The sequence below is a fragment of the Lycium barbarum genome, chromosome 9 (assembly GCF_019175385.1).
Source record: "Lycium barbarum isolate Lr01 chromosome 9, ASM1917538v2, whole genome shotgun sequence".
Taxonomy (NCBI): Eukaryota; Viridiplantae; Streptophyta; class Magnoliopsida; order Solanales; family Solanaceae; genus Lycium; species Lycium barbarum.
Window position 1 is genome coordinate 22,274,299 of NC_083345.1, and position 60,703 is coordinate 22,335,001.

Below are 60,703 nucleotides of genomic sequence, written 5' to 3' on the forward strand. Positions count from 1 at the left end.
AAGAATCTTTGGGAGTGTTTGGCACGAAGAAAAATGATTGGAAAATACATTAAAAAAAAAAAAAAAACAACGTATACTCGGATTAATTATGGCGCACCCAACCTTTACGGGCGACCTATTTTAAAATTTTATTTATATTTTATCCTCTCACCCACCTCCACTCTCCCTTTCTTCCACATTTCAATTGTTAAATGTAATTTATTTTTCTCTTTCTTCTTCTTTCTCCTCAACCGCCACCGCCACACCACTGCTGTTGCGGTGTTGCTGTTGCTGCTGCGGTGTGGCTGCGGCGGTGGCGTCGGCGGTTGTTGCTGCTGCGGTGTGGCGGCAGCGGTGGTTGCTGCTGCTGCTGCTGCGGTGGCGGCGGTGTGGCGGCGGCAGCGGCGGTGATTGCTGCTGCTGTGGTGTGGCGGCGGCGGTGGTTGCTGCTGCTGCTACTGCGGTGGCGGCGGTGTGGCGGCGGCGACAACGGTGGTTGAGGAGAAAAAAGAAGAAAGAGAAAAAGGAGAAAGAAAAAAAAAGAGAAAAATAAGAAAGAGAGGGAGGGTGGGGGTGGGTGAGAGGATAAAATATAAATAAATTTTTAAAAAATAATTTTTATTAAAATATCTCGTTTGGACCATTTTCACTCGCCATATTTTTTTTTTGCCACATCAGTCGAAAATGGTACTAAAATACTGAAAAATTAAGACTGAGGGGGGTAATAGGTCGCCCGCAAAGGTTGGGTGCGTCATAATTAATCTGGCTATATGTTGGGGGTTTTTAATGTATTTTCCCATGATTGAAAGAAAATTATATCTCACGGTTGCAAGTTATTTCAAAATACACGCTAGATATAAATTTGGGTTAAAATTGTCTCTTATCTATAGGAGTAGGTTCATTTTAGTCCCTCAAATATTACCGTGAGCATATTTGATCCCTTATCTATGGGAGTAGGTTCATTTTGGTCCCTTAAATATAACACTAAGCATATTTAATCCCTTAACTATTGTCACGACCCAGCCCCGTTGGCCGCGACTGGTGCCCTTCCGGGACACCCCAAACGAACTCACACCCAAATCATCGTAATCAGACTCGACCAAACTCAACGTACGTTATTCGAACTCAACATCGCAATCAAACAACTACCGAACACTTATCCTAAGCAGTCGCCCGTACAGATCAAACAAATCACAAATCAGAAAGGAGGCGGAATATACATCGCCAAATTTCACACACACACATCAGAAGGGTGGCGGAATGCACATCGCCCCCAAATGCATACACATACATACAAACTCAGAGGCCGACTTGGCCATAGTAGCGTACGGGCCACTTAAGATCGTAAAACAGACTCACATGCAAACACACCGGACCCACGACCCACAAATCTGACTACAGGCCTATAGACAAAACAGAACATAAGAACATAGGACGGGACAGGGCCCCGCCGTACCCACTCATCCAAATATACAGAATACAGACACAAACAAAGATATGTACCAAAGTAGGCTCCGGATCAAAGGGGAGCTCTCCAACACAGCAGAATGAGTAGCCTAAACTGGAGGACCACCCAAACGAGCTTCTGTACCTGCGGGCATGAAACACAGCCCCCGAAGAAACGGGGGTCAGTACGGGAGAAGTACTGAGTATGTAAAGCAGAAGGTACAGAAATCACAAACACAGCTGGAGTCAGAAAGAACCAACACACCAACATCGCAACCAAAGCAAACCTGTGCGGGAGGCGAACGTACAAATGCAAATCAAATCATGTATAGGGTTTAGGAACGTGGTCACCCCCCGACGCTGGTGCCACAACACATCATAACTCCAGAAGGTTTCAAATCTCCGTACAATCTCCAGACACATCATATCACACACACATCATATCATCAGAACGTATCAAATGCCATATCACATCATAACTCCATAAACGGTAACCGGCCCTATGGCGAGGCCTCGGAAACCGTAACACATCATAACTCCCGAATATATTATAGTGCGCACGATCACAAAGTCGGCCCGGGTACCGACGAACGAAATCATAGCAGACAGCACGAACAGAGTAGTGCAGAAATCATATGCATATCAAAAATAATTTGTCGGACTTAACATATAGTTTACGTAGAGGTATATACTGACGCCCGAAGGATCGGAGTAGGAATCAGACTGATCAAAGTATGCGTATAAAAGTTACGAAGTTCCAAACTGCCAAATTCGCAAGAAAACTGTTCATAAGTCATTTTCCGAAAATCTCACGTTATTCAAAGTATAGAACATACATTAATGGCATAGGAAGTTTCAAACACATCCTTGGGTCCTAAACAGACGGTTGCGGATCATAACGGACACAAACGAATCAAACAAACCGAATAAGGGGAGCCTCGGGGCTCGCGGGCCCACCTCGAGTCAAATTGAGGTGGCGGACACAAATCACAGACTTTCGGCTCCATAGAGCCATCTACAAAAGTTTCGAAGAGTTTCGGACACAACAGCACAAGTTATGGAGGTACGAACATTCGTTTAACCAAATGTGACAAAGAGGGTTCAATCGCGCTGAGTGAATAGTGCTCGAACTTGAACCTCGATTTCCAAGAGTAGGATTATTCCCGAGGGGCCGATCTTAACCTAGTATGTCTAGGACATGCCAAAAGAATGATAGGTAGGCTTTACATACCTGGTTGGCGCCTTACGCTCCTCAAATCGCAATTCCCGTTTCGTCCAGAAACTGCAAATGGTCACTTTTACCAGTTACTATTCATGGGAGTGAGCATTTTCATCTTTGGGGCTATCCTTGGCTACCGAAATTTCGGCAGCATTTCCCCTATAAATCTAACATCCCCGAGACTTGGCTCGGCTCAAAATACAACAACAACAACAACCCAAACATCATTACACAATACAAACCACAATCAAACCACACTAGCTTCAAAATTTCACCTTAATACATAAGTTGGTAATCCTATATTCAAACTTCACAATTCTAACTCATGTCCACATTATTGTATTCATTCATTCAAGATTATTCCACCACATAACATACAAGTTCCAAACCATATACAAAGTTTCTCAAAATCCATTACTTTCCCTATTTCATTTCAAACACCAAAAGTTACGACGAATATTCTAACTTGCGTCGTTTCATTCCAAATTCATCAACATCAACTATAAATCATATTTAAAGTCCTTAGTATCATAAATATACTATGATATATACAAATATACCAAAGGTATACACTTTCCGATAACGTCCGAAATTATTTTCTAGCACCAACTCAATTCTTTAATCGATCCTTTACGACATAAAGATCACAACAACACATTATTCAAACTAAACAAGATAAAATTCTTATGCCTTGCACTACATGGGACTCACGGCCAAACACACCCTTTTATATACACACACACCATGCACAAACACAACCTCATCCCACAATCTTCACACTAATCCAATCACTAACACATATATATCCATTTCATAACATTAAAACATAAAAATCTTACCTTTTTCTTGAATTTCCGACTTGTCGCAAACGTCGCTCTTTCTCCAAACTACTTGTATCACGTCGGAGAGCGTCTTGAGTACTCCACAACTATGTAAAACTTGAGATTTTTGGATCAACAATCAAGCTTGGAAATTTTTCTTTCTTTTTCTCTCTAGTGGCCGAAACCCCTCTTTCTTTATGTTCTTGATTTTTTTGATCTATTTTCTTGATAATTACCAAGTGTGCTTGATATATATCCACTCATAGGTCATGTGCATAGCACATGACCTTAATGAAATGGGCTTGGGCTTGCCCCCCCTTGGCCGGCCTCTTCAAGGACTTGGGCTTCAATTCCTTGTTGTCCAAACTTGGCCCAATTCGTGAAATGTCCCGTTTGGTAATTCCCGGAACTAATTTCTAAAATTCCAAATTTACCCTCGGCCTTCCCCGAGGTCTTGACATCAATGATTCCATAATCAACATGAGCATAGCAACTTGAATCAAATTATTTCCTCAACACACACAAGTCTTATTTATTTTCTTGATTTCCCGTTATACGAAAATACGGGACATAACAACTATGCTATAGTGGGGCACTTTTGGTTCCCCTAATAGAACCCGTTAAAAAGTAACGGTGCTAAACCCATGTGACACTCACGTGACTTGTAAGAGGCTAAACCCATCGGACAAAAATACTAAACTCATTCGCCTTTCTCCCTAAATTCATATAAAGAAACACTTCACCGGAAAAAAGTCCTAGCCTCTCTGTAGAAAGCTTCAATTGGCTGGAAGAAGAAGACGCTGATTTTTTAAAATAGGCAGAAACTTTATCTAATATATTAAAATTTGCATTCACATGCTTCCGAAAAAAATTGGAGCGGTTCTGTAACATCCCCGTAAATTCGGGTTAGGTGTGAAAGTGTAAAACTAGTAATAAGATGATATTTTAGCTATATGAATCCATTCGGGATGAATTCGGGTGATAAACAGTTATTTTGAAGTCAAACCAAATAGTGAAGTTCGTAAGAGTTCTCAAACTCGTCTAAATTTCAGTAGGTCTGACTTCTATGTCAGTTGCGTGAAAACAAGTTGGTAATTTGGGAAAACTTCCTCAATAAAAGTTGTAGGTCTTCGAAATACCTTTCCAACGGTAGGTTGCTCAGCTCCAACAGAGCTCTGTGCCAGAAGTTATGCCAATTTTACTGAGCATCATCTGTGCAGTGCGAAAACTAGGCGTACGCGGCGCCCCAAGCCAAATTTTCAGCAAACTCAAAATTTTGACGTCGTCGAAATGGATATACTGTGTGCGCCGCCCTGGGCGAAGCCCCAGGCGACGCACCAGGCCATTTTATGCCTGAAGCGATTTTTCCCGAATTTTATAAAAGCCTAACTTCGTTATATTCATTCCCACTTCATTTTGTCTGACTTTTTGAGAGGAAACAACCCTAGGGTTTCCCCAAAACATATAAGGTAAGTTCTTGATCAATGTCCATCATTACTTCATCAATCTAGCATCAAATTAACACTAATTCATCTTCCACAAACCCTAGATTCTTGAAACCTAAGAAAGAGAAGAAGAAAGGGACGTTGGGAGAAGTTAATATTCCTTCAACAAGGTATGATCCTTGATTTTGTGATATTATTGAAAGGGTTTAGACTAGTATAGGTTTTCCTATGAGATTAGAATCCAGATTGATTCATGAAGTGTTCAAGAACATGTTCTAGTGATGAAAACCCTAGCTTTTGTTGGCAAGAAGGGTTTATGGGTGGAAATAGGATAGAGTTCTAACCTCTCCTATCTAAAAATATTGTAGAATAATTCTTGGATTGTGGGAAGTATGCTTGAGCGGGAATTAAGGTATGTCTCTTTTAAAAACCATTTTTGACTATAAAGGTGATTTGCATGTCTCTTTTGAACATACTCTTTCGATCGGTTGTATGAACTCTTTGGTTGTGGTTTGTATGTCTCTTTTAAGGATCTTCATTGAATAAAAAGGTGAACTTTTCACTAATTGAAACTCTATTTCTTGCTTTACTTATGGTTAATGTGCGTGAGGGGACAAGCCCACGTTAAACCTAGTTTGTATCATGCTCTACATACATATATAAGTTATAAATGTTTTTCCTCTAGAAGAGATGATCAATAATGATGGCTAAGGGTTGGTAATGATGTTTTCATATTGAACTATGGCATTGAAATCTTGGTTAAAGAAGTGTAAACGTTTTCAAGACGTTATTTTAAATGATTTATCTTTACGATATGGCATAATGAACCTTAATGGTAAATGGTGATGTGACTACCTTGAGATGAATTGTAATTCGGCTTTTATGCTATAAACTCTGTTAATGTGATTTTGCCTAGCCATTCGGGAGGATGAGTGGTCACCGAGGATTTCATATTCCGGTGTATTTATGCCTAGCTACTCAGGAGGAAGGGTAGTCACTATGGATCCTAGTGTGGTAACTGCCTAGCCATTCGGGAGGAAGAGTGGCCACTACCGGGTTCGCTACCCGGGGTGTGATTTATGCCTAGCTATTCGGGAGGAAGGATAGCCACCCTGTACTACATAGTTCAGTGTGATTTATGCCTAGCTATTTGGGAGGAAGGATAGCTACCGAGAATTATATGTTCCAGTGTGGTGCGCTATGCGCGATATGCTTGATTCTTGGGCCTGTATTAGCATGTGTGACATTCTTATTCTCTTATGGAATTGTTGATGACTATCTTAATTGATTTAAAAGGCATATTTGAAGTTGTAACTTGACAAGAGACTTTATAAATGGGCTTTGATAGTTATTATTGAGACACATAAACTGAATAATTGTTCTTACATCGCTCTCACACGACTGGCAAGACTAATTTCTTTATGTATTATTATATTTTATTTTTATAATACTTGTTGTCCCCGAGGCACTCACTGAGTACGAAAGTACTCAGGCATACCATTGTTGTTTTTTTATGGTATGTTAGGTAACAGAGAAGAGCAGGTTCGTGATACTCTCGACGCTTAGGAGAACTTGCTGTTGCTGTTGACTTGATGAGCCCACATCCTTGTTCGTTGGACACTTCCTGTTTTATTTATTATTCTAGATTTTCGGGCTGCGTCCCGAAGTTATATGATTGCTTTATCTCTTAGAAGCTCCATAGATAGTTGTCAGAATTGTGGGTAGATTGTCAAAGTCTCGTACGACTTAATGGGTGTTTTCCACGTTTATGACTATTTACTTATATTAGACTTCCGCTGATCTTATTTCATAATTGTGATCCTGATATATTCAGTTACTTATAACTTTGTTTAATTTAACAAGGAAAGATTATTAAAAATGAACTTGATGTTACATTTATTTTACAAACTGTTGGAGGCGAATGTTGAACTTGACGGGTTCAAGTGTTATTATTGTGTCGTTTAGGTTCTTCCGATATTGTTCACGACGTCGGATGCCGGTCATGTCTAGGGTGGGTTTTGGGGCGTGACAGGTTCCACAATTAAGATAATTTATAATAGTTGTTAAAAAGAATTTTGATTTTTTTAATATTTAACAAAAATAGCTTTATATTACATGCTTCCAAAACAAGTGGAACGGTTCCATGTGTGCTGCCAAATTACTGTTTAAGAGTTGGTTACCAACCATATGATCCAAATATTATGAGTTGTTTTGCTAATATCTTATATGAATTGCATTTTTTAGAGAAATGTCATTACTCTGCGTTGCATTTTGTCCGATGGGTTTAGCCTTTTACTTGTCACGTGAGTGTCACATGGGTTTAGCACTGTTACTTTTTAAACGGGTTTTATTAGGGGAACCAAAAGTGCCCCACTTTAGCATAGTTAAGGGATTAAATATGCTTAGCGTTATATTTAAGGGGCCAAAATGAACCTACTCCCATAGATAAGGGATCAAATATGCTCAGGGTAATATTTGAGGGACCAAAATGAACCTGCTCCCATAGATAAGGGATAATTTTAACCCAAAACTCTAAACTTTTTCTAATGAAACAATTTATTACATTTTCACAAAAAGGAAAAAAAAAATTGGGAACTATCTATTTCTTCATCGGTTTTTAAACTGAATAATAATTAATTCATTTATGTAACTAAATCCTTGACAGATATTTCAGGAATTAACCGATGGAAATTTCGCCAAAAATACATTCTCGGAAGGTGTCACAACACTTCCAACGGAGTCTGACAGTTGATCGCCTATGTACTACTACTACCTGCAATCAGTGACAGATCTAGAATTTAAGGGTCGTGGGTGTAATTAAATCATTAATAAAATTGAAATGCTAACCAGCAGGATCGAACACAAGTCCCCCGTCGCCTAAGCTTTTAGGTTTCACTTGGAAACCAAAGCACCCAACACCCTATTAGTTTTCATGGTACTTTTTTAACATTTATACCCAAATTTCAAATATTTCTTATATAACTATATCTAGTCTACGTTGGATTTAACAGATGCTGGAGCATCACTAAACTACAAATAGGTCCGCCCCTGCCTGCAACCGGCTATTTATCGATATTTCAACAAATCTTCGTCCGTTGAAAATTGTTATCGACAATTTCAATAAATATTCATTAGAAAATTGTTATCGGACATTCGACTAAGTCTAATAGTGGATTGTGAAACATATAAAATTTTATCAAATTTTAAACAGGCAAGTATGGTTAAAAGATTCTGCATATACACTCCGCTTATATCATTCCCTAAAATTGAAGCACCAACCTCCATATGGCAGATCCTATGTAGATATACTAAATAAACATGTCCATTGCCATTTCTTTTTTATTACATCTAATTCAAATATTTCATCTCTGTATTTTCTTTCTATAATCTAACCTAGTATGCAACATTTTATTTTAACTAAAATACTTTCATCTATTTCAGAGGAGTATATCATCTGCCTTGAATGGATTTGGGGGGGGGGGGGGGGGGGGGCGGGGGGAGTTGCACCTCAAATGAATTGGCAGATTGTACCATATATGCAAGTTCGAAGGCCCAAAATCAGCTGCACACATTTTAAGTTCCATAATAATACATATATAGGCAAATAATTAATCTTATTTAGGTGAACTCATACCAGAAGACAGAAGTAACCTCTAATGTGACAAACTAACAATAACAATATGAGTTTAACATCATTACATTAACGGTATAATTAATTACTTAACATGACTATTGAATCACTTTAGAAATAATTAAAAGATAATTAGACATTATCAATAAAATCAATAACGTAGGAAATAATATAAATTATTTTTTATAACATGTCAAATATGTAAAAGTTCATTTACGCTATCAATATCAGAAAATGAATTCGAATCAGTATTACATGTATATCAAGATATTATTTCACATGTTTCTTATGATAAATCATCTGTGTAACGTGTTCTTGCTCATTGAGTCATTTCTAATTTATAAAACACTTATATTTATTGTGAAACTGTTGAAAATGGTTCATATCATTTCATTAACGATATTATTTCATACAACTTTTATTAATTTTAAGAATTCAAATTCATTTGATTATTTTAATATTTTTCTATGGAACTAACTATTCAATTTGTGTTTTAACATTTTCTTCTACTACCACTAAATAAGTTAAACAAATATCTGAAACTTTATGTACAATCAAATATTATCATCTAACGTACTTTAAATCGAATGCATTAATATAGTCAAAATTATAATTTAACACGCAATGAAGATAAAATAACATCATTACCCTTTCTCCCCACAGGGAATAATTTGGGCAATAATTTAGTCCTTATTCAGCAGTTGAGATTAATGTGCAATTGCGTACGCGAAATTATATACCGTAAAGTTTAATTTTAAAAAGGACAGAAGTCCATTTTATTGCAGGATAGAAATATAAAAAAAAATAGTGTAGAAACAGAGGAGCAAAGACAGAAGTCAAATGCACGAGGGGTTGGTAAATGCATGTCTTTGCATGCCATGTTACTACTGTCGGTAGGGGTGTACAAAGTAAACCGACAAACCGCACCAAACCGCTAAACCGAGTCAAATCGAGAAAAAAATCCGACTAGTGGTTTGGTTTGACTTGGTTTGGTGTTGAAAAAAAAAACCCGACCATAATTGGTTTGGTTTGATTTTAACTAAAATAAGTCAAACCGAACCAAACCAACCCGACATTACTTGTATTCAATTTTTAAATTATTTTATACATAAAAATATTTATTTATAATGTAATTTATAAATATTTCTTAAATTTTTTCGTAGTTTTTTATCTATTATCATATTATTCAAGCTTGAACTTAGAATTTTGAATGTCAATAAGTTTTATATCCTATGGATGTTAGTAACTCAAATAAAGTCCAAGCCAAAACCAACTCAACACTAATGCTAACAAAAGAAATTCAGTTTACCACTAGGAATGACAATAATGTTGGATATCTATTCTTTAGTTTTGCATAATTGATTTAGAGAGTGAAAATACATAACTTAAGTTTTTTTTTCTTTGTCATGTAATTAATACTTATTTAGCCGTACTTATTTTAGCATGACTTAGTATTTTTAGATTATGGTCATTTTCTTTATGGCTTGTTAATTAAGCAATATTTATTTTAACCGATTTTATTAGCTTTTGTTGAATATTTTAATATAACGTCATCACTCTTCTCACATTTTGTGTTATTTTCTTAAGAAACACCTTAATTATATAGTTGTATCTTACTAGGACTAAAGAAATATTTGAAGTAAAAGTTATATCTTTTGTATCAAGACTATTCCGAAAAAAAACCCGAAAAACCCGAGAAAACCGAATAACCCGAGAAAACCCGAGGTTGAAAAACCCGAATTTTATTGGTTTGGTTTGGTGTATAAATTTAAAAATCCGACGCAATTGGTTTGGTTTGGTGTTTAAAATATCCGAACCAACCCGGTCCATGTACACCCCTAACTGTCGGTTTGCCAGTTGATGAGACATGCTAATGCTTATTGCATGTGGAGCTAAATCGGTTTAAATATACTCTTAATATGATGTCACATTATTCATTTTGGGTCAATCTCGCACAGTTTAGGCCTCACGCTATTAAGAAATTCTATACCTTATATGTAGTTTCCGAATCTTTTCAGCTACAAATGTGGGATGTTATTCGCACACCCAACAATTTCTCCCTTGAACTAAGTTTCACGTGATCCATCACCACGATCAATGTGTCTTTCCCTTGAACTAAATTCTATGTGGCTCATTACCACAACCCGCATATCAATTTTTGAAATTCATTGTGTGCCACCCGCATCGTCTTTGTATTTATGATAACTGAAGCCCGCAACTAGTTTCTTTTTTTGTATATGTGCATCTTTACGCTCGTAAGGTGAAGTAAACCGAACCCCACACCATCATTTGCCTTCGTCATACTCGTGCCCTGAATTTGGGCTTTGATACCAGTTCTTGAGCTAAATCAGCCCAACGATACTCTTAACATGATGTAATATTGTCCGCTTTAGGACAAACCCGCACGTTTTTTCTCAAAGGATCTCACACTATTAAAAGATTCTACACCTCATATGTAGTCAGCTACCAATATGCGACTTTGTTCGCACATGCACATCATTTTTTTTTTTAGAAAAAGCTAGAACATTTTGAGGAAAATTCAATAAGAGAAAAAAACCTAGGATGATTTATTTTCCTATAGTTAGCGTACTGATTAATGATACGTTCCCATTAATTTACGCTTAATCATATTACGTTAATCACGAGATCTAGGGTTATCACTGGTTTCTGTTGAAAATCTAACGATATTTTCTTAGAAAACTCTCTCACGCATATACTTAGTGAATACTTTAACAGCTTGCCTAAATTACAACAAGGAGAGAAGAACCCTCGTCCACTCCTTTAAATCCACCCCTTAAATCCTTTTTAGGTTGAAGTAGTGTTGTTTAATTGAACCTAATCTAAGGGCCCAATAGTTGATGGCATGTCAACTAAAAATAATTAACTTTCAATCAAGAAGAACGAAATTAAGTCAAAATACTAGTAATGGTTCCATCAAAATCCTAGAAAAAGAGTTTAGCTACTTATAATCATTAATAACAACTCAACATATATACGAAAATAATGAAAAGTTAAAAGAAATGAAAGATCGAAGAAAAACTCTTAGAATCCTCGTATCTCCTTGCTCTAGATATCCTCTTGATCCTCTTACGTAAAAATTCCTCTCAAGATCGTTTTTTCAATGTATTATACTATGTAAAAATGTAAATTGGACTGAAATATCTCAATGAACCAAAGCAGGATCGGATATGCCCAAATTTAGCCTGACACGACATAGGGCACACTCTGCCAAGAGGCTTTTTCCGAGACCAACTCTGAGCCAAAATTAGTTCGGCACGAGCACGACGTGCCATATGATGTAGGAGCCCTTTTGGATTGGCTTATAAGTTGCTTATAAGCTGTTTTCAGCTTTTTTTGAGTGTTTGACTGGTCAGCTTAAAGTCATTTTGTGCTTAAAATAAACTCAAAAAAATAATTGGACCCATTTGACTTAGCTTATTTAAAGCAGCTTATAAGGCGAAAAAAAAAAGTTAGACTACTTCAACTTTTTTTTTTTTAACTTATAAGCTGTTTGCAGCTTATAGGCATAAGACCATCCAAACAGGCTCTAGGACACGTTGCGGCAAGAGGCTTTTTTCGGTGTCTTACTTTCTACAGCTCTGAGCCAAAATTGCCTTGGCACCTCGTGCCACACATCGTTGGGCACATCATGTTAGGGTAATTTTGGGTCTTTTATTTCCATGTCAATTTTTACTATGCACACTATAGGTTCTCGACCCCGAAGCTCGACCCCGGTTAATATTGGACTTCTACTTAGATTTCGTAGTTCCTTTTCATCTGCTTCACCTCCAAATAATTTCTTCTACTTAAAATCAAGTCCTATACAATAGAACACACATATTGAGTATATAATGCTCGGATTCTTACTCTAAGACACAAGATTAAAGCATTCAAATAATATAAAGCGAAATGTACGTTTCTAACCGAATATGAGCGGGCTATTATATTAAATAAAAAATCTGACGGATAACAACATTGTTCAATTCCAAATAATGCATGTTCAGTTTGATCTTTTTCCCTTTTTCTTGATTTGAACCGCAGTCGTCGTGATTTGATGCACGAATGGAGGAAAGAAAGACAGTCTAGAACTATCCATAAGTCAAAGTTCGTAGAGAATAATACAGGTTCAACAGCTTATCTTCTGCTATCAATTGGCTATTGATTGTCCTTGCGTTCAATTAACACTGTCTATGTTATTTCATTGGATTCCTTTCTCCAGGGACCTGTACATATAGCCATACAATCAATAATGTGGGAAAGTGAGCCCAAAACACGCGGTTTTAGTTTAAAAGGGAAAGCACACGCCATTGACCTTTGTTTTTTGGTTACAAAGAGAAAAGCTAAGCATATAAAGCAATGCCAAGTTGAGGCAAATTGTCTCATCTTTTCAAATTAGTAAAGTTTGTTTCCACATCTATATTTGAATCATTTACTATATCCCAAAGTCATAAATAAGAGTATGTCAAACATTTTGAAAAATTAATAGTGCTTATTTTCTTAAAGGAAAAAGTTCGGGTCAAGTTTTGAAGAAAAATAAGGGATTCTAAATAGTAGCAAATCAAATTTGTACCTTCTAGAACCACTTATTTGCTTTGAATAGGGATACATTGTTCATATGTATAAAGTGTTAAGATTATTAAGATATTTACTTAAAGATTATGTGAATTGGGATGTTTCACCATTCCTTATCCATTATTATTGCAACAACCATAAACGTAATCGTCTCCGCTGCATAAGCACCAACTCTAACTACTTCTACCACCAATCACCACTGCCAGTCAATTCCACCGCCAACCACCACTGTTAACCACCAACCACCTCTTCTGGTAGCCACCACTACCAACCAACTCCACCGCCAGCCAACATAATAAGCCATTTTTCTCCGCACTTCTTCTTATCTTTTGATTAAGTTTCATGTTATTTATTAAAAGCTTAGTTGATAGTCAATTCATTTTTGTTTTATTATAATAATTAAAAAAATGCTCGTGCAATTTTACTTATTAAAAGTTTAGCTGATAGTCAATTCATATAAAATGATCTCTGCCATATTAGTGTTAATTACATGTCTTATCTTATTGGAAATCAGTTACATTGAGCTTAATAAGCCCCACAAAAGTTAATTTTTTGTGCGAACATAAATATGTAGCATTTTTATTTATTTATAAATATTGGATAGAATTCCAAAACTATAATAAAGTTAATGTTAAAAATATCGAAATTGAACTCCTCGAATTCGAATGTAAAATCATGATTCATTAATCACATATTAGTAATAATCAGTTTGAAAGATAACATAATACTACATCAAATTGATTAAGGGTTGGTAAAAATTAAAGGCTAAATATTTGGCGGGATGACCTACAGAATTTCTTTGGGATGCTAAAAATAGTTAACCTTTCATATTTGTCGTCTACAATTGGATATCAAAAGCACACACTAATCTCTGCTTTTCGCCCTAATTTTGGGCTTTACCGTACCATCAAAACACGCTTATTAAGCAAATTCTACTCTTAATATTATTACGTCCCTCGAATTTTAATAATGTTAATGACGCATAATGTACTGATTGGTACTATAACTATTAAATAAGTGTTAGATAAGATAAGATAAGAATTATAGCGATGAACATTGAAAAGGATCTCTACTTCCCAAAATATTCCCGCCAAAAGCATGAAATATCATTGGTAAAATAAATTAAAAATCCTAATTAAGCCAATTCCACTATGCATTGCAAGAGTGCAAATCCAATTTTATCAAAGGATATTCTACTCATTTAATTTTAAATTATGTAACTAGAAAATATTGAATTCCAATTTCTCAAGAAAGAAAATGCAACCGCCGACGATTTAACATCCAAAATTAGCTATTCTTTTCCCTTGAGAAATAAACAACAAAAATTACCACGAAAATGTGGTTCAATTGAAATCAAACCGTGCACTTCAAAGAATATACTCCCTCCGTCTCATATTACTCGGTCATTTTTCTTTTTGTGCGCCCCTTAAAAAATCATAAATAGAAGATATATTTTATTACCTTACCCCTCTCTCTGTCTCCAATAAATACATTATAATTAATATTGACTATTTTCAAGAACATTTAATACTAAAGGTAAGATGAGAAAGATTTAATTAATTTTATCTTGATTTTATAAATGAACAAGTAATTTGGGACATATTTTTAGTCATGTGGCCAAATAATATGGGGCTGAGGGATTAATGCAATATGCATACATTTAGAATGAGAGTTGCTAAACTACCACGCCAATTTGATTCAAATTTGATCACACTTATGAAAAGACCTTCATAACCTTTATATGAACAATTTTAAATTAAGATGAATTTTAGGAGGGGAGGATAAATTTACTATGCTACCCTCATTTGGGCCACTGGCCAACATCAGTGTGGCCAAAAGACCTTTCCGTACGCTCACAAACTTAAAGTGTACGAAATTTAAGAAAAAATTAAATACTTTCAACATTTATGATTTTGAACATGTCATACTAAGTTATCTGAATATAAAAAGTCGTCATTAAAAGTGAGAAAAAGTTGAAATTTACTTTCTTATTTAAGAAGATATGACTTTTTTTTAACAGACTAATATATTTACTCTCTCCCGTTCATTTTGCTTGTTTTTTTTTCCCTTTAAGAAATAATTAACTAAAACATCCTTATTTATTCTTTGATTTCAACTGATATTATTTTTTTTCCACTATATTAATCTCTCTTCACAATTATTAAGCAAGGTAACGGTGGAAACTAGTACTCTCTTGGTCCCATATTACTTGTCCACTTTCTTCTTTACACACCATTTAAGAAATCATAAATAAAAGATTACTTTTACAACATTAACCTCATATCTCTCTAATAAATTGTATTGTAATCAATGCTAGTTACTTTAAAAAAGTCAAAATAGGAAAACTTTGATTGATTCAATCTTAATTTTGTAAATGAACAAGTATTTTGAGACGGATATTTTTAGTAATTTGGATAATTAATATGAGATGGAGGACATAATTATTTATCTCTTGATTTTTTAAAATAACAATTATTTTGGACCATCTATTTTTAGTTAGAACGACAAGTAAATGAAGAGGAAATAAAATCATTATTCTAACTATTTAGAAGAGCCGGTTGGGCTCCTTTTTGGTCGTCCAACCGGCTCCTTTTTGGTCGTCCGTTCCAAGTTAAAAAAATAATTATGGGCCCCATATATATTAAAAAACAACAACTAATATTAAAAAAAAATAAAAATTGGGCTCCATATTAAACACCAACCTGTATTAAAGAAAAAAAAAAGTGAAACCCACCACATCCAAACTCAGGGAAAAAAAGTTGGACCCCATATTAACAAAATCAAGCAATATTAAAAAAAAAAAGTGAATCCCATATTAAAAAACAAACAATGTTAAAAAAAAAGTGCTTAGAAAATCAAACAATTAAATCAATAATGATGGATTCATTGCCACATGCGTACCAACCCATTAGTAGGAGCAAATGAAATTATTGTACAACAACATACTTAACTTATATATTAAAATAAGATAGAATTTAATTTATTTTTCATTTTTTCCTTACTCTAATAAATGTGAACAGAGATTAATGTCATAAAAGAAAAAATAATATTAAATGGAGATCAAATAATTAATAAGGTAAATTAGTGAAATTATAACTCTAATTGACGTTTCCTTAAAAAACCGTGTAAAAAACAACATGACAAGTAAAATGAGTTAAAAAAAAGTATTTACTAAAAATTAAAAAATAGAAGTTCTTCATTTTGATAAAAAATCCAATTTCTACTTTGTTTCATCTTAAACATGTAAAATTAATATAATAATTAGAATTAGAATTATCCAAATCAAAATTTGATAAAAAAAATTATATGTATTACTTCACTATTACTACTATATAGAAGAGCCGGTTTATAGAGGTAAGATCGTCGTCCGTGTTCGGTCCTACTTTTTTATTTAAGAGTAAAAAAACCCTTTGTGGTCCCACCCACTTTTTTATTTAAGAGCAAAATAATACCGTTTTATACTTTATATTACCAACTCTTCTAAAAAGTAGATAGAAATACTTTATTATATTTTTATTTTTCTACTATATAGAAGCATCGGTTTACCCATGCTTCGTCGACAATCACTCTTAAAAAAATAAATAAAAAAAAAGGCTGGACCCCACCCTCCCCAAACTCATGAAAAAAAAAAGTGGACCCCACCCTCTTCAAACTCATGAAAAAAAAAAAGATGGACCCAATATTAAAAAAGGAAAAAGAAAAAAGGCAACGTCAAAAAAAAAAAAAAAAAACGTGCACCCCATATACTAAAAAATCAAACAATATTCATGTAATTCCCAAAGTATCCACATCAAGTCAATAATAGTGGATTCATTGCCACATACATATTAACCCATTAGGGAGAGCAAATGAAATTATTGCACAGCAAAAAACATGGACCTTATATTATTACTTTTCTTCAAAATATTTAATTGTTGTATTTGCTATTCCGCCATGTCATTTATTTGTTATGTTTACTAAAATAAATATACTTAAAATATATATATTTAAAAAATAAGATACAATTTAATTACTTTTTTATTTTTATTCTTACTCTAATAAATGTGAAAAGAGATTAATATCAAATGAAGATCAAATAATGAATAAGGTAAATTAGTCAAATTCTAATTCTAATTCGTGTTTCCTTAAAAACCATGCAAAAGACAACATGACAAGTAAAATGAGGTAAACCGAGAATATTTACCAAAAATTAAAAAATAACATTTCTTCGTTTAAATAGAAAATTAATTTCTACTTTGTTTCGTTTCAAACATGTAAAATTAATTTAATAATTTGAATTAGAATTATCCAAATCAAAATTTGATAAAAAATAATAAGTATTTTGCACTTTTAAATTAATCGAATTAAAATTGAAAGTATCAACTAATGCTTAAATATTGCTATTATTTTATCTCAAAGTGAGGAAAATAGTTTTCTTTTAAACAAGTCTTCTCTTTTAAAAAATATTAATAAATTTTCGTAGCAAACACGAACAAAATAAAGTTTTAGATACGGAGTACAAACTACAATGTTATATTAATCGTATTTTGAACATAGTACATATATATATATATATACACTATAATTCGAAGTGCGCACGGGCATAAGCCATCTAGTTTATTGTGAGAAGGGAGTACTCCTTAAGTAATTTTTAGAAAGAGATTTGACTAAAAAAAAAAAAAAACTACACTAAAAAGCAAGTACTACTTGAGAAACATTAAAAGGAAAGGAGTCTGTGTGTTGCGGCCTTGTTTAATTTTTTGGTTGGGGGAATCTCTTGAAAAACCTGACTTCAAATATTTTTGAGCTCCACCCTTCCAATCGAAGTGTATAGATGTACGAGATTACTAACTACACTACACTATTTACTGCAAAGGCACGGTTCACAGTGCTCATGATTTTTACACTAATTTAATGAGAAATTATCTGCACAAGATTTTATATCGGACGAACTAATTTACAATAAAATATGAGTCTTAAAGTAATACTCTCTGCGTCCTATTTCAATTGTCGTTTAGTCTATTTATTTATGCCCATTAAAAAGATAATAAATATGAGGTATAATTTAAAAAGTTAAACTGTAAAAGTAGATTGATTTTCCTCTTATATATACTTTGCATTCTTATTAATATTAATAATTAATAATTAATGACATAGTTGAAAATAACTGCAAGTTGTAGTCTTGATTTAGTAAAAACCAAAATTATCTTGGGATAACATTTTTAAGATAAAGTATGTTACTCCCTCCGTTACTTTTATTTGTTTACTATTTCAAAAAAATATTTTCACTTTTACTTATCTACCTTCGCATATCAAGAGAAAAATCATTTATTTTTCTTGTTTTACCCTTAACATTAATTATTCATTTCAAATAATTTTCCAAATCCAATATAATTATAAAAAAATTACTATAAATATTATGATAAAATATACACTTTAGTTGTTATTTTTTAAGGGATGTGTAAAATTTATGGTGGACGAGTAAAAGTGAGTTTAAATGAGCGTGTGAAATAGACTTGTCTCGAAGTTCAGCATATTCAATATCTAGTGCCTTTTTTTTTTTTTTTGGTAGTATCTCAACCTTGTAGATATTACAAATGCCAAAGCCTACGTAACTCAGAAGTCAGAGGCAATCATGATATTTCTCAGATCTAACTACTGACTCACTTGTCCAAAATTAAATAATCTTACCGGAGTAAAGTATATTATTTCATAAGTAGAATATAAGTTTATTTTCAAGTCCTCCCGCTCTTTTTTACAGTACCTTTTTTCCTATTACCCAAAAACCAGGTTACATACTTGTAATAACGTTACCCAGTTTACACGTTGTTGATCCATTCAGGTGCGTGCCCTTGACGCACCTCTAGTCCTTGCTGCTAAAATTGAATATGAGTACTTGAGTAGTATTATTAAGGCGCGTTTGGCATGAAATAAAAAATTATGCAAGATATTTCATTGTGAAATAATATTTAAAAATAATTGATATTTAATTGGTTATTAAGTTAGTTAAGTTTTTGATATGAAGATATTTCTGGATGACAGTTTTTTTTAAGAAATGAATTTTTGATATCTAATGGCCTTCAACATTCACCTTTTTTCACTTCCAACAGAGTTTTTCAAAACGAGATGTTCACTGGTGTTCTAATTGAAAAGAAACTTTTGAGCTGTGTTTTAAAAAAAAATAAAAAATCTGCATTTTATACAAAATCTGATGTCATCAAGCAAACACCAGCTTAAATGTTTTACTCATTGGTTGCGACAACTTTACTCGGATTGCTCAAATAACTTAAAACAACCACAACAGAAAATAGATTTAATCAACAAATATATTGTACGTCTAATCAAACTAGAGATAGCAATGACAAGGGAGGAAATATATTATTTCGTGGCTCACACAATTAAAAATCAAAGTACAAATTAGGTGGCCATGAGCAGTTTTTGTGCTTGTTGTGAGTTTTTAGCCACTATCTAAAATGTAATAGCCAATAGTCACTTTTTTAGCGCGAAAATAAAATTTGGACAAAATACTCATACTTAAAACACGGAAGGACTCCAGGGACGACTACTGAAGTTTGAACATTTATCAGTTCAAACTCATGATTTGTTATTCAATGATTCCCTACAAGTGAGATTTCAATACAATTGGTACTGGAGTTTGGAACATTTCGAGGCAAAACTACTTACCGTATAATGGGATTATATATTCCCTTTTTAATATCATGAAACTGAGATGGCATTTTGCTTCAGATAAGCGTGAGGGAAAAGTTAATATCAAGGCAATTCACTAGTGAGGTTCATTCATTTTGTCCTGGAATACTTTTGGTGCACATATAAATTCATGTATGCGTATTCTGTCATTCTCTCCTCATGTAAAAAACGTGGATTGTAATTTTGTAAAAACAATCCCATGAGTTTGAACTTACAAAGGTTTGCACTCCATCAATCGTTTGTAGAGCTTGAAACTTCATCAAATTTTCATATTTAGATTGTAAAAGTTTGAACCTTATTAATTGTTGTTTGGGTCTGAACTTAGAAAGGTGTGAACCCCAATAATTGTTGTTGGGTTTTGAACTTCAGCATATTGTGTTCGGATTTCACTTGTAAAATCTTCAAACTCTAGCACCGATTGGTGGAGTTATTCTGTGTTTTACTCTCTTCGTTCACTTTTACTTGTCCACTATATGAAAAAAAAAAAAAATCACTCTTACTTATCCAGTTTAGCATATCAAGAAAAGACAAACTTTTTTTTTCTTCTTATTTTACCATTAACATTAATTACTCATTTTCATATCAATCTCCAAATCCAATGAAACTATACAACAAATAATATGAGTATTATGATAAAATATATACTTCATTTATTTAAAGGGCGCGCAAAGTAAAAATTGGATAAGTAAAAGTGAACCGACAGAACTATTGAGGTTATTTTTATTCAAAACTTTTCCGAATAAACGAAGTGACTAAATGCTAATAGCTTTTTAAATATTGACTCAGCTCTAATAGCAAGGGTCAAAAAGTGGCTATTTGCTAATTTCAAACGTGTAAGTTGGACGCAGTAACGTGTCATTAGCACAAATACTCCTATTCGGGGGTTGGTATTTAGTTTTTGCCCCTCAAATTTGAGGTCTTTAATTTTGGCTTTTCAAAACTTTTGGTGCGGCATAAGTTTAGATTTAGCTCGGCTATATGTATCATAATATTCCATAGTTATGTCGGATAAGATAAAACTTTCAACATTCAACATAATTTAAAAAAAAACTACACAAATTATGCCGCATAACTTAATTCCTTCCGAACTTGTGCCGAGCGAGACAAAAATTTAGTTTCCAAAGATAAATACTACAGAACTTATACCAAAAGTAGGGGTGGGCATAAATACCGAAAATCGAACCGAATGAATTCATTTTTTCGGTTTTCGGTTCGATTCCGTTTTTTTTAAATAGCAAATTCGGTGTTCGGTTTTAGATTTTCGGTTTTTCGATTTAACAGTTTTTTTTTTTTTTGAAAATTTACTACATGAATACAATTTTTTTTGGGGAAAAAAACATAAGTAGACAATAATATTATAATATTTACATACTCTTAGCAACTAAGTGTTATTAAACATTACATGGCAGGTTAAGTGTTTTATAGTAAATCAAATTGCTATATATAAGGAAACCCTTCAGACGTGAGTAACTCCAATACCTATTTGTTGTTCATAGTATAACTGTTTTTATATAATTTCAAACTTCTTTATTCTGCAAGATTTTTTTCCAGCATTTTTTTCTTACCTTTTCTACTTCCTCCTTATTCTCAACTTCTTTCGTTGTTCCATAAAAAATAAAATATCACTTTTCATTTAACACTACAGGATATTGAACACAAGTATAATAATAATTTGAGTGTTGATTTTTATTATACATAGTATAATAAAAATGTTATACATAGAATAATATTCATATAGTTTATTTCACCTATTATAATAAATTAGATATAACTCACATAATTTGATTATACACTATATAAAATTTTATATACCTCGTATGATTTTATTATACGTTGTATAATACATTATATTTTGTATATAGAAGATATTATCTTGTATGTGTGGATGATCACTATGGTTGGATTCTAAACTCATCAAACCTTCAAACATTTAGTCTAGCGTAAACCTCTGTAACTCGAAGCAATCAAGAAGGAAAAATGAAAATAAATGGAGAGATGTGTAATTGCTAAAAAAACCGAATTAGAAAAACCGAAATCGAACCGAACTTATTCAGTGCGGTGTTTGGTGTCCACTTTCAAAAAATTGAAACCGAAAAACCGAACCGAACTTTGAAAAAACCGAACCGAAAAATCGAACGCCCACCCCTAACCAAAAGTAGCAAAACTGAATATTTTCGTTAAATGAGGAGTAGAGAAAAATTAAAGACCACAATATGAGGAGCAAAAATTAAAGACCAGTGCGTTTGAAAGCCAATCCGTGCAAAAACTTCTTACCATTTACCTCGATTCAAAAGGGAATATTGCCCATTTCATCAACCAAATGGCCTTAGGTACATATTGTGGGCCAATTGGGCTACTTAAATGTACTTTTTGCGCGGATTGGCCTTCATTTGGGGTGGTCTTTAATTTCTGTCCTTCAAATTGATGATCTTTAATTTTTGTCCTTCGCCTAATACCTCGAGGTTCTGGGTTGAGTTTTGCAAAATTTTGCCCATGCAAAACTCTGCCTTGTGAATCCAAACTCTACCTTGCAATTTTTTAAAAAAAATTTGACTGTGCTGGGGTTCGAACTCGGAACCAAGGAATTTTTAGCGAAGGATAAAAATTAAAGACCACCGATTTTAGAGACAAAAATTAAAGACCACTCCAAGCAAAGGCCAATCCTGCAAATTGCCCCACTTAAATTGGAGACCATTACTGGATAAGGGTTTCTGGAAACGACAACCTTGTTGTACTCATGCAAGCAAATAAAGAAGGCAAAAGTCATAGATAGCTTCCTAAACTTTGCCATATTTTTCTCTGGGGTACCTAAATCGAGGGTTGTACCTATTGGGTACCTAAACCAATCCAAATTCGATCCCATTGGGTACCTTTTGCCTACGCGGCACAACAATTGAGTCCACTTTTTCTTGGGCGCGTGGACAACTCTTTTTTCCTTAATTTTTTTTTTTTGGTTAAAATTTTACCTCTTTTAAATAAAATTTAATAGATAAATAAATAAAAAAATAACCCACCTCCCCCCCCCCCCCCCCCCCCCCCCACAACCGGTATGTCCCCTGACCCCACCCCTCCCCTTTCGCCCAAAATGTTCACTGTACGTTCTCTTCTCTTCTTCTTCTTCTTCTTCATTATAACACTTCATTTCTTTTAACTATTTATATAAAATTAATTTATGAATTGGATGTTATTTCTTACCACCATTTTTTTTGTCCTTTTTAGATCTGAAAAGTAGTATTACCATCTTGTTCACCGGAAAAAATGGAGATTCACCATTACTATGACTTTTTTTTTATCTCACCTTTCATCAAAGGTTGGTGGGTCTTGTAAAGACATTGATAGACCTAAATAAGAGAAGAAAAGGGGAATAAATTATTGGTGGGGTGGGGAGATGGCGGTTGGGGGTGGTGGTGCGGCGGCCGGTTTCTTTTTGCAGTTGGGGAGGGGGCGAAGGAGATGAAAATTTGGGGGGTGGGTGTATAATTTATTTTTTAATTATTATGATGAATCCCACCGCCACGTGTCACGTTTTCATTTGACAAAGTTGCCACGTCATGGAGAGTGTAATACACTCTCTTAATTTTGTTGATTATTGTGAAAAAGGTACCCAATGGGATCGAATTTGGACTGGTTTAAATACCCAATAGGTACAACCCTCGATTTAGATACCCTAGAAAAAAATGTGACAAAATTTAGGAGGCTATCTATTTTTGCCAATAAAGAACACGTGTGGTTAACACCCAACATTTACCTGTCATGTTTGCACGATCTGAAACGTACTTATTAAATGAAATTTCATTGGGGTGTTTCTATTTACACAGATGTATTTATGGGTAGGGGTCCCTGTAACAGCAAAGTGAGAAATTCTTATAAGGAGATTCAAGAAAATGTAAGAATATCCCGCGCTCAATTAGGATGTATAATCTAAAGTAATTTTTGAATCATCTTCATTATTACACTAAAAGCTTTTCTTAAGTCAGAGAGAATTCAAAAATTTATACACACGACCGCGCTTCAGCACATATATATATATAAATTGTATTTACCCTATTTGCATCATCTAACTTTTCAATTAAAATGATTCAATCGAACCCCTTTCATTACATGTAGTTTGAATCCTGTTTTCTGGTACGAATGTGTTCAAGTATGTGAAGGGTCGTACTTTAACTTTTTGCTACTTTTATATGTATCTTGAAGGATCCGCACAAAATACATACCCCGTACTGCATATATCAAACACAAAGCTTATGGGTCGTCTAATGCCCTCTTTGGGGCAGCAATAGACTACTTATCGGATATATGACTTTGATACTCTTTAGCAGTGATAATTTGAGGTATTAAAATGCGTCATTATCAGTTTACAATTTACCATGAAAAATTACGAATTGGTTAAGCTCTCCTACATTACCAAACTATGGCTCAGTGCAACTCGCTTCTCAACCGCAAACCACGCTCTAATGTTAACTATAACAAGCAACAAACATGGATATTCTTTATAAAAAACAAAAGGCTATAAATATACCTAAATTTCTTTTTTTGTTATATGCCTAAAAGCAAATGTCAACTGCTTTATGGTGACATCTTGATATTGAATCCTCTCTCCTTTATTTCCATAACTTGACCGAACTGTCATGACTTGCAGAACCAACCATTCCAGTCGCTGGTGACTGCGCTAGGGCAGCGATAATGTTCTCATGTGCTGGAACTGTCATGCTTTTATTCTCAACCATGTCCCACAGCTCCAGAGACTGCAACATAAATTCACAATGTATCAGTGAATGGGCACCCAGAGATCAAACAGCAGTGAAGTGTTGAGCATTGTCACCAAACGGTAAAGAGTGTATGAACATGAAGTGGTCCATCGACTTAAGTACTCCCTCTGTCTCAAATTGTTTGTCGTTCTTTTGTTTTACACGTCCCTTAAGAAATATTAATTAGGAGGGGTATTTAACAACTCGTACCCCCATTTATGTCTACATCATAATCTCTCTCTATTAAATGTTTACTTTATTTATGTGTCATCTCCATTAATGACAAAATCCTACTAAGGGTAAAATGGCGAAGAACTAATAAATTGTGTCTTCAACTTGTAAAACGACAAATAATTTGAGACAACTATTTTTAGTAACCCCGACAAATAATTTGAGACGGAGGGAGTAACATCTTACTGATGTGAAATAAACGGACAAGAATAAAATAACTTAAGGAGAACAGCAATTACCCTCATTCCTCCAATCACCAACAGAGCTGAATAACTAGGATGAAAAACGCAAGAGTGGAACTGATTCCCATTAGCACTTAGCTCATGAATGCAGTCACCGGTGTTCAATGACCAAACTTTGACAGACTCCTCACTAACTGATGCCAGTAAGTCACCATTGAGATCCCAACACAGGTAGTTCACCACTCCAGGATGTCCCTACAAACAAGCACCGTATTTATCTGAAAAGTAAAAAGAAGCCTACAACACCCAAAATATACAAATGAAAGATCAACAATATATATACAACATACCCAATGAATACCACAATGTGGGGTCTGGGAATGACAGATCATACTAAGGAAATAAACTCAAGTCATCTAGCACGAAAACAAACCTGGAAAGAATGAATTTGCCTGTCATTCTCGACATCAAAGACGGAAACTGTCTTCTCTGAAGCGGCAGCCAATAGACGCCCACTCATTGGCTGAAACCTCACTTGTGCACTGCCTCCTTGCTACAAACAGAGAGAAATGAACTCAAAGATAGCACAATAGGAATTTACTACTGCAAAGTGGGTAAAAAATTAACAATAATCAACATTAAAAAGGCAAACCTTGGACACCCGAGTACATGTAAATGGACTGATACTCCAGTAGCGAATTTCATTGTTGCTATCGCAAAAACAGAATAGGTCGTTCTTTTTAGGATGAAAATCCAACGACATAACATGAGAAGAATGCCCCGTGTAAGCATGCAAACAATAGCTAGGCTGCAAATACAAGTTCAGAAAGGATTGTTGAAGCTGAATATATTTAACAATTGATTAATTGAAAACTTGCAAATAGTATGATGGTATCAAGTCCTATGCAACTATAGCTACTGAAAAAAAGAATATAAAAATAATTACATTGGTTGCGTCCCATAATCTCACAGACTTGTCAAATGAAGCAGTTGCAAGTTGAGAAGAATTAGGCCGGAAGCGGATATCTGTAATCAAGTATTGATGTTCCTCAGGGGTGGTCTCTGTTTGCAGAGTATCCATGTTCCAAAGAACAGCCTGATGCATACAGGAAATGTTTCTTAATTTACAATTTCTTAGATGAGGCCAAAGATGAATAATGACTAATTGAAGTAAAACAGAATAGAGCCTACAAACACATATCATAGAACGAAATAAAACAGAAATCCGACTATCTATGCTAAAGACATTAGATACTCTGGAACAGCCTACCTTCTTGTCATGTCCAGCACTAGCAAGTAACTTTCCGTCTGACGAGAAATGACAGCAAGTCACTTTAGTTCTCGTGCGTATACAACCAACTTCACCAAAGGAGAAACCTGAGATGAATCGTTTAAGTTAATAAATCTGCAACCAAAAAGAAAGACAATAGAGCATTTATAAGTCCAATTGTGAGATTTTACCTTTTGAAGATTCAGGCTTGTGCTCGGTAAGAGTTTGCTTCAATGTGCCATAGATGTTTCCATCTCCTCCGTCATTTGACAGAAACGATTCCACATTATCTTCCAAAGAACCAATGTCTCCAAAAGGCTCTAAGTCATCCTGTACAACAGAAGTCATGTTGAGTATCATACAATTTAAGATAGTCAACGACACTTTAAAGTTCACGACATAATTAGCATATTAAAACTTCTCAATCATAAAAGATCTTTGAATCTATATGGAAACCAATTACTTTATTAACAAATATGAAAGTGGTATATCTAGAAAAAATAACGCAAACAAACATTTGCATGAAAAACTGAAAGAATTACCAGCTGATTTGTAGAGGACGCAATGCCACCAGCTCCCTCTCCTCCATACATCATCAAGCCTTTTGACATGCTAGTCATCCCATCACCTGGGGTATGAGTTGATGCTGGTGAGCTTGGTGAAGGGCCAACTGTGTTACCAGTGCCAGTACTATTAGCATGTCCAGAAGACGAATGTTGCTTTCTTTTTCTGTTGGTCTGGGAAAAAGGTAACAAGATGGATGAACTACTCTTCAATTGCTTGAACAGTTGGACTGATTAGATAATTTATTTTCCAGGAAACCAAAAAAAATTTAAAAAAATTAAAATAAAAGGAACAGGAAGAGACGGAAATTTCCAACTACTTGTACTTTCTCTTTGGGATTTTTTGCTTCTTAGAAAATTAATAAAACTAGCCCTAGGCCCAAAAAGCCTAGTGGACTTTGTTTTTTTAAAAATAAAAAAATTTCCAACTACAGCAAAAGAAGGAATGCAAGGCAGGAAGAAATATCACTTCTTAACAATACTTGATGTCGCATGAGTTTGATGATATCAAAAACCTGATAAAAAGATCAGCTTTTACGCTATCCTTATGCTAACCTGTTGCAGTTGTTGTTGTTGTTGTTGCTGCTGCAACTGGTCCTGTTGTTGAGACGAAGAATGCTGCACTGGGGACATCTTCATCTGTTTAAGACAGATATATAGTATAAGCACTTTAACCTTCAACCATTCTATGGATTGGAAGAGAATAACAGAGACCCCTCCACAGAAACAGACATTATCATTTATAGACAATGTCTACCCTCAGAATAGTTGTGCAGTGTAATGGACAAAACACAACAAAGTTAACGCCCAAAAGTAAATCTATTCTTGAATCTAGGAGAATTGAGTTAACCTTTGGTGAATTTGCCTGTACTGGAGAACAAATGGATCCATCATTTCTTGGGGGCTGACCATCTTTCGCATTAAAGTTCCCTCTAGGTAATCCACCGAACCCATAATTAGGTGAGTTTCCAAGGTTACCTTGGGCTTGAGCTTGAGCTAGGACCTGCTGTTGTTGTGATGCCAAAAGAAATTGATTTGGCGTCTGTAAGTTGGGCTTTGGTACTTGCAAACCCAAGCTGGGCCTTACTTGGTCAATTCCCTGTACATATCATGAGCAAGCAGCCAACTATGCACGTCAAAGTTTCTGTATATCAAAAACAATGATGGCTAAAAACAATAGGTAACTTACTGTTAAAGGCCAACCCTTCAATGGTAGACCAGTGACACCTTGGTTCAACCCTAAGAACAATGAGAAAATATAAGGACTGAATTGCCCAAGTTAAGGTCATCTACAATATAATTGACACACAATACTCAGAAAAGATAAGAAAGAACCTAAACAGACTTATCAGAAGGAGAAATTGGGACGATGGAAAAGGGGAGTTTCAAGAAAGTTGAGCTGGAAAATAGAAATCCCAAAAAAGAAAAAAGGCAGAGAGACAATTCATTAATGCTCAGATAAAGAAGACCAGTGCCAACATTTTCCACAGATTAACTGTAATACATTGCTGCTAAAGACAGATGAATGAAGCTAGAGATGTGATGACAGACAATTACCGAAAGTGAAACGTCATAAATATAAAAGAAAAAAAGAAAAAAAAAATTGGATTCCAAGTACATTGACAGTGTCTCTAGGGTAAGTAGAAATCTTAATCAGACTTACGAAGAAGCTTTTAATATATAGCCTAGCAATGATTAATAACTTGTCGTGCACTTTAAACAGCAAAAAAAGGGAATAACATGACACCATTCACGAATTCAAAGAATTCAGATTTGGAGGACAATGGCAAAGTTCCACAAAACTACACAAGATCAAGTGTCTTACGGGAAGATGAGCAGGTTTTAAGGAAAACCTATGCATCATGTCAAAGATAACAAGATAATTTGGTAAAATCATTGCTAAATGTGCATTTCATAAAAATGGGTATATTTTCACTTTGAAATTATTAGTAATAGGTTGCCAAAGGGGTGTCAATCAGAACATGTATCTCTTTTTGTATGCTGAAAATAATTTTTTGTAGTAGTACCTGCACCAAGTCCAGCCTTTGACTGAAGAATTGCTTGCCCGTAAATAGATGAAGGATCCATGGGCAAAGACTTCTGAGTGCCACCCAAGTTCACTTCCCCTTTAATATCCTGCATAGTTGAAAAAGGTATGGACCTTAGCTTGGTAAAAGAGGACGAAACATCGAGTATTCAACAAAGAAGAGATATCCTGTCTAGAACTAAGAGCTCATGTACTTACAGTTGCCAGCTGAGGCCGTCCTTGTATTTGCTGCAAAGCTCCAGACATGTTCCCTGAACTTCCTTGTACCAACTGGCTGAATCATCAGAGAAGAAATAGAGATGCAAAAGATTCAAAGCATGCAACAAATAGATAGGTGTTTTGTAAAATAATGCAATAACATATATGGAGCGGTTGCACCAACCATACCCTTGATGATTAGTTGCTGACTTGAGAAGTGCCATCCTATTGGGATCAATAAGAGCTGAAGATGTCTCCGAGTCCATGGACTGAGGGTGCTTCATCCGTTCCTCGTACATTTTCATTGCCAATACACTGGCAGATGGCTGCCCCATCATACCTTCGGAGTTGATAGCATTTATAGGACCTCCAAGAGGGGAATGATTTGGATCCCTTCGCTGTAACTGTGCATTTCTTTGCTGCATGAGTTGCAACTGCTGCATTTGTAATTGCTGCTGATGCTGATGCTCTCTTGCTTTCATTTGTTGAGTCTAAAATAGAAATAAGTGCTTCAAACTTGGTACAACATGCAAAAAGCTTCTTTTAAGTAATTTGTGTCAAGGGTCATTGCTTAAGTTCAACAAACCTCTATGTACGCTGCTGCTGCCTCGGAATGTTTTTCATTTGTCCTTGCAATGAAAATGTCCCAGAACACAGACCACCATTCAAAAAGAAATCCTCCAGGTGCATCAATAGCTATAAAAGTAGGAATCAGAAGATCAAAACGTAGATTCCCTTCAAGAAAGAGAATTTTAAAACATGTCAAAGTTATACAAATGCTTAATGGAGGACAAAGCAATCTGTTGGTAGAACATGAACCACTCTGCAGATTGACTAGCCAAACAGTATATGATACATAAGTGCAAACGCTTTTAAGCCAAAAGAAATTCCAATGTAGAGCATCGTCTAACAGCATTACCTACAGGATCAGTAGCAACCTTTCCTTCTGTCATGAAAGCTTTTGCAGAATTATGCAGCTTTCGTTTCAGCAAATAGTCATGGATGTAAACATCCAGCCTAAAAAAATAACAAGAGTTTTCGTTTCAGCAGATAGTCATGGATGTCAACACCCAGCCTAAAAAAATAATGAGAGGCCAAAAATTAAGGGTGAAAATCCATAATATTACAAATTAAAGTAAATAATATCCCCTCCATGTAAATTTGACTCGCACGATTACTATTTGGTTCGTCAAACCATTTATCCTTTAACTTCTCAAAAAACGTTTTAAATTTTCTTATGTAAACAAAATCTAATCTTTTGAAGTTCTTTTATGTAGTTTCTGAAAACGTAATCTTTAGAAAAGTAAGAAATCATATGGGAATTCAAAATGAGGTTTAGATAATTTGATCCTCATACTCCCCTAAACCCACCATTTTCTATTTTGGGACGAAAGGGGCAACTAGAAATAGTTCTATGTTCTCTTCTCTTTTATCGAGCATTAGACCCTTAACCTTACAATCTTCTCATCACCATTGGTAAAAACATGATTCTGCTTAACCAACAGTGCTAACTAAGAATTAAAGATTACTCCCTCCGTCCATTTTCACTCGTTCATGTTTGACTTAGCACACCCCTTCAGAACCAATAAATAAAATGATAATTTTACTATATCACCCTTAATTATTATATGTTGGGAAACAAATTGGAAATAATTATAGTACTTAACTATAAGGATAAAATAGGTACAAAATGGTAAATTATATCTTGGTTTTCCAAACTAAACAAGTAAAAGCGAAGACCTATTTTAATATAGTGGACAAAAGGAGTATAAAACAACAACAAAAAAAAAGAAGAAACAAGAAAACAAATTTGCAAGGAAGGTGCATACATCTTATCTGCTTCCCAATTACTCTGTGCCATTACTGCAGGTAACTCAAACAACTCGCAAATTCACTGAGCTAAACACAGTTAAAGACAAAGTTACCACAGTTTAAAACATAATAAAAGAAACAAAAAGCAATTCTCACAAAAAAATAAAATAAAAAATCAAGAAACCATACCAATATTACTACAAATATTCCAGCATTACTGATCAAAACAAAGATATCCTGTAACAAAAACCACAATTAAAACAAAATCAACTGAGGAAATAACAAAATCCAAGCAAGTAAAATCAAGATCTCAGTCAAACAAGTCCTTGTTTGGGTTTAGGATCTTACACTGAATTCAAAAAGCTTAACAAACTGATAGGTGCACTATTATTATGAAGAGGTGGATCCAGTATATATAAACTTGCTCTAAGTCAAGGATTATTGAAATTAAATTCAATTACTAAAGTCCCGATCACAACTATCAATTAATTAAGCATTAAATTATGAAAGAAAAACGACTTGTAACACGTTAAGAGCAAGAAATTAATCATTCGATAATTTTAGATTAGAAGACTAAATAAGAGCTTAGACTAAATATTGTGAAGTGAGGATGAAATGAAACTTTCGAAGAGGAGAGAAAAATAGTAATAAGAGAGAATAAATATCAGGACAGGTTGTCCCGATTAAGTATCCGAGCCTTAGCTTCGGAGAACCTTTAAGACTTCCTTTAATAATAATGTAAAATATTCACTCCAGTCTCAATTTATGTGGCACCGTTTAAGAAAGAAAAGAAACTTTTTTAAAATTTATGGTCTAAACTCTAAAGCAAAGTTTAAATAGTTGAAGGCTAGTCCATTATCTCCCTCTCATATTACTTGTCCACTTTTCTTTTTACTACATATTTTTTAAGAACTCATAAATAAAAGTATATTTTTATTATATTATTCTTATCTCTCTCCAATTAATTGCACTCTAATTAATATCAATATTAGTTACTTAAAACGCAATTAATGTTAAGGACAAGATAAGAAAAATTTAATTAATTCTATCTTGATTTTATAAATTGATTAGTATTTTGAGACGGATATTTATAGTAAAATGGACAACTAATATGAGACGGAGCGAGTATTAATTTGGCACACCCCTTAAGGAGTCATAAATGGAAGGACAATTTTACTATAGGTCCCATAATTATTACTGAATAATCTAATGATTCAAATTAATCAAACATACTTTAAAATTTGTGCAACCACTAATAATTTCTTGAAGTTTCCTTTCCAATTCAATAATTAATAATAAGCATAAAATGGGTATAAAATGGTAAATTATCTCTTGATTTTTTAAATAAAATAAGTATAGTATATAGGATAAATAAAATTGAACGGATAAAGTATTTCATTACGGATATAAAGGAAATTTTACTGTTAATGTTGTTTCAAATTATAAAAGGTAACAGTTTTTTGGGAAACATTAAAAAAAAAAAAAAAAAAACCGTACTACGTAAATTAAGACAAAGGAAATAAAATATAGTCTAGTGTTAGGTTCGGTGAGGACTGTTGGGTCTTTAAGACTTGATTCGCTGATTCCGTTTTAACACTAGTAGTTCACACTTCACAGATTTGTTTGATTCCTTACTTGGAAATTTTAAATTTGACTTTTGGTATAAAATGGAATGAATACTAAAAAATTAACTTAAATAAACATTTTGGGCTTTATAAATTCTTTTAGCTCATGCACCCCCCTTAGTTACATGTATCTATAAAAAATTAATTTAAATAAACATTTTATAGTGAAAGTGATTTTAAAATATAAATTACTTTTGATTTAAATCAACTTTAGAATTTAAAAATCTTTTAAATCAACTTATTATGGTGTTAACAGCTTTAAGGGTATTTCAGTCATTTTGACAGAAAATAAGTGCTTAACAACACTTATTTACCAAACACATCAACAACTTATTTTCAGCATAAACACTTTTATCCAAACACTCAATTGCTTATTTATAAAAATAACTTTCAGCACTTAAAAGTTCTAAAAGTATTTTATACATAAAAGTCACTTTTTTTAAGCCCATCCAAATGGGCTCTAAGTAGCTTAGATAAATTGTGTTATTTGTACAATTTTGTTGGAAGACTAATTTAAAGTTGAAGTAGAAAACTCAAATTATTTAAGATTTAATATTATTAGTTTACTTAATTTTTGTCTAAATAAAATTTGTAGTTAAATTTGTACAGGAATAGATTTTACAATTTCTATTATAAATAAATACGGATACTTTCACTAATTTTATAGTAATGAAGAGGAATAGCAGTAGAGATCATTAAGAGAGTTATGAGTTTTAGGTAATTTTTCTTTCAAATTAGTTTCATAGTCTCCATAATTTGATAGAAAATCAAGTAACTTTCGATGTATGAGTGGCGCTAGCCAATGTGTGCCATCCGTCTGACCAAAAATTCTCTTAGCAAAGTTATAGACAATTGTGAACAAAAAATAGATTGTTCAGTAAAAAGTTTCTAGACATATTCAAAAAACAGATGGTTCAAAAAGGAGCAAGCAAATATAACACAATTAAAAAATAAAAAATCTAAAAATTGTTGAGAAATGCATCAACAATAGGAGTTGGAGACAAGTGCATCAACAAATGGAGGTCGATGGAAAAGTGCATCGACAATTATAATTTGGAGATAAGTGAGGTTGGTGACAAGGAATGTTCACGGTTCGATTTGGATCAATTTTTTTATGTGAAAAATAACCAAACTAATTAAGTCGGTTATTCAAATTGTTAAAACCAAACAAAATATACTATGCCGGTTTCTATGATTCGATTTTTCTAATTTTTTTTCGGTTATTTCGGTTTTTGTCGCTTTTTAAGAATACATTACGGCCGGTTGCAACTTAGAATTCTTTCTTTATCATTTTATTTGTTTGGTCAGAGGTTGCGATCCTAATTGATTTGTTCTCAAATTTATTTGAATCCGTGTAAAGTGCTGTAATTCATTCAATCATCTTATATTTAGAAGAAAATAGAGATTTTATATTCCATTCCAGTTAATTTTACTTATGTCTTTGTTATAGCTATATATAAGACAATAAAGAGCAACTCCTAAGACTGGGTAGAAGGTGATCATATCATGTTGTGTTGTGTTGTGTATATTTGTTTGAACTTTTTAAATAGTTCACAAGATTCTTTTTCTACCATCTCTTCTTTCAACTCTGTAGCATTGGCTGCAAAATTAGAATTTTCAAATTCATCGTGCTTTGCGTGTCTACATTTATACTCTTGTTTCAGAATTTAAGACAAGTATTTTACTCTTACAGAAAATAGAATCATGTCTTGGCATTCATATTCACTTTAGCACAAAGTTTAGACATTGCACTTAGCAAGCTACGGGAGGTATAGATGACGTTAGTACCCATATATAAAACTCTTCTTTTCAACAATTTAGTTAATTCAACATGCTCAAAAACCAAACAAAATGGAGTATAGTTTTTTGAATATATGTATATATAAAGTCGGTTTGATTCGATTTTTTTCGTCTTGAAACCAAACTAAATCAAATATAGTCAGTCGGTTTTTCGATTTTCATGTTCACCCCTAGTGACAAGTGCATCAACTAAAAAAGAAGTGTGCCTAAAAAGAGTTGAAGGCAATGAAAATCAACCCAAAAATACACAACTCCGTGTGGCGTTCCATGTTGTTCCAGGTGTCAGTGAAATTTCAAGGTTGGTGCAAAATAAGCTTTCAATAAATCCATCTTAGCACGAGGTGCAGGACATCGTTCCATGCGTCGTGTTAGGTCTACCTTGATGAATTTTAACTCTCACAAGGGTTGGCTTAGTACGGCGTATGGGACGCTATGCCATGTAGCGTGTCAAGGTAGTGATGACCCAGTTCGACCCAATCTTAATTTATTAAGGGTGTTTTGGTTCAAGGTCATTCCAGCACAATATAAATACATTCTAAACATGTGTTTGAAGGGGTTTCTGTTTGTCGGAGATTAGAAGGACGATCAGATCATTATGGAGCAATGATTCATCGTATTTATATCTTTCTTTCTTCTATATCTTATAGTTGATGAATTATATGACATTTGATATTTGTAATGTAAGTATATATGGCTAGTTTCCTTAATTCTGGGTTGCGGGATATTTATGAAGTAGTAGTGGAAGCTTTAATCGACATTTGGTTATCAATATTGCTTTGTTTATTCAGATAATGTTCTTAATTATTTGATTGCTTAATCACCAATTAAATACTATCTATGAATATAGAATGGAACTTGAGAAAGGTAATTCTAGATTGCATATTGGATAAGTTTTTGAACCCGTGGCTCGGAGATTAGGTTCGCGATTATGATAGAAATATATTGACATGTCTTGTTTAGTCATTATACATAAAATATAAATGTGTTCTTGTTATCTCTGATTCCATAGGAATATAGGCATTAGAATAATTGGAGTAGGCGAGTTTGAACTAAGAAGATTCTTACTAGCAAAGGAAACCCTATAATAAGCCAAATAATCTGAATAGTCAATTTAGTGGATACTCAACATGATTACATGTTTAAATGTAATTATGAAATCTCATCTCTGATATTTGAAGTTCCGATAATTAGTTTACAAATTCTGCATTTAGTTACGATAAACAACAATCAACTTTTGAAAACCTTCTTGAATAGATAATTTATAATTGTTTAATAGTAAGTCCTCGTAGAAAGATACCTGCTAATCAATTTATGACTTGTCGATCATGTATGCACTTGCATTTGCGTTTGAACCCAACATAAGCGTGGGTGATAATAATTCCGTGTCCCAATTTATGCGGCATTGTTTGACTTGGTATAAAGTTGAAAAAAGATAGGAGAATTTTTAAAATTTATGATCTAAAAATCCTTAGATTTTGTATGGATAAATCATTTCATTAAGGGTAAACGATAAATTTTAAAGTTAAGTTATTTCTAATTATAGAAATGTGACATCTTTTTATGCCAGAATAAAAAGGAAATAAATTGGGACAGAAGTACTCCCTCTGTCTCAAATTATTTGTCATTTTTTTTGTTTACACACCCCTTAAGAAATACTAAATAGGCGTCTGGCCATGCATTTTCAAACCATGGTTTGAAAACATGACCCCAAACCAGCATTTCGACATGCGTTTTCACTCATGGTTTCAACTTTTTTAAATATAAAATTTAACTCATAAGTTTATATTTTGTAAAAAAATACCCATAAGTTGGTAGATATTTTTAACAATTACTCCCATCAATCATTTACCAATCTCATTAACTTCCACCAACCTTTATTTATGTCTACCAACCTTTAATTTATGTAGGAGGATTATATGAAAGAGTAGTTATATTACTATTCATGTTAAATTTTCATTTTTATTGAACTAAAGTTTGATTAATTGATGTTTTATTTTTTAGAAAGGTCTTCTAGTAGTGTACTAATTTTGTTATGAACTATGACTTGCTTATTTGGTAAGATTGTATAAGAATTGAGAATATTTTGATAGTTTTCACAATTTGTGGAGTTTTTATATCTATAAGAGAAAATACAACTTAAAATATCTAAATTGCATGTCCAAACGGGGCCTAATTATTAAGAGCATTTGACTAAATTTATCCTTATTTATGTCTAAGCTATAATCTCTCTCCATAATATTTACTCAATTTATGTGTCATCTCTATTAATTAAAAAATTTCTGCTAAGGATTAAATGGGCAAATAATAACTAATTTTACCTAGGATAAAATGGACAAATAATAACTAATTATATCTTAAACTTCTAAAACGACAAATAATTTGAGATAATTATTTTTTGTAATGACGACAAATAATGTGTGTGTGTGAGAGAGAGAGGAAGTAGTAATATTTTTAATTTTTTTTCGCTCCGACCTGCCAAATTATGTAGTTTTTCCATTTTTAAACTAAAGTCCATTAATGAGCATCGCCGCCCTCGCGGTTTGAATCGTTGGCCGTTGCTAATCAGGCGCGTGAAGTGACACGCGAAAAAACACGTGTCAAAATGCTAGTGGTTAGTAGTTTCTAGAAGGCTTGGAACAACTTGTGTCCGGGTCATTGTAGAAGATTTCAGAGCCTTTGACTGTCCAATATAAAACGTCCCAATTTCTCTGGAAATTTGGTCTGTTTTAACAAGTCTTTCATTTTATCTTATTTTTAGACGCCAAAGAAAGAACATAAACTTTCCTCTTTCTCTATTCACGTTTCCTTCAATTTCCCTCATTCTCAGGTAATTAATCAATCTCTTTTTTTAAGTTTTTGATATGTATGTATGGATGTGTCTGAATTTTATTGTGTAAAAGCCACATAGAGGTTAACGAAATTTGAGGGAATTGGTGCAAGAATTAGGGTTCTCTTTTTTCCAATTGTAAAAAAATTTCTTGTAACAGTGATTTGTCAATTTAGATAAGCTGTAATGTTGAAAAATTAGCAGGATTGTTGAAAAAAGTAAGCTATTTGATTCCTCTATAATAATGTTGTACATATAAAAAGGGACAGGGGGTTTGGTTTCAGTTGTCTGAGATTGTTGATAACTCGTGTGGTCACTCGACTAATAGTTATTATCTTGGAAAGTAACTTTCTTTGTTGAAGGGAATTAGAGATGGGAAGAAAGATGAGTTTTTGAAAACACAACTATTAGTTGAGTGGACCATCTGAGAAATCTGGTCACTTAAGTAATAGTTATTATCTTAGAAAGTCGCTTTCTTTGTTGAAGGAAATTGGAATCAAGAATAACTATTAGATGAGTGGTACGATATGAAAAATCTGGTCAGTTAACTAATAGTTATTATCTCAAAAAGTCACCTTTCTTCTTGATTCCAATTTCCTTCAACAAAGAAAGTGACTTTCTGAGATAATAACTATTAGATGAGTGGTACGAGCTGAAAAATATGGTCACTTAACGAATAGTTATTATGTCAGAAAGTCACTTTCTTTGTTGAAGGAAATTGGAATTAAGAAGAAAGGTGACTTTTTGAGATTGAGTGGGACCATCTAAAATGTCAACCCTGTAGCTGGGATTGCAACTTTGTGAGGCTGAAATTTGTGTTTAAAATGTGATTGATGATTCTGGATTTATGATTGGGGAAGAAATATGCATCTCAGTACTTAGCACTACTGTGCACCTTTCAATGTTCTCGTCGTTGTCTGATTAAGCTTCTATTCTATTATTAGTGATGGTTGATGAGAGGATAGTGATCCCTGATGTGTGTCTTTGATTGTTGTCACGTGTCTGTTTATATATCTCGGTCTTGTTTCTCAAGCCAAACCACTTCACTTTATCTGCTTCGAGCCGGCTAGTTGCTCTTTTCATTTTTACACTTCCATCATGTCTAATGTTCTCTAGGGTTTTAATATTCCAGCTCCACTTGGTTGTATAGTGCATTTCTATCCAAGCAAGCTTTTTTATTGGACTGTTTGAGATGGCTGAGGTATTGTTAACCTTCTCACATGCTGGTTATGCCAATCTTTATCATTTTCTCCATTAGATTCTGCCTTACTTGTATAGGAGGCACACATATATTGATTATCATATTCTTTGATTGTGGCAGGAGGGTCACAAGGTTTCCTTGAACGTCTATGACTTGAGCCAAGGTCTAGCTCGACAGTTGTCTACGACTTTTTTGGGAAAAGCTATTGAAGGAATATGGTAAGTTGCATACTATTTGAAAGGCATTCTTTTCTTTCAAGTCGCAGTCTGATTAGTAATATTAACTATTAAGGACTCCCTTATCACATAAGGGAGACCGAGACCTATGTCAATTGGGTTCTCGCCTGCCATATAACTTGGTTGACTCTTTAATAGCATATGTTATTTTTAATGGATTTCTAAATCCACTAGTCTTTAAGAGTAACATTTCAGTATGAGTTAAAGCTTTCCTGCTCTGATGCATAAAAGCCAGCAGAACTGTCTTGCCTAGATTGCATACTTGAATGTAGTAGGAGTACTGATTTGGTTGATGTTCTAATCTTCTTCCGGTAGCCTGATCTCTCATATTAAGTATGTGGTGTCTTAACATATTGGGGCAGGATCAATAAAGTCTTTTTATGTTTTTCTGTCCGATATCACGGTGCTTTTATCTTTCCCGCAATCTGTATCTGCTGACTGCTGTAGCTCGTTCTTGTCATAGCCGCATTTTGAACTACTCTCTTGATCTCCCTATTCAGTTCAGATGTTTGTGTATCATTTCTGTAGGCATACAGGAGTGGTGGTCTATGGTCATGAATATTATTTTGGAGGTGGTATACAACATGCTCCGGCTGGGACAACTCCATATGGGACACCTGTTAAAGTTGTAGACCTTGGTGTGACACACGTACCCAAGGATGTCTTTGAAATGTATTTACAAGAGATAAGCCCTCGGTATACTGCAGAGGCATATAGTTTGCTTACCCACAACTGCAACAATTTCACCAATGAGGTCACTCAATTTTTGGTCGGTGCAACCATTCCAGACTATATTTTGAATCTTCCTAATGAGGTCATGAACAGCCCAATGGGCGCCCTTATAAGTAAGTCTGCTTTTTGCACTTTCTTTGTTGAACCTGCATACAACATGTGTGATTGACGGTGATAATGAAACATGATGCTCTATGTGATTCGTCTTTTTCACGTCTTAAGATTTTGGCGTTTACCCTTTATGTCCTTTTTGTCTGTCACATCTCTTCTGTGTAAATTCGTATTGCTGTCATAGTTAGTTCTGTGATGAATTGTCGGACATGTAGACTAATCACATGATGCTTTCTAGAACAAATTAATACGTTTTGGCATAAGAGTAAGAGTTGTTAGATATTCAAGATAGTGCAAACCATCTCATCTTTGGTAGTTATAGCTATATACTTGAAAGCACATTTGAGCTATCTACGGTGCTTTCTCCTCACTTTTCCGGTTGTAATTTCTCCCAGCATTAGCATTTTGCTGGTTTATAAATAAAAGGTTACTCATTTCTTATTAAAAAAATTTATGTACAGGAGAAATCTTAGGTTAAGATAATTCTCCAGTACATAAGACTTACTCCATATATTATTGTGTTTAATGCAGTGCCCATGATACAGCAACTGGAATCAACCTTGAGGGCTAATGCGGTCCCACAAGCACCTCAGTTCAGACCATCTACTGTCGCTCCTGCTTCCCAGACGACACTTTCTGGTGGGAAGTCCTCTGGTAGCGGTGCTGAGCAATCTAGAAAGGCAGAGAGCCAAGATGAAGAGAAGAAGAATGCTAATGTGGCCCCTGCAGTCAAACCTGTGGCAGAGCAAGAGAAGACACCTGCTAATACCGCTATGAAAGATCCTCTTGGCAACGCTAGGAGCAAGGTACAAGAGGAGATTACCCGTGAATTTGCTGCAATCATGGCAACTGGGACATTGCGTGCAAGCGAGGCTGCTGCTTTAGCAACTAAGAAAGTTATGCAACGATATGGGGACCTAACTGCTACTATGAACTAATGGCAAACAAGTTTTGTCTATAGAGAAATTCTTAAAACATTTCATCTCTGTTGGAAAATTAATATCCAATTGGAATGGTATGAGATAGATTTATAGGGTGCTAAGTAGAAGGTATCTTGAATTGATGATTCCGATTTAAGATTGTTCCTTGAAAGAGATACTCATCTTGTACTCTTTTTGGACCTTATTTTTATTTTATAAGAACCTTTTGTGACGACGACATGACATTCTGAATGCATATAAGTTGGTCACTCCTTGGTAGACGCAGATAAGTGATGGAGAACCTAAAAAATAGATTTGATGATTTGAATTGCGCGCAAAAAGAATGTGTGATTTACATATCAAAATTGAGATATATGGACTTCCATTATTTCTTGTTGCAGCATCTTCGTAGATCTATTTGTGGATAATGAATAAGTTGATAGGGACGTGAAGATAACAGAACTTAATAGGGAGGTGCATAAAGTTTGGTTTGAATTTTTTACTTTTCTGTTCTATAATTGAATAGTCTAAAATTGTCTATATAAGTTGGGATTTCTACTTCGATGTCAATCTGCTTTCATGTCTTCTATTGGAGCATTGAATAAGTCTTAACTCGCCTTCTAGTTTTGTTGTGATGTTCGATGAAATTTTATTTGAACTCAAGTTATAATGTTGCCAAAACTGTACACGCACATACTGCAAGGAAAAAGAAAAAAAGGATGATGAAAAAGTTTATAGGTGAAGATTATTTCTTAAGGAGACAAGATGGTTAACTCCTTTCATCATTATATTCAAATTACTTACGAAGGAAAATTATAGAAGTTATACTTTTCAGATACTTTCTTTTTGTGCAGAAAAAGAAAGAACCAAAAAATTAAAGAAAGTTACACTTGCTAACGATACTTCCGGATAAGGATTTTAAATTGTATCAAAAACAGTATGGTATTTCAATTTGTCTGGTATTATTTTTGCAAAAATCGAAAACCAAATTGAATTATCTAATATAAAAATTAAAACTCAAAATCAAACCAAATTATCAACTTTTTTTTGCAGTTCAATTATTTGGGTTTCTATTTGTTTCGGACTTTCGGTAATACGAAGTTCACCAAATTCTCAATGCAATTAGATGGAGAAAGACAGGTTAGATAATTATATAGTCAGTTCAGTCACTTAAAAATGGATCATCCGAAGAAAAATAAAAGGATTTACTAGTCTATTCCTTCTGCAGATGGGAAGTCATGCATTCTAGTTTGAACAAACAAGAGTACTTTGAAGCTTTAAAAAAATTGAAAGAGGTAATTCTCACTCGATATCATGTCTTATACATATTTAAGTACAGAATTTTGGGGGTTTTAATTGTTATCTGCACACGCCTATACTTTGCAGCGAACTGACCTAACAGTGTGGGTGTCATTGAGCTTTGAACATGCTCAGGGACGTAGACAAAGAATACATCGAGTTCCTTTCTGTAACGCTCAAGTAAGATTAACATAAGATACACCTGAACTACAATACGTGGAGCAAAAGAGCTAGCTCTCTAATCTACCTGGCGATAGGTGATCCTGTTCTGTGGACTGAATTTTCCCATTTTCTAGTTCAATGCTTGCTTCTTCTGGTACTGAACATGAATCTGAAGGGATGTTAATGCCTGCAAAACCAACCATAACAGCTGCAGCTCCGATGTAATCCAAGACGGGTGGTGCATTTCCTGTCAGTGTATCCACGATTGCAGCTAGCGGGACCTGAATGGTGAGTCCCGCTGTTGCTACTGTTGTGGACGTCAGAAGAATAGCCTTGGCCCACAGTAAATCGCTCAGCACATTATCAAACATACCTAAATATGGTTATTTGAAGTTAGTTACAAAAACCAAAAGGTGGCCATGCCAAACCCCTAGTCTAATGAAGAAAAGTAGAAATTCTTAAAGACAAGAAGAATGAAGAAATGTAAACATTGATGCCAACGTTGGACAAGTAGTCTATTTCCTAAGAATAATATGCCACTATGGACGACATGCCTCATTAGTCTAACTCTACCTTTCACAACTAAAATATTTAAGGTACAGGATTCCTGTGAATTTGAATTAATGAACAGCTAAAAATCAAATCTCATAATACTAGCTGATTAAAGGATCTCTTTTACAGTTGACATGCAGTGATCTGAGGGCATGTCAAGGACTCATCATCATATGACTGGAGATTAAATCTATGCTTCCTAGTTGTCGCTTCTCCTGATCTCAATTATCAGATGCAGATTAAATACAAAAAAGAGAAGTCATGAAATAGAGTATAATTAAAGTTTAAGTATAATTTAAAAGTTGCTGTGTACACTAAAAAAGAGGCATCCATTTTTGTTACTGTTTTTTCCTTCCGGCAGTTTAGCCAGGGACGTATAGCGTCAGAGATTCTTTCTGACTAACTGGTATGAGAAAATGTAGAACCTAGAACATTTTCTCAACTCGGCAATGTAGAGTAAAAAAGAGCAACCAATTCTTGGTTTTGTTTCAGTTTTACTCCAGCAGTTTAGTTGGGGACCTATGGGTATACATCAGAGATTCTTTCTAACTGCAAAAGACTCAACTTTTCTTCTTTATAAAAATGGCTATCCATGGTGTTTGGCGTTTCAATAAATAAGAAGGACAAAGTAGAAAAATCTGGTATGGGTTTGAATAAATTAAGAAGAGCAAGAAGAAGAAAAACCTAGTACTCGCTTTAAGAAATGGCGTTTGAATCTGGTATAGCTTTGGATAAACGGCTATTTATGGTGGAATAAGAAAGAAGAATCAGAAACAGCATACTGGTTTTGAACTCGCCGGAATGGACAAGTTTAAGATGTATGATGAAAAAAAGGTGCATAAATGAAAAATAGAGTCAAATTTAAGGAGTCGTCGATGTGTATCTGCCCTAAAATAAGTTCTCCTTCAGAAAAACTAAATCTTCTTTTTTTTTTTTTTTTTTTTTTTTTTTTTTGGTAAAGTAATAAAATTCATTAGTAAAACATCAAGAAGATGCAAGGTTACAGATGGGAAAAACTGGCAAGCTTGGCAAAACCTGTAGAACAATCTAAAGATATCCTATCTCTACTGAACTAGAGAAAAGGAGCTGATAAAATCTAGAAAGTTACCCACATTGTTTACAGGGGCAAAAAAATGCCAACTAAAAAGACTAACTAAACACCTAGACTTTAGAGAGCAAATAGGAGTTGAGATTCCTTCAAAGCATCTGTTGTTTCTCTCCTTCCATAGGGTCCAAAAAATTACTGCTGGGATCATTCTCCAAATTCTTTTAATGGATTTGTCAACTCTCCAGAGTATCCAGCTAGCATATGCATCTTTGATGTTGAAGGGCATTACCCATTGTAGACCAAGCATAGAGTAGAAGAAAAACCAGAGGCTAGCTGCTGCAGGGCAGTGCAAAAATAAATGGTTGACACTTTCATTGGTCTGCTTGCACATGGTACACATGTTAACAACTATTACACCTCTCCTTCTAAGATTGTCTTGTGTTAGGCATGCTTCCTTCAGTGCAGTCCAAGTGAAGCAAGTAACTCTGAGAGGCTGTCTGGTTCTCCATACAAGCTTCCAAGGCCAAACCTCTAAAAGGCTATTTTGAGAGCACCAGTTGTTGTAACATTCCTTCACAGTGAAAATCTTTTCCTTAGAATTGCCCCAGAGTATTTTGTCCTGAAAATCTGCCACCAAAGTACTTTGTCCCAAACTTTCTAATAGAGAAAGAAAATCATCAACTTCCCAATCCTGTAAGTTTCTCCTTAAAATTGGTGTCCAACAGTTGTTAACTCTATATTGAGCTAATGTTGCTTCTTTGTTAGAAGCTATCAGAAATAGTGAGGGAAATAAATCTTTTACTAAAGTGTCCCCAAGCCATTTGTCCTGCCAAAATCTGATCTTGAGCCCATTTCCAGCCTTGAATGAGACAGCCTGGAAGAATTCCTCTTGGAGACTACTGATGTGTTTCCATACTCCAACACCATGTGGTTCATTGCTTTTCTTTGCAGTCCAGTGGTCTTGAATACCATATTTAGCTTTGATGATTTCCTTCCAGTACCCTGCCCCATTTTGACCATATCTCCAAAGCCACTTCATGAGTAGGCTGTTGTTATGAAACTTAAGATTTCTAATCCCCAGCCCCCCTTGGCCTTTGGGTTGAATAACTGATTGCCATTTGACCAAAGAGAATTTATGAGTAACACTGTTACCTTCCCATAGGAATTTCCTTCTAAGCCTGTCAATTTGCTTTAGAACTGAGCTTGGCATAGGGAAGAGTGACATAAAGTAAGTGGGAATGCTGTCTAGGACACTTTTGATGAGGGTGAGCCTGCCACCCAATGAGAGATATTGCATCTTCCAAGTGGCTAGTCTTTTCTCCATTCTTTCAATGACCCCACTCCATATCCCAGATGATTTGAATTTAGCACCCAAAGGAAGTCCCAAATAGGTGGTGGGAAAGGAGCCTGTTTTGCAGCTAAGAATATCAGCAAGAGCTTCTAGGTTGGTCACTTCATTCACTGGATATATAGTGCTTTTAAGCATGTTGATATGAAGTCCAGAGATGGCCTCAAAGATCATGAGGGTGGTGTTGAGATTAGAGACCTGCTGACAATCAGCTCCACAAAATATAAGGGTGTCATCTGCATAGAGTAGATGAGAGACTGAGACTGAGACTGAGGTGGAAGGATTTCTGCCCACTTAGAACCCTTGAATCCACTGAAATTCTTTGGCCTTTGCTAACAGCTGAGATAATCCTTCCATCGCAATGATAAAGAGGAAAGGGGACAATGGATCCCCCTGCCTGAGTCCCTTTTGAGAAGAGAAAAACCCAACTGGACTTCTGTTCACCAGAATTGAAAACTTCACTGTCGAAATACAGAAATAAATCCACCTTATCCACCTTTCCCCGAAACCCATTTGCTTCAAAATGTTGACTAAATAAGCCCAGTTAAGCTATAGATTTCGACAAGTATTATTGTCCAACAACTAAGAAGAAGCCATTTTTATCTGAAATTACCTAATAACTAATTATTCATGCAAAATAAAACGCAAGACAGATACCAATTAAATGTTGGTCGCCCAAGAATTTTTTACAAAGTATTTACCTCTTAAGTTAGCTGTTGGGGTTAAGTTAGGTCCAAGGTCTATTTTTCTTTATGTTGTATTAACATCAGACATATCCTAATATTTTATTCAGTTATCAAAAGCTAAAAGCGCAAAAAAGCTCTAAGGTCCGTTGTAGCTTTAAGCGCAAAGCACAAATAAAGCACGGGCCTTAGTGAAAAAAAGGCGCAAATGGAGAAAAAAATACAAATATATATGTTTAGTTCAAGACTAATAATTCTAAGCATGAATGACAAATATATGGACAAAGAAATTGAAATTCTTTTACGATAAAGTGAAATATCAATTGTTTACTATTGCCTCTTTAGGAGAGGCTCATTGGCAAAGAAAAGTATGTCTTAGAGCCTTGATGATGACACTGAACCGCACATTAAGCGACGCGAAGTGCTCAACACGTTTGAGCCTCGTTAAAGGGCTTAAGCGGGCCTATTACCCAATGCTGAGCCCCTATAATATGCTAACCGCGCTCCAGATTATCCAAATCTGGGCGAACATACATAGGGTGTTAAAGTCCTACATTTGTTGAGGTTATGTGTAGTCTCTTTATATGGCCTTGAACAATCCTTACCTCTTAAGCTATCTTTTCTATTTTTCTTTACACTTTCCACCTCCTAGCTTGCCACAACATCCATCACCATTCTGGGTAATGTCTAAGCTGAATTGTATAGGGACTAAACTTAGACCCATATAGCTAAGTAAAGATACAATGTTGCAAAGCATGGTCCATATCTTTTTCATGCCTTTACCACAAACAATAACAAAACATACTACTATGTGTCCTTTTCCTCAAATTATCCACACTTAGAATAGCATCTCACATAAAACACTGGAGAAGTGCCAGCTTCCTAAAACTCCGTTTGCCTCACGTCACACCAGTGTCCTAAATAAGTCAACTGTCTCATATGTTGTTCACTAAAAACTAGGTATTATCAACATTCTGATAGTTTACAGGAACAAAAAACTACTACTCTTCCATTTCAATTTATGTGAACCAGTTTGATTGGCCAAGAAGTTTAAAAAAGAAACAAAGACTTTTGAAACTTGTGATTTTAGACGTGCCATGTTATTTATCTCTTAAACATGCCATGATATTTGTGTGGCTATAAAAGCATGTTATGAGAAGTTTAAAGTTAAATTGTTTCCAAATATATAAAATGTATCACTGTTTTTTGAACAAACTAGAAGAAAAGAGTGTCACATAAAATGGAGAGGGAATACTTCTTCTTTTGTCATTCAAAAATAGATGTCTAAATGTTCCCTTCTACTTCTTCAGTCAAATAGAAATAGGCATATGAAACCACTCTTTTCAAACTAAGATGAAGGGTCTAGAGATTGATAGAGAAGTTTGAAGCCACCATAACTTGAATACAGAGGAGCAATTGTGCTAGGGTTTCTTAGCAAGTCGTAGGTGGGAGTAACTTAGCTAAGGTTTCTTCGCTAGTTGGGGGCAGGAGAAATAAGCTAATTTTTCTTCGCTAGTTGCTGGTAGGCTGGGCTTTTAAAAAGTTGCTGAACAAACGTATTCAGAGAAATGTGTTGTCTCTTGATGGCCCACAAACAAGTTCGGATGAAAAATAAAGTTCACTTCTGTAAACAAGACCTAGAAGAACGGTTAACAACTTTTCTTGATTAAAAAAAAAAAAAAAAAAGAACAAAATAAGTTGGGCAAGTTTTGGACCATTTAACACGGCGGTATTTTATACACATCTAGTATCTGAATCCAAATACCTGTACTCCTAGATGTATCACTGTCATTTGATGAATCTAAAAATTTACAAAATTTCGAATTCGACCTCTAGATCTGTACCCGTGTTACATCCACACCCGTGATAATACAACAGTTTTCAGTCATCATAAAGAGTTTTCTCAACTTGCCTCCAGAAGGAGGCGTCAAATATTTAGTAGGCAACAAAGTCGCTTTGCGTCCACGTACCCTTGCCTAAGTCCTACACATTTCGAGTCGTACCTAGTGGAACAAACTTAGATTTTCCAATGCTACTTCAACCACACTAAAGATGTAAATTAGTATCAATTTGTGGACAAGATAAAAGAGTGTCATTAGCAAACAAGAAAGTGGGATAGAAAGATAATCTACCCAGTAGCCATTAAACTTAAAGCCAATAAAGAAACCTGATCTTCACATGTTCTAGAAGTTTACTTAATGCTTTCTGATTAGTAAGCAAAATCATTCATTACTACACATCTCCAACACTAAGATAGAAGCTTACTTAATGCTTCCACAACAATAAAAAGGGTTCTCCCGTTTAATCCCTACTATTACCAAAGAAACAAAGGAAAGTCCACACTGATCATGACAGAATTTAACAGTTGATATGAATGTTTGTATCCATTGCCTCCATATATATATATATACACAGTACCATAAATCAAAGGTCAAGATACGCAATAATCAATATACAAGAAACAACAGATAATAACAGCAATCAAAGGATATTGCCACCAAGCTAATCAGCCAAAAATCTTATATGTACCAAACACCACCTTTCTTAGGAATCAGGATTCTAAAGAATTCAAGAGCTTCTCTCAAACAACCACTTTGGTAGAAGTGATTCATACGTTCCACAACCTCCTTCTTTAGCATCTCCCAACTGGTGAAAGAACGCAAAGGAAAATAATGAAGGCGTAGCACTTTGTCTCCCAAACAATTTCGTAAAGCCTAAAGGATCTCTTCTTTTGAATGGTTACTCTATTCCTCTTTCTCCTCCTCGCTAATTGTCTAGAATGTGATTCAGTCCATAAGCAGCTCCGATTCTGCCTTATCACATACAGCATTTGATTGGGCACACAATGAAATTATTTCTTTTGTATGAAGTATGAACTAGCAACACAATAGAAGATTTAGGCTTATTATAACCTTTCTCCAAACAAATTTAAGTGTGACTTTTATCTCCAAGTAATTTCTGGGTCCACTAATGCTTGCACCAATCTCCTTTGATTGTTTACTTCTCGATTTCCCCATCATCATTTACGCCTTCTTTTTCCTCCTCCTATTCTAGTACTTTTAAGTTCGTTAAATAGGTTAGTAATGTTTTTTTCCACGCATCCAAGAACCTCTCGGTTCCATTTCTTCAAGTCGCTCTTCAACACTTTTAGAAAAATTAGATAGGTTAAAATCAAGTTATCCTATGGCCGTGTAGTTTTCCCAACCATTCTCTAATTGTTTCCTTTATGTTATATTTTGTAGACACAATTAAAATACAACCTCTGCCGAGAGATACAAATCATATTGTGTTACATAGGACAGGAACAAATGCAAGCACTTGCTTCAAAGGGTATATCCATGAACTTCAAGAAATTTGGTTCAAGAATAATGGAATGAACTATCATATGTCATGGTTCCCTATTTCACTCATTTATGCACACGGAGACATGACAAATTGATAAATACTTAAATATGCAAGGGAAGGCACAGAATATAGACCGGTACGTACCTTTACCAACAATTAGGCCAACTTGCTCCCAGGTGAGCGTGTTAAATGGCTCAAGGTTAGCAAAGTTGAGTACAAGAGGTATGGGTAAGAATATCAGCATGTTGAATAAACCCAAAAATCCAAGAAACTGTGCCATACTGGCGTGGCCACTTTTCCCATCATCATCAGGTAACTTTTTACGAATGAGGGTTATATAAACAGCATACAAAGCAGCTGAGAGGAGAGAAAGAATGTCTCCAAGAACAGGGTTTGAAGCAACTTTGTTGGTTCCTGATTTTGAGTCACCCAAGCTCACAATGATTGTTCCTCCCATACAAAGTAGAACACTGAACAGCTTCACCCATGTGAAAACTTCTCCCAAGAATACAAGAGACACCAGAAAAGTAAACAAGCTGGAGGAACTGCTTAAGATGGTGTTCGACTGTACAAAAAACCAAAATCATAACCACATTAAACATACAACACAGTGGTCAACAGAGGTTGGATATGAACATTCCACCCACCACATGTGATAAATGGTTGGAACATAATATAGGTAAATACACTTAGGGGTCGTTTGTTTGCTGGTTAGAGAAAAGTTATTCATGAATTAAAACTTACATAACTATATAGTACATTGTTTGGTTGCAAAAATGAGGGAAAAATAATCCCCACACAGAATCAAGCATAAGTCATACAATGTTTGGTTGGTTTTTTCTCTTTCCACATAATACACAAATAACTAACCCTGCATAACTAATAATACCCGCATTACTAATAAGCACATACTACTCGCTACATTACTAATTCCCTTGTAACTAATACCTGCATAACTCTAACCAGCAAACAAATGACCCCTTTAAAAAAGGTTCCAGATTAGCAGCATTCAAAACTAAAAAGGGCATATTAGCAAGCTAACTAACCATAACAGTTGTACATTTGAGTGACAGATTGAATGTAAGTTGTGCTAGAAACCAAAAAGGCCATATTAACAAGCTGACTTTTGCTACTCTAGAGCGTGTCCAACGTCCTTTCAAATCCAAACCCATATCAACAAATCGATCAACAAAGGTTGGATATGACATTCCACCCGATAAGGGGTAGTTAGGAAGTGAAATATTTATGTATTCAAACCAGCATAACTAGTACCGTGGTCGGCAGCATTTAGTTGCTACGTATATGATTCACTACACCACGTACGGTGTTTGATTACTTACAATCCAGCATAACTAATACATGTATAAGTGATGAGAGAATCTATGTATAATTTTATGCATACAAGAATAACTAAACCCTGCATAATTAAACTTTGCATAATTAATCCTTGCATAACTAATACCTGCATAACTCTAACCAGCAATCAACCGATCCCTAAATGTGATAACTAGTTTGAACATAACATAGGTATATACACTTAAAACGAACTTCTCAAAACCAAAAGATAGTATGCTTACCGTAACAGTAGTATATTTGAGTGATAGATTGAATGTAAGCTGTGCAAGAAACCAAAAAGGACATATCAACAAGCTAACTTTCGCTATTCTAGACCTTGTCCAACGCCCTTTCGCATCCAAACCAACATCAACAACAACACTTTGATCCACAATTCCTTCCTTTAATACAACAACCCCATCATCACCATCACCAACAACAACCCCATCATCATCATCATCAAGAAGAATAGTTTCCTCAGAATCATTCAAAATGCTATCTTTATTCTTATTCTTTCTCCAAAACAACAAACTCCCATATTTATCTTCAAGAAAACGTACAATTTCAATAAGGGGAATATACACTATGAATAAAGAATTGCAAAGGTATGTAACAAGAAAAGGTGAAACACCAGCATCAACAACAGATTGAACAACAAAACTAGCAGCAATCCATATTGAAGCAACTGTTAATATATAAACCAAACCTAAAACCCATCTCCAAGATTGATCTTTCATTCCTTTTAAACCAAAAATTTCAGCCCAAATGTGTTCTTTCTAGCTGTTCATTGATTAATTAATAGAACTATGCACCAATATTATGCATATCTCCAAAGGAACAATTTTTACAGATTATTTGTTTGGGTAAAGAAAGAAAATGCGATCCAACACTTCCAGGAGACACGTGCGAGAAATTTGGAGCACGTGCTCACCTAACTTCATTTGTTGGGCTTGTCCATATAAATTGGGTCGGGCTTACCTTAACGGGCACCATTTTTATTTGGGAAAAAAAAACATAACTATGCTAATTTTAAAAATATTTACAATTTCTTAACAGAGTTATTTTATTTACATTTCTATCTTTTTATCCTTGTATCCCCATCACAATTTCCTCCGAAAAATTAATATTATCTTTTCCAAAACTTTCATGTAGTTCCTCATTTTATGCTTAACATGAATCTTATCTTCTCTCTTTCTTTCATAAAAATGGTTTTGTCCACTAGCATAAACCATATTTTTATCGGTAATGGTAGTTTTACTATTTTTCTCTCTTCCATGAGCTTTCTGTCTCTAATTATACATATTCTTTTCTTTCTTCTTCTTCTTCTTCTTCTTATTATTATAGGTTATTGTTGCTATTATACTTATAATATTACTAGTATAATTAATAATATTCATTATCATACTTATAATATTACTGGTTTACTTAGTAATATATATAATTATGCTCATTATGTATATAATTAATGTTTTATTATAGTCATAATATTATTATAATTATATACTAATAATATTATAGTATAATTAGTGATACACTAATTATACTATAATATTAGCAGCATAATCATTGGTATAATTAACCGAATACATTATTATACTCATAATATTATCAGATATATTTATGAGTATAATAGTATATATAATTATGCTCATTGTGTATTTAGTTATTGTTTAACTATACACGTAATATTATAAGTATATCACTAATTATAATAATAATATTACCACTATACTTATTGGTATAATCATTAGTATACATTATTAAACTCTAATAATAATATTGATATATCTGTCATATACATTAGGTGTGTGTATGAGAGTTTAAGGCTCATAACATACAAAATGGGGAATAATTGATCATGTATAACTAGCAATATTATACATATAGTCTTAAAAATAAATAAGATATATATGTTATTTATTTGCAACTCCAGTGACTTCTCATATGGAAAAAAAGATCACAATCCTCTAGATCTCATTATACGTTCAGAAATAATTAATTAGAAGTAAATTAAATGAGTCTTATAATTCTGTTAAGAAAACTCTAGTTTTGAAAATAACAAAAACTACATTTCAAATGTTAGCAGTAGATCAACCTAGACAAAATATGAATTATAAATACATTCAGAATCGAAATAATGTCTTTCATCCTCTTCTATGTATCTTTGAAGCTAGAGAATAATGAAGGGGAATTGGTTGAAGAAGAAGCTAGAAAAAAATAGGGTGAATTGGTGGAAGATTGAAGAAGAATAATAAGGAGAAGAAGCCAGAGAATAATGAGTGAGAAAAATAGGGGAGTATCACTTAAAGAAGAGAGAAAAACAATAATAAAGAGCAAGAGAATAAAATTGAATCCCTAATTTATTGGGTTTATTAACTATACCTATTTTATCTTAAAATGCTGAAAAAGTTTAAATACCTGCTATTTTTGATGTACTTTAAAAATTGTGTTAATTATGTTTATAACTTTATAAGTCTTACCCATGGTGTAAATTTCTCTTTTTATTTTAATCTTTGCTATTTAGAGTTAAGCCACTGTTTAAAACGTATTTGGCCAAAGTGCACGAACATCCGTTTTTGGGGTCGCCATTTAATATTTACAGAGTTGATTTTTTTTTGTAAGTTTAACCACTTTAGGCATAACTTCAGACATTTGTGTCTAAAGTGTGACCTTGTGAAGGCCACACATCAGATGTTTTCATCGGATATCATGTGTATCTGAATTTTACTGTACGCCTGAACTTCAGTCGTACATGATTGAAGGGCGTGTAAAAATTGGTAAAAATCTCAGTCATATGTGTTTTTGTTTTCAAATTTCAAGATACGATTCTAACACTCAAATCTACTCCAAATAAGCTCAAATTTAAAACATAAGTTCTATATATCATGAAGGACAAATGTCAATCATCAATTTGTCAAACAACAATAAATCTAACAAATTCATTTTGCAATTATTGTGATTTGCCATTGTTTTCAAGACCCATTTGATTAAACTCACTTTTTATATTTGAAGTTTCTTCAAAGCATTACCTTCAATTGCTATAGATTTCGACAAGTATTATTGTACAACAACTAAGAAGAAGCCATTTTTATCTGAAATTACCTAATAACTAATTATTCATGCAAAATAAAACGCAAGACAGATACTAATTAAATGTTGGTCGCCCAAGAAATTTTTACAAAGTATTTAGAGCTAAGCCACTATTTAATAAGTTAATAAAATATATAATGATATCCCTCCATTAAAGAGATAATATTAAAAGTACATGACAACATGAAATATAGCCAAAGAAGTTGGGGGAGATAGAGAGATTTTATTGCTCTTTCAATTGATGTACAAATAAGCTGAATTGACTTCTTATTTATAGAAGAAAAGAAGCAGTTGCGAGGCTTTTTAGAAGTTGTTGACAGGCTGCCTGCTTGAGCTACTTGTAAGGTACCTCCTTGAGCTACTCGCAAGCTGCCTGCTTGATTGCAAGTCTGAGGAAACTGCTGCAAGGCTTTTCAGGGAGCTGCTTACAACCTGCCTGCATGAGCTGCTTGGAAGCTGCCTGTTTGATTGCAAGTTTATCCAATTGCAAGATTATCCTGGATATCGTGTATTTGAATGGACATCCATAATACTGTGTATTTATAACACTTCCCCATGGATGTTCATTAATAGATAATGTGCCCGTCTAAACCTTAATAGGAAAAACCCAGTGGGAAAAAATCCTAGTGAAGGAAAAAGAGTACATGTATCTAGTAATACGCATTGCTAGCTGCCTCGTTAAAAACCTTACTAGGAAAACCCAAATGGGACAAAACCTTAGTTAAGGAAAAAAGAGTATAACGCGTATTTTATGTTATATCCTGTATTTTTGAACCTCGGAGTATCTGCTGGGGTGGGGCCCACACACCGAGATTTTTTTGGAACATCTGAAAAGTCATATGAATCACATATGTAAAGTTAAACACAACTCATGAAGTACCCTTGGGCCAAATCAAAGTGGAAGCCCTCCAAACGAATATTTTTAAGAAAACGTTTTCGGGTGACCTGACTTTGAGGGGAAAAAACGGTATTATAAGTTTGCAATTTGGAAAAATACCAAGAAATAGAAGTTGTAGATAATTGAATTAGCTTTCCATCCATAGGTCGTTGGTTCCCAGGTGACGTCGGTACAAGGAGATATGGACGTTTTAAGGTCGAAAGGTCAGTGGGCTAGGCCCAACTCGGGACCAACCGAGTTGGCCCAAAAAAATGAAAAGAAAAATTTAGGCCCAAAGTGAGGGGGTGGCCGGCCATCATAGGCCCAAGACCACCAAATTAATGAATATTTTCCATGTGCCAAATAATATAAGGGACCATATATGTATTATTATCCATTAGATGATTCAAGAAGCAAAGAAGAGAAAAACAAGAACAAGAGGAGCAACATGAAGGGCAATTTCGGCCCTAGCTCCTCACTTTCACCCCTCAAAAATTTTGATCCAAAAATTATTGTCTTGTGGCTTTCCTACTATATTAAGGGTCCTCTACAATTTGGTGCAATTATTTGGGAGAATAGAGCACTTGTTTCATCAATCTCACACTTGGGTTAAGAGAAGAAGTTGAAGAGAAAATGTAAGAATTTATCCCTCCTTACTATGTTATGAAGGTTGGTTTATGTTGTAGTATATGAAAATGAGTAGAAATTATGGAAATAAGAAAGTTTGCAAAGTGGGGGTGTATGTATGGAGCTAGCCGTGTGTGTATATATGTTGTATACATATGGTGAGTTGAATTTTATGTTGTATTCTAGTTGTGGTTATGGTGGAATTTATATTGGAAATGAAAGTTGAATGAATTTGGTTGAAGTTGGAAATATAGGTGTTGGCCGTGTGGTATATGGAAATTGAAATGGAAATGAATTAATGTTGTTTAATATGTTAGTTGTGTTGTTGTGATCCTTGCAATGTAAATGAAAGTAAAATGGTTTAAGTTGGTATTGAAATGGAATGTAGAAGTTTATGTCATTTTAGTATGATTTTATGACCTTATGGAAATGAAGTTGTTAAGGTGCAAATTATGATGATTGTTGATGAACTTGGGATATGGAAACATGTTATGAATAAGTATGTTAAAGATTAGAAGTTTTGGATGAATTATGACTTTGGTGGAAAGTTTGTATATTTTGTATATCTTGTGAATATTTTGTGGAAATGATATGAAATGCTTCCGAATTGTGTTGTGATGATCTTGATTAGTAGTGAATACGAGAGTGTTGATATTGATTTGAAAATATGAAGTTGGAATGAAGGTTATGACATTATGTCGGAAGGTAGACTAGTTGTATTATATTGTGTTATATAGTGATTGTTGTGGTTGTTAGTGTTGTTGTTGGGTTGTTGTTGACTATTTTGGCCGAGTTGAATTCTCGGGGATGCTATATGTATAGGGGAAATGCTGCCCAAATTTCTATAGAAAAGTGTTGATTTGATATTTAAGTCCTAAAGTCTTAGGGTTAACATTTGGTAAATGTGACTATTTGTAGATTTTGGACGAAACGGGAAGTGAACTTGGAAAGGCGTAAAAAGCATAAAAGGTATGTAAAGCTATCCCGATTCTTCTTTTGGCATGTCCTAGGTGTACTAGGATCGGATTTGAGCCTCGGAAAATATTCTGTTCATCGGAATCCGCATTTGAAAATATCCCTTTTTCATTCAATGGAATTGAACCCTATAAGTATGTTTTGATAAAGACTTGTGTAAATTTCCGCAAATTGTCTAGAAAGTTATGAAATGTCCTTAGAACCTCTATAGGTGACCCCATAAGCTTAATATACGTAATTTGAGCCCACCGCTTCGTTGTCCCGAAGTGGGCCCACTATTTTCGATTTTACCCTTTTTGTGTGTTTATAACTTAATTTCAAGCGGTTCTAAAGGAAACACCTTAACTACTCTTCTAACTACCAATGATACTTATTCTAAATACTTTATTGAATCTCTGTAAAGGTATGATATTTTGTGTCTCATTTAGTCTCCCACTATTCCCGCTTTGCCTTTTATTGTACTATTGCCTTATTTTCGAACAATATAAAATGAAACGTTTTAACTATCCTTTTAACTACTAAGGAAAATTGTTTTAATGATTCCCTCGAGTCTGGTAAACTATTTTGGAATATGAAAATGATCCCAGAAGAATTATTCTTCCGTAACTCATTATGACATACGACATACACTTACTATGATTCTGTCCGATTTCATTGGTTTGATTTGTCATTCGATATGCCTCATTGAGTCTCTGGAAATATATGGTATTTTTATTGCATTTAGTTTCTCACTACTCCATTCGTGGATGCCTCAATGTTTCCCACACTGAGCCCGGGCCAGGATATGTTGTCAAGCGTATTCCACTGCATTGTTCGTCGTGCCTCGATGTGAGGGGGCAGGTATATATGTACATGGGTTGTGGAGTATGCTGTGCCATGTACACACATTCTGATATGATATGATCTGATATGGCCATCTGATATGATATGTTACGTTACGGGGTGATCCCCTATTCTGCTCCTTATGTGTTGTGGCACCAGCGTCGGGGGGGGTGGCCACGTTCTGTTTGTCGAGTCCCTTGACAGGGGTCGGATATGATATGGTATATGTTTCTGTACACACTCCTCATGTTTTGAAAATATGCATTTGATACTTCGGATGTTACACTCACTCCTCTGTAAGTTCTGTTTCGGTTATGATCTTGTTCCGTAATGGGACCAGGTACGACATATGTTTTCAGCGAATACTATTTATGCTATATGATCAGCATTTTGCTAATCTGGATATTCAGTTCATTTTCTGTATCTTCTGCTTCGATTATGACTTTGTTTACTACGTTCCGTGCTTTACATACTCAGTACATATTTCGTACTGACCCCCTTCCTTCGGGGGCTGCGTTTTCATGCCGCGCAGGTACAGACGACAGATTTGCTGACCCGCCTGCCTAGGACATATATTCTGCTATTTTGGGAGTGCTCTTTTGTCCGGAGCCTATATGTGGGTACAGTCTGCTGCTATTGTATATATGTATGCTATTCAGGGGTATGACGGGGCCCTGTTCCGTCTTATGATTCTGTTATAATCTGTAGAGGTCTGTAGACATACTTGTGTGGGTTCTATATATGGTTTGGGATGATATGATCTGTGACAGCCTTATCGGCTTACATGTACTATGTCGGTTCATTTATGATAATTACTAACGCCAATTGACTTTTACATTTCAAAATATTCTGCTGATATGCTAGTCTGGGTTATTGGGTACGTTTGGGTGTCCAGCACGGACACTAGTCGCGGCCTACGGAGTTGGGTCGTGACATTTTACTCCCCAGATTAAGCATCATATAGTTCTTGAAGATGATATACTCTGATCTTGTATGTTACATCCCGCATTTTCATGCGTTGGAAAGCGTGCGAGTTAAATGATATTAGTAACGAAAATGAGGTTATCCTCCCAAGCTTGTAATGGTACAGATGTGTTATAAATATTTGAAGTTAAACAAATCTAAGAAAGTAAGTTTTGTCGAGGTTCGAAATTTATTTGATGAAATACGGTCAAAGCTATAATAGCCCGTATTTTTGGACTAGGAAATTGAACCATCCAATATTAGCAAATTTACCCGAGCCAAAGGATTTGGTCATATTCAAGCATGAAAATAAAGAACTCAGTGTATACGAGGATGAAGTCCCGAAATGATTTAAGATGGAAGAGTGTGACGACGATGATTAAAAATAATATTTTATGTGTACCAAAAGGGACTATGGACTGGTGCTATGTCACATAATCATGGCAATGAGTATATGAAGTATATTAAAATAATTGTTATTAAATTGAATTGAGATCAAGAAATTAATTGTGGTATTAATTGAATAAGATGGATAATTGCCACTTACAAAAACTTACATGGAATCATGAGGTGGCAGCCATTTAATGGGAGGGACCACATACTTAATAGGTGGCATCAAAAGAGACTAAGTTGCTCTTCAAAGAGTACAAATATGCTGCCTAGGGGTGATGCATACGTGAATTCCAACACAAAGTCACTTGGACAATTCATATAGCAAGTAAATAAGAATAAACCAAGACCAAAAGAATTTTATTGAAGAATGTGGGCAGCCATACGACCATGGCTTTGAAATTCATCTTCACAAAAGAATTATGTTGAAGAAAAAAAATGATGAGCAGCCATACACGGCCAGCCTTAGCTTTGAAAAAATTGTTTTTAAAAATAAAAATAAAAATTGAATCATAAGATGCCCCAAACGTTTGAGGGAGGCAGCCATGGTGTTGAAGAAAAATTTGCATTGTTGAATATTTTGATCAAGTTTCAAGTGCAATACAAGTTCAAGGAGATGATAGCAACATTGGATATTAAGTTGGGGAAGAAGAAATTGTAAAATTGGAGCAATTGAGTGTAGAAATTCTCCCGAGAAAAATTTGGTAAGATTTTCTTATTTTATGGTGTAATTGTGTTAATAGTGTTGGAATAGAATTATTAGAATTGGATTGGACGAAATTGGAATTTAGAAAATGCATGAAATCGATGTTATAGGAAATTGTGGGTTGAAATGGGTTAAGAGAGATTGTTGGGTTGTTAGAATTGCTATGGGCTGAATTGTGAGAATTTATTACGTATATCTCTGTTGTTGGTATTTCTGTGTTAACAGGAGAATAACTGGAAATTCGGGTTAGGCGAACATATAGAGGAAATGCTGCCCGATTTTCGTTAAATCTTTAATAATGAAAAACCCTTAACGAGAAAGTATAAGTTAAGGAATAAGTTCTATAAGTGACGGCCTACGGATTTACGAACTAGAAAGTATAGTTACTAACGATAATGTTACTTTTTTATATAAATAGGCTAAAAGGGCGACGAGGCGAAAAAGATTCACGAATAGTCGCTGACAGGTATGTAAGGCAACTTCCTTTCTTTTTGGCATGTCTTAGTTTTCATAGGCTAAATTAGAGCCTTAAGGAAACTTCCAAATCCGAAATCCGAGCATGTTATGATCCGTGTACGTTCTTTGGCACTCTTATGTATGATCTGATGAAATATGAACCTTTATGTATTTGAAAAATCGCTTTTCGAACTTTGCGCAAAAAGGTTTCACTTTAAGGAACTTCGAAATATCCGAATGCCATATCTTTCACATAAATGCTCGGATTGCTCCAATATATTTTTATAAAATTTTGCATTACTTATAACGAGTATGTTTTTCATAAGCGGGCCCGACTTGGGTAAATACCCACCCGTGGGTCCCCGCGACTTCCTTTTATGAAATTCGGGAGATTTTGAAAGAATTTGTTAAGACTACTATTCGATTTTCAAATATGATCGTTTTGCTTATGTTTGAATTTATGATATTGATTTTATGCATATGACTACTCACGACTCTATTCGTGCATTTTGTTATTCCCTTCGCCGAGTCCCGGGCCGGTTCTGTTATCGTGCGCGCTTTGATATACTCCGGAGTTATGCTGTGTTTATGGTTCACCGAGCTACTCGCAAAAGAGGGTCGGGTTCCACATATATTTGGTGTTATGCTGTGTATGGCGTTATGTTGTGATGTGATATGTGACGGGGATACGGAGATTTGAAACTTTCTGGTGTTATGCTGTGTTATGGCGCCATCGACGGGTGGGCGACCATATTCTTCTGTACCCTATGCATTACTTACATATTTTTGAAAGTAAGCAAATTTTGATATGTTGGATTTGCACTTATGTTTGGTACTTCCATTTCGTTTATGTCTCAGATTTGCTTTCTGTATATTCTGCTTTGCATACTCAGTACATATTTCGTACTGACCCCCTTTCTTCGGGGGGCTGCGTTTCATGCCCGCAGGTACAGACGCACAGTTTGGTGATCCACCAGTTTAGGACACTCTCTTCTGCTGTTTGGAGTGCTCTTCTCATTTCAGAGCATACACTTTTGGTATATATATTTTGTTCGCTATGTATGTATATATTCGTTCAGGGGTACGGCGGGGCCTGACCCGCCATATGATTCGTTTGGTCTGTTTAGAGGTCTGTAGACGTATTTGTGGGTGTGTGTGCCTACTTCTGTACGGGTGTGTTTGGTATGATCCCATTCGTTATGGCAGCCTTGTCGGCGTGCATTCGTATATGTGTTTTGGGCCGTTGTGCCATTTGATAGCCTTGTCGGCTTTTGATACATTTGATAGCCTTGTCGTCTTTTGATACATTTGATAGCCTTGTCGGTTTTTGATACATTTGATAGCCTTGTCGGCTTTTGATACATTTGACAGCCTTGTCGGCTTTTGATATATGTGCATATGTTCGGCGATGTATATTCCGCCGCCTCTTCTGATTCTGATATAATGTTTTGTACGCGCAATCGCGCAAAATAATATTCGTTCTCAACTCTGTTTAAAAATGATGATTTAGTTTGTATGTCCGTTTGGGTGCCCAAGTAGGGCACCAGTCGCGGTCCACGGGGCTGGGTCGTGACATTGTATACCAAACTTATCAGATCCTGAGGTTGATAGAGCCTTTGTGATTAGATCTGTCAAATGATCATTTAAGGACCTGAGTGATCATCTACATCTTCATTCCTTACATAGAGTTGCATCACCGCCATATAATATTATTGCAATCAC

The 60,703-nt window shown here is 34.6% G+C and overlaps 3 protein-coding genes across 6 annotated transcripts; 1 reads left to right on the forward strand and 2 right to left on the reverse strand.

Moving 5' to 3' along the window:
- Window positions 1-24,111: 24,111 nt before the first annotated feature.
- LOC132610110 (transcriptional corepressor LEUNIG_HOMOLOG-like) lies at window positions 24,112-31,535 on the reverse strand. Of its 3 annotated transcripts, none has more exons than XM_060324377.1 (19): window positions 31,200-31,535; window positions 31,041-31,088; window positions 30,869-30,933; window positions 29,959-30,056; window positions 29,626-29,735; window positions 29,229-29,530; window positions 29,040-29,115; window positions 28,822-28,930; window positions 27,984-28,033; window positions 27,645-27,893; window positions 27,350-27,433; window positions 26,774-26,968; window positions 26,423-26,561; window positions 26,232-26,338; window positions 25,908-26,057; window positions 25,614-25,769; window positions 25,395-25,514; window positions 25,019-25,216; window positions 24,112-24,545 (listed from the first exon to the last, which is right to left on the reverse strand). In XM_060324377.1, the coding sequence occupies exons 3-19, from the start codon at window positions 30,898-30,900 to the stop codon at window positions 24,402-24,404; spliced, it is 2,319 nt and encodes a 772-aa protein (XP_060180360.1). In that variant the 5' UTR covers window positions 30,901-30,933; window positions 31,041-31,088; window positions 31,200-31,535; the 3' UTR covers window positions 24,112-24,401. The 3 variants fall into 3 exon arrangements, with proteins under 3 accessions (XP_060180360.1, XP_060180358.1, XP_060180359.1); XM_060324375.1 differs by having other exon boundaries at window positions 30,869-30,938; XM_060324376.1 differs by having other exon boundaries at window positions 30,869-30,938; window positions 31,041-31,535.
- A 5,409-nt stretch (window positions 31,536-36,944) lies between these two features.
- Window positions 36,945-40,541, forward strand: LOC132610111 (uncharacterized). 2 transcript variants are annotated; one of them, XM_060324378.1, is made up of 5 exons: window positions 36,945-37,103; window positions 38,236-38,304; window positions 38,425-38,522; window positions 39,069-39,385; window positions 39,915-40,541. In XM_060324378.1, exons 2-5 carry the CDS (start codon window positions 38,296-38,298, stop codon window positions 40,319-40,321), a joined length of 831 nt encoding a protein of 276 aa, XP_060180361.1. In that variant the 5' UTR covers window positions 36,945-37,103; window positions 38,236-38,295; the 3' UTR covers window positions 40,322-40,541. The 2 variants fall into 2 exon arrangements, with proteins under 2 accessions (XP_060180361.1, XP_060180362.1); XM_060324379.1 differs by having other exon boundaries at window positions 36,956-37,103; window positions 38,220-38,304.
- A 1,038-nt stretch (window positions 40,542-41,579) lies between these two features.
- Window positions 41,580-50,948, reverse strand: LOC132610112 (thiamine-repressible mitochondrial transport protein THI74). The gene is made up of 3 exons (XM_060324380.1): window positions 50,318-50,948; window positions 48,885-49,305; window positions 41,580-42,137 (listed from the first exon to the last, which is right to left on the reverse strand). Exons 1-3 carry the CDS (start codon window positions 50,810-50,812, stop codon window positions 41,833-41,835), a joined length of 1,221 nt encoding a protein of 406 aa, XP_060180363.1. The 5' UTR covers window positions 50,813-50,948; the 3' UTR covers window positions 41,580-41,832.
- Window positions 50,949-60,703: the final 9,755 nt, after the last annotated feature.

Bases quoted from the DNA above. Each gene is read 5' to 3' on its own strand.
- LOC132610110 (XM_060324377.1), bottom strand. From the start codon at position 30,900: ATGGCACAGAGTAATTGGGAAGCAGATAAGAT. The intron at 26,969-27,349 runs GTTAGCATAAGG...CCTTTTTCCCAG, and splicing joins AACAACAACAACTGCAACAG to ACCAACAGAAAAAGAAAGCA. The intron at 24,546-25,018 runs GTAATTGCTGTT...TTTATGTTGCAG, and splicing joins TGGTGATTGGAGGAATGAGG to TCTCTGGAGCTGTGGGACAT.
- LOC132610111 (XM_060324378.1), top strand. The intron at 38,523-39,068 runs GTAAGTTGCATA...TCATTTCTGTAG, and splicing joins AAAGCTATTGAAGGAATATG to GCATACAGGAGTGGTGGTCT. The intron at 39,386-39,914 runs GTAAGTCTGCTT...TGTTTAATGCAG, and splicing joins CCCAATGGGCGCCCTTATAA to TGCCCATGATACAGCAACTG.
- LOC132610112 (XM_060324380.1), bottom strand. From the start codon at position 50,812: ATGAAAGATCAATCTTGGAGATGGGTTTTAGGTTTGGTTTATATATTA. The intron at 49,306-50,317 runs GTAAGCATACTA...TTTTTTGTACAG, and splicing joins TCAAATATACTACTGTTACG to TCGAACACCATCTTAAGCAG. The intron at 42,138-48,884 runs GTACGTACCGGT...AACCATATTTAG, and splicing joins TGGCCTAATTGTTGGTAAAG to GTATGTTTGATAATGTGCTG.